This window comes from Cervus canadensis, chromosome 27 (assembly GCF_019320065.1).
Source record: "Cervus canadensis isolate Bull #8, Minnesota chromosome 27, ASM1932006v1, whole genome shotgun sequence".
Classification (NCBI taxonomy): Eukaryota; Metazoa; Chordata; class Mammalia; order Artiodactyla; family Cervidae; genus Cervus; species Cervus canadensis.
Genome location: NC_057412.1, coordinates 4,662,938 through 4,735,026, shown reverse-complemented (window position 1 = coordinate 4,735,026; position 72,089 = coordinate 4,662,938). Strand labels below are relative to the sequence as shown.

At 39.4% G+C, this 72,089-nt stretch overlaps 3 protein-coding genes across 3 annotated transcripts; all 3 read right to left on the bottom strand.

The window, feature by feature from the left end:
- Positions 1 to 4,717: 4,717 nt before the first annotated feature.
- LOC122428794 (keratin-associated protein 24-1) lies at positions 4,718 to 6,997 on the bottom strand. Its single transcript, XM_043448902.1, has one exon. The coding sequence runs from the start codon at positions 6,972 to 6,974 to the stop codon at positions 6,201 to 6,203; it is 774 nt and encodes a 257-aa protein (XP_043304837.1). The 5' UTR covers positions 6,975 to 6,997; the 3' UTR covers positions 4,718 to 6,200.
- A 40,630-nt stretch (positions 6,998 to 47,627) lies between these two features.
- On the bottom strand, positions 47,628 to 48,494 carry LOC122428819 (keratin-associated protein 26-1). Its single transcript, XM_043448935.1, has one exon. It carries the CDS (start codon positions 48,440 to 48,442, stop codon positions 47,888 to 47,890), a length of 555 nt encoding a protein of 184 aa, XP_043304870.1. The 5' UTR covers positions 48,443 to 48,494; the 3' UTR covers positions 47,628 to 47,887.
- Positions 48,495 to 53,958: 5,464 nt separating this feature from the next.
- Positions 53,959 to 55,916, bottom strand: LOC122428934 (peroxisomal biogenesis factor 3-like). Its single transcript, XM_043449095.1, has one exon. It carries the CDS (start codon positions 55,807 to 55,809, stop codon positions 54,691 to 54,693), a length of 1,119 nt encoding a protein of 372 aa, XP_043305030.1. The 5' UTR covers positions 55,810 to 55,916; the 3' UTR covers positions 53,959 to 54,690.
- Between the last annotated feature and the right edge of the window lie 16,173 nt (positions 55,917 to 72,089).

Below are 72,089 nucleotides of genomic sequence, written 5' to 3'. Positions count from 1 at the left end.
AGAAATGTAAATGTTCTATGCATCAGACTGTATCTCCATTACAAGAAAAAAGGAAAACAGTATTTTAGCTAAATTCTTTGGAGCAACAGTTTTCTAAGTTATAGAGATGCCATGCTTACTTGATTTTTATATCTAAGTGTTAAGCAGATAATTAAGACAGAAGTGCTAAATGTGTATTTTCAAAAGCACTAGAACTATGACTTTTGGATATATACACAAGTTTAAGAACTATGATAAAAAAGACATATATGTATATGTATATACACATGACAAGCATGCATATTATTCAAAATCATTCATAAAGTCAGCATGGTTATTGCCTTTAACTAGTTCTAGGATAACTGTCAAAGAAGTCATTGGCTTCAACAGAAATCAAACTATTTGGGACCCAGATTTGTAAGTTTGCAGGAGATGGATTTCTGGGAGTCAGATGTGGCCCACCATGGCAAGGAGGCTCAAGATAGGAAGAAATTGATTAGTTTCCCATTTGAGGACTTTTATCTTTTCTGGGGAACCCAATTGTTCTCATTATAGGGGTACAAAGGAGTATTTTGGAAAGGATTAAACTGGCTTCCCAAATGGCACAGTGGTAAAGAATCCACCTGCCGATGCAGGAAATGTGGGTTCAATCCCTGGGTCCAGATCCCCTGGAGTAGGAAATGGCAACCCACTCCCATATTCTTGCCTGGAAAATTCCATGGACAGAAGAGCCTAGTGGGCTACAGTCCATGGGGTCACAAAGAGTCAGACATGACCAGGCATGCACGCATGGATCCACTTCCTTTTTCTTTCTTTTCATATCCTTTCTCTTTCCTTCTTTTTCCACTTTCCCCCTACTATTTCTCTCCACTTTTATCCCTCCCTCTCTCTTCTCTATCACTCCCATTAACCTCCCCCTCCCCTCCCTCACCCTCTTCTCTCATTGTTAAAGGCAGTCACGTATGTTATGTGTTCCATGTCAGAAACCAAGAGTTTTACTGACTCAAGTATTTTTCTTAAAAAAAAAAAAAAAAAGTTGCTTATTCTTATCCTACAGTATGATTTCTCTCAAATATATATAAGATCATGGGTACAATCTTAAGTTCTATATGATTCTACCCAAAGATATGACTTCTATCTTGGATCAGATTTTTAACTCTTGTTCTTCTGTAGGTATGACACCATTCTATTCATTCCCACATGCTACCTCACTCTGTGTTATCGAGCATAAATTCTATACAGAAAGAAAAGCCTGTGGTGTTGGTGAAATATAAACATGTCTTTGCTTCTTAACGTGGTAACATTCCCACCATTTGTTGTGCACTGTTCCCAGGCACCGTGTGAGGGCGTTTTATACACAATACCTCTTAATTCTCAGAAAGTCCCTCACTGTATAGAGGCTCAGAGGATCAAGGGACAACTTAAGCTGTACAACTTGTGAGTGGTAGATTCAGGATTAAAATTCAAGTTCTTCTGTAAGTCACTCAACTACTACACTTATAATATGTAAACCATGATGCCGCACAGAACAAAAAGCATTTAGTATCTCTCTTTGCGTCTGTGGGCTAAAAAAAATACTCCTCAAAGTGACTCAAGTTTCAGATGGCAGCCAGTTCTTGTAGTACAAAAAGAGGTACACTGTGTTACCTAATCCAAGAGAACAGAGTTCAGAAAAGCCTGTTACTTATTAGAGATGATGGAGAAAAGATGCACACAGATAAGAAAGAGCATATTCTGTGGTAATATAATTTGTAATCCTCCATTCTCTGTGCCCACTCTCCAGATGAGAAATTGTTCTGTAAAAGTAACGATGATGACAATAGTAATTATTTTTTATCATAATTACTTTTTTAGAAAAGGATTCCATACTTAAAATCATTATTCATTCTTCCTTAAAAGAATAATTCTGGATTTTAGAATATTCTTTACATAAAGAAACTTTAACATCCTTCTTTTAGATAACAGGATCTAAATGTAAATTTGGAGGCCATATAGAATTTTTTAATTAAGAGAATTACTTGGTGTTTTTGAATAATATTCCCTTTAAATATATGAGGGCCTGGAATAAGGGCAGTCAACAACAGCATCATCTAGAGTTTTCAGGACTCCAGACTGCAAGGCATAGAACACAAAGGGAAGATCTGAGCTTCTGTTTTCTTTTGATCTGTCAGTGACCTGACTATAATAGATCCACAGCTCCGTGATTTACTGAGTCTCAACTGCCAATCACATTTAAATAACAAACAAGAAGAACAAGCACAATGAGTGCAGGGAGCAGCTGAAGAAATAACTTCATTAGCTCCGAGACAAGTCTGATCAAGGATTCACTTTCCTTCTGATTCACCTCTGAAGTGAGTCTCAAAACTATGATTTCAGCAGTCATGGGGGCAGGTAGAAATTTTAGCGCGGAGAGTACAGTGTAGTTATGAATAATTATAGAGTTGCATGGCTTCGAAATAGTCTTGTGATATTGGGAATGACAACATCATTAATGAACTGTCAGATGAGCCTACTATTCATCAAGGGCCTCCTGGTGGATGAGATCCATTTTCCTAGTGAATCAGGACTAGCACACTAAAATGTACACTGAAACTCTGGTAGAAGCGTCTTGCAGAACTCAAAGAAAAAGACACAGTTAAGAAACTCAATGGGACAAAGGTTTAAAAATCTATAAAATAGGGAGATTTCTTTCTTATCCATTAGAAAATATGATACATAAAAGAAGGATTAAAAATAGATTGACTAATGATTATAGTTTTAAGATAGCAGACAGAAATAAACATGAAGATCATATAGTTATATTCAGTTTTTTAATAGCATACCAATAGTAGTAGCTTTATCAACTCATTAAAATTTTATTATAAATTGTCATCTAAAACATACATTTTTAAGAATATGAATTAAAACAGAAACTTCAATCACCCTTTAAGTAGACTGTGTTAAGTAAATTCTAAGATAGACTTTTGTTTGATTTATAGACCTTGGAATACTAGATGTATATGTGAATTTGTTGTATTTCTTTCTCTGCTATATACAAAGAAGAAGATAAGCAAAGTATAAAAAATACTTCAATGCTTATATTTATATTAGTAAAATTTTTGTAGCTGTAGAAAGTATTATTTTAAATCTATAACTAATTTTTTTAAATAAAAAATAAATGGTCTCCTTTTATTTGAGAAGGAAAAGGTATTGCTCAGCTGCACAGGGAAAGAAGTGATTCATTTTTAAGTGCAAATAAAAATACCTCTGCTGGATTCTATAAATTAGTTGCCATTGGAGTTAAGGACAAAGTGTGTAATTTATTAAGCATGTTTTGTGGCTAACTGAAATTAAATAGGACATATATGAATATATACATATTGAGAGTTCCTTGGACTGCAAGATCAAACCATTCAATTTCAAAGGAAATCAGTCCTGAATATTCTTTGGAAGGACTGATACTGAAGCTGAAACTCCAATACTTTGGCCACCTGATGTGAAGAACTGACTTACTTGAAAAGACCCTGATGCTGGGAAAGATTGAAGGCAGGGGAAGAACGTGATGACAGAGGACGAGATGGTTGGATGGCATCACCAACTCAAAGACATAAGTTTGAACAAGCTCTGTGAGTTGGTGATGGACAGGGAGGCCTGGCATGCTGCAGTCCATGGGGTCTCAAAATGTCGGACATGACAAAGCGACCGAACTGAACTAAACTGATTCCTAAAACTCCTTTAAAGCTAGCATGACCTAGGTTGCATTTTCCTAGCATTAACTCCACACATACACTCATGTTTTATTTTTAATGTCTTTATGATATCTCTGGTATCAGGAGCTTTTAATTTTGGTATAGTCATATTTACAATTTTTTTATTTTACAACTATTGTTTTTAATTAAGGAAGTTTTCCTATTTAATATGCTTGATCCTTTGTCCTAAATGTTCTCCCAATTTTTTCTCATGGAAGGGCTTATGTCTCCTTTTCTTGGGTCAAAGTAAGCTAAACCTTTTTTCAAATTTCTCTCTTACTCCCATCCTTTTTTTTCCACCTTCATCACACTTTCATATCTTAGTCTTCTCACCATTCAAACATGTCTCTAATCTATTTCTCTCACCAAGTATTCTTTCATTCTTCCAGTTAGAATTCTTCCTCTGACTTATTTTGTATTGTATTTAAAATGGTTGAGACAGTATTATGTTTGTTTTGTGTGTGACTTCTCTGAATAATTCCTGAGAACAGATCTATTAATCTTGATATCCCCAAAGAGTCTCATTTAATGCTTCAAAGAATAGGTTTTCTATTAATGTTTGTAAAGAGAAAGTGTGTGTTTAGTTTAGACAACTGAATACTCAGCTGGGACACAGTAATTATTTTCAAATACGCAAGCACTTGTCCTATGTTAAAGGAGTTAAACAGGCCATACATGGTTATGGATGGTTTCTAAGGACAATTGGATTTTTCTCAATATATAATAGAATGAACTCACAAAGGAGTGACTTGATTGTCTCCCAAACATATTCACACAGGAGCGATACATTAGTATTCTTTTTACACATGATAGGCCTCCTGAAAGAATAAATAAAATGGTATCCCTATTTGTATGCTTCATGAGTTTTCATTTTAGTCACTGACCTTTGACATTGGTCATCCTTCCCCCATCATTCCACTCTCTAGCTACACCTATCTACAGGAGCCATTTTACTTGTTTTTAAATATGATTTGCTTTCTATGTACAAAAAACTTCGGATAAATTTTTTATCACTCAATTTTTATTTTCAATTTTTAGAAAACTTTAGTTTCAATTTTTAGAAAACTTTAGAAGTTAAATCACTTCTTAGAGTTCAAGATTAGATGTATTCCAAAGTCAAATCTCATCAACAAAATTAAATAAATATGCATATTTGCAGGTAAATATACAAATGTTTAATATTTTATGTAGTTTTATTAAAATTGATTTATTTTGCAATATCTCCACAAATTTCCCTATGTAACTATCAATCACAGACACTCTAAGAGAAATACCACTTAAAATATTTAAAATAAAACAGTACAAAACAATCAAAAGTCCTGGGAATTTATAGTCCATCTTCTTTATATTTTTAATTAGGCTAGAAACTAAATAGCAGGAAACTAGTGCTTCAAAAATACCATGTGTATTGCCCAGAACACTAATAAAACCTTAGTGAATATGAAATAAAGCAAAATGAAAATCATTATTTTCTAATAGAAATTTGTTGCCTAACTATGTACCAGAACTGTTCTGACAATCAGAAAGTAAAAAATCAACAGGGGAGAATTTTAGAATCATGAACATAGATTTTTACTACTCATGAAGCATCTATAGAATATTTTGTCATTTTTCCAATAAGCAATGTTTGTGTTTCTGCTACCTCTGAGTTTCTCTTCTAGCGTTGAGAACAAAAACTGGCTGCCAGTCGATCCTTTGTGTTCCAGCTTCTTTGGAAGCGAAGATTTGCTGAAGATCTTCTGATTTTGAAGTCTAGTTGGACATTGCTGCTTGCACATTCTTATATTCAGGCAGTAGGAGGAAGGATGAAATAGCTCAACTCTGAATGTTTACAATGGTACTGTTTAGTCGCTAAATCTTGTCCGATTCTTTCGATGATTCTGTAGCCCACCAGACTCCTCTGTCCATGGGATTTTCCAGGCAGGAATACTGTAATGGGTTGCCATTTCCTTCTCCAGGGAATTTTCCCAACTCAGGGATCAAACTCACATCTCCTGCATTGGCAGGCGGGATCTTTACCACCGAGCCACTTGGGAAGCCCTAAGATGATGTTACGTTATAGCTTATTAGAAAGACGCTAGGTAGGCAAGCAGCAAAACTACTGATAAAAAAGCAAAACGATCTTGAAAGTGCTGGAATCACTAGTCAGACCAAGGAGACTCCACTTCAGCAGGAAAGGTCACAGACAGTCGCATTGGCAGACAAGCCACAGTGACAGCCCAAATCAGAAAGCTGTACTGCCCTGCATTTCATATGGAATCTTTTCAGAGTGTCCGGCATATTCAATCTCAGAAACCGTAACACTACCTTCAGGGTCAGCTTTCAACACAAAGGACATTAAGAGAGCAACAGAAAAAAAAGCTATCAGGGGGTACTGGTTGTGGTGAAAAAGTCCTGGAGTTATATCTGAGGTTAAAGGAATATGATTCTTGAGATACATGAAGTAATCAGCGGAATATTAAAGAGGGTGGCACCTCCACCTTGGGACAATTTCTAGCAGCTATAATTGCAATAAGTTGATCGGTAGCAATTCAGAGGTCTACAACCACCATATAAATACCTCAGAGGAGGGAATGAACTCGGTATAGAGCTCAGAGACCGGAAGTTTCTTGAAAAATAGCTCAGTGGGGGGCATCCCCTGTGCCAATTGTATGGACGTTGGCAATTTCTTATTAAATAGTTTTGGCGTTGGCAGCTGTTGCTGATATATCGTGATGGTGAGAAGCCACTGGGTATAAAGCCAAGATTTTGGTAGCCTCTGTACCCAAAACTACCCAGTCTGTAGTGGCTTAGGGGCTGGAAGCTCTCGGATAAGCAGTTAAGTTGCCCAAAGCATTTGAAGCCATTGCCAAGGGTCTGGCAAGCTTTAGATGCACATGGGCTGGGGGTGCAGCCATCAGATACATACCCCTTGGTTTCAGGGCACGGATTGCAGCTGGGGCTGGCTCCGACGTTGGTCGTTTCACGGGCACTGCAGGGTTGGCCCCCTGTTGGAGAGTTGCAGGGCACAGAGGTGTTTGATCGGTCACAACTGGTGGTGCAGGTCTTGGGCTCAGAACTGGGAGAGTCACAGCTTGGTACTTCCCCACAACTTTCTTGGTAGTTATGCAGCAGCCAGAGATTCCCGTGGTAGCTACTGGGTAGGCTGAGCCCAAACGTAGGGCTTACATCACTGGAGCAGAGAGCAACAGACGCAGTCACTGGGAAATAACAGTGAGTTCTGTAGGATATACCACTACAGTTCCCAGGATAGCCTAGAAAAGCCATGGAGCCTGAATGGATGTTCAGCGATGGCCGTGAAGATATGGCGAGCCTGTGGCTTCACGCCCTTTTATATCTTCCCTGGGGACTGTCTGCATCCTCCCCAGACTCTCTTCCTTCTCTCTGCCTGGGACAATAACATGGCAACATTTCATTAGTGTGATGTTTAGTGACAGCTGCCGATGTCTTCACACTCATATTAAAGCAAGTTTATTTTGATTCTTCAAAGTTATCTATAATCACCACGCTGACCATCACCCATCACTCATCATGTGCAGACGATAACTTTTGTGAATAGTGATTTCAGTGTTAACAAGTAAGATCTCAACAGTCAACCGGTGGTAAACAAGAGATCATGTGTCTATGGGCTTTTGCAACATGGTTGTTAAGGGGTTAATCAGGATCCAAGTGAAACAAAGAACCTGGACGTTTCATTTCCACTCTTTTAGCTACTGTAAAATACTGCCAGGACTTGATCTCATGCTCTAAAAGAAGCTGAATGCTTTGATTGTCTCCACATTGTTCCTCAAAAGAGAGCATAAGGCATTGAACTATTAAGAGAAGGACTTTCTCCCCCTAAATAAGTGTTATATTCTTCACTATGCCAGGCCATGTACTGGTGGCAACATTTCATCATTTGGAAAATTCCCTCTGTAAGATTCACAGCAATCGCAGTGAGACTTAGTGACCTAACATAAGGCCAAAAATGAACTTGTTCCCAGGGGTCAACTGTTGCTAAGTAACCAAGACTTCTGGAAGAACTCTTTCTTAAAGAGTTTCTATAATATGTAATATCAAAGAATGCCAGTTTCTCAAAATTGTACCTGCCTAATTGACTAAAATTATATATATATCCCATTGTCTCTGTTGTAAAACCCTGTTCCTGTCAGATGTATAATATTTCTTGACATTTCTCCCCAAGTAAATTTTACTTATTCTTGATTTTCTTTTCTTTTCACATAGTTTATTCCTCTGTTGAAGAATATAGTTATTTTTGGTCTATAACCACAAAAAGAAATGGCTATGCTTAATTTTTTTTTAATGGCCTGTACAGTTCTTATAGGCACTGTACATATTAAATAACACTTTTCACTCCTTATGGTGAAGGTTGAAGAAAAATTTTTGTAGTAGTTTAATTTAAAGAACTGGCACTTTGTTCTTAAAAATACAAGCTATAATTCACACTTATGGCCTCCACTGAATTGGAAATGGCAATGCATTTATTAACTGTAACAAGTTCAGACAAAAGACAAGACCAGCTTCTTCAGGTATGATAAGCTATAGGGCTAGTTTTTAAAAGACACTGTCCTCACAGTGGTTTAAAATCAGCTATATTTTTCAAATGCACATCAACTTAAAGTTACAGATATTCTCCACATTTTTAAAAAATCTGAGTATTCTCATAGTTCTTCTCAGCATTTATTCAATAAAGTGATGGATTTTATTCTATGGGGTAACTCTTTATTAAACATATTTTACTGTTTGTAGTGTCTTTAGGTGAAAGGGTCAGGATCAGGAAGCCATGTTTTCAGCAAATTGTTCATCTATAAAATGTCCTGGAGTTTTGCACAGAAATTTTCAGTCCTGAGACAGGCAAATAGGAACTAAAATCCACAAGGAGCTTGATGGCCTCCTTGTAAATGCTGGAGAGGGTGTGGAGAAAAAGGAACCCTCTGCACCGTTGGGAATGTAAATTAGTGCAGTCACTGTGGAGAACAGCCTGGAGTTTCCTTATAAAACTAAAAATAGGAGTACCACATGATCTAACAATCTTATGCCTACATATATCTGAAGAACTATTTCAAAAAGATACATTCCCCTCAATGTTCATAGCAACAATATTGACAATAACTAAGACATGGAAGCAACCTAAATGTCCATTAAGGGATGAAAGGATAAAGAAGATGTGGTGTATATATATGTACAATGGAATATTGCCCAGCCATAAAAAAGAATGAAACAATGCCATTTGCGGCAACATGGGTGAATCTAGAGATTTTCAGAGAAAGACAAAGATCATATGACATGGCTTATATGCGAATCTAAAAATGATACAAATGAACTTATTTACAAAACAGAAACAGACTCTGACATAGAAAACAAATTTATGGTTACCAAAGGGAAAGGCGGGGGAGGGATAAATTAGGAGTTTGGGATTAACATATACACACTACTATATACGGGTTTCCCTGGTGGCTCAGATGGTAAAGAATCTGCCTGCAATACAGGAGACCTGAGTTCAATCCCTGGGTAGGGAAGATCCCCGGGAGAAGGGAATGGCTACCCACATCAGTTCTCTTGTTTGGAGAATTCCATGGATGGAGGAGTCTGGCAGGCTATAGTCCATGGGATCCCAAAGAGTCGGACATGACTGGGTAACTAACAACAATAATCAACAAGGACGTACTAGGAACTATACACAACATCTCGTACCAACCTATACACAATGGAAAAGAATCTGAAAAAGAAAATGTGAAAAAACAAAGGCTTGAAAAAAAGTACACAAGGCAGTCATTGGTGATCTCTCCACTAAATTACTTGTTCCAAGTAATATACAGGAGAGTTTAGAGGTTGGTGGAGGTTGATTTCTGCCTCCCTTCATCATACCACGATTATCTTTAGTCTTTTTTTAGACTTTCTTGAAGCAAATTTGAGGGAAAACAAACAAACAAAGCATAGAATAACTCTGTCTGCTGTAAAGCCCACATACATACTCCCTTTCCAGCTTTCCATTAAACGGCAGAGTATTTTAAATTAATGTCACATACTCTAGTGTGAGTCCAACAATTAAATAATGTAGAACATCACTTAGCATAACTAATGTTCACAACATGAGGATTTATAACATTTAATTTTGGTACAATCATATTCTAAACAGTCAAATATTGAGGTTTGCAAAGGCAGTTAGCCCAACTGCTCTCACTGGCTTTTGTGTTTTACCTTCTTTTCCACTCATTGCACTCATAGGCGACCATCACTCACATTTCACTCACCGCATTCTGTAAACATTACCTCTACAGAACTGTCTTCTGCTCTCGACTCCATTTTAGCAAGAAACCAAGCAGTCAGGCAGTGGTTGTTTTCAACAGTAAGTAAGGACCGTTGTTGTTTGGGTGACATTATCCTCTGAGGGCTTCCGTGGTAGCTCAGCTGGTAAAGAATCTGCCTGCAGTGCAGGAGACCTGGGTTCGATCCCTGGGTTGGGAAGATCCCCTGGAGAAGGGAACAGTTACTCACTCCTCTGAAGGTTTTGGAGAACATACACATTTCTCCAGTTTCACTTAATTACCAAATGATCTTTCCTTCCATTAATTGTCCTATTTGTAATATTTTCTGCATATGGAAAACTGAATAGATCTCCCCAACCCCCACCCCCCTGTCCTGGGCCAATGCAGGAGAACCCCTGGAGTGGGAAATGGCAACCCATTCCAGTATTCTTTCCTGGAAAATCTCATGGATAGAGGAGCCTAGCAGGCTACAGTCCATGGGGTCACAAAGAGTCAGACACAACTGAGCACATACACAGGTACACACACACGCATTCCGGCACTCAAAGCCCACTTCCTAATCACCAGACCCTGTGAATGGTATGACAAAGGGGTTTTGAAGATGTGATTAACCTAACTGTCTTGAAATGGGTTATCTGGGTGAGCCTGAGATGATCACAGAAGTCCTTCTAAGAAGGAGGTAGTGGATGAGAAAGAGAAGAAAGTTATGACAGGAGCAGAGGCTGGAGTGATGCTGCCATAAGACAGGAAATGACAGCAAACTCAAGAAGGTAGAAGAGTCAGGGAATGGATTCCTTTTCAGAGACTTTAGGAGGAAATGGTCCTGTTGATGCCTTGACTTTAGTTTGGTGAAACTGATTTTGGACTTCTGGCCTCCAGAACTTTAAGAGAATATTATGTCAGAAAAATACAGGTATAATACATAGTCTTTATGTAGTGTGAGGAGTTTATGCTCTATCTGTGGCAAGGTTAAGATGCAGAGAATGAACTTTCTACCACCATAATTCAGAGAAATCCCCATGCCTTCTGAAAAAGAATAAACATACTCCCTTTATCTAATGAGGCAGCAAATTTTTTACAACTCATTAAAAAAGAGTAATGCAACTGTTTCTCAATTTTTCCAAAGGTTAGAAATCCTTTAGGGTAAACACAGAAGATCAGAGAAAGCTAAATTTTCCAGTAAATGGCCCTTAAAGAAAATAATGGTGGTCACCTTCAAGCCTTTTAGGTCATGATGAAATTTTATCTTCCTTTTTGCAAAATATGTATATAAGTGTGTCCTAATTTCACTTTCCAGAGCATTGTTAAATGACGCAACAATGATCCTGTGATCTGAAAAGCAAAATGTATGCAAATCTATGCTTACATAGCAATTAAGCTGTATTTATTGAGTCAAAATGATTCTTAAATTTAGCAGTGGTAAAATAAAATGGTGTAATCCAGCTACATTTATGTTGTTGGCTTCATAAATCATTAATGGTTTCCAAAAACTGAAGGGCAGATGTACAAAATAAAAAATTTAGGAGACAGATATAAAGGAAGATGGGCTTTCCCAGTGGCTCAATGGTAAAGAACCTGTCCAAAATGAATGAGCCACAGGAGATCTGGGTTCCATCTCTGCGTTGGGAAGATCCCCTGGAGAAGGAAATGGCAATCCACTCCAGTATTCTTGCCTGGAGAATCCCATGGACAAAAGAGTCTGGCGAGCTACAGTTCATAGGGTCACAAAGAGTCAGATACGACTGAAGTGACTGAGCACACACACGCATAAAGGAAGATAAACTATTTTTTTTTTCTAGCTTTCAAGGTCCTTGAAATATATTTAGCGTATGAGACATGGAAAAAGGGATGGGGGACAGACTACAACTAAGGGTCCAACGTGTGGTCTGCATGGCTATATTTTCTCTACATTTTTTATTTGAGGTACAGTAGATTTACTATATCATGTTAGTTTCAGGTGTATAGCAAAGTGATTCAGTTATATATACATATACATATATTATTTTTCAGATTCTTTTCCATTATAGGTTATTACAAGATACTGAATATAGTTCCTGGGCTATACAGTAAAACCTTATTGCTTATTTTATACATAGTAATGTGTATTTGTTAATTTCATACTCCTAATTTATCTCTCTTCCCCGCCTTTCCCCTTCGGTAACCATTTATATTGTTTTCTATGTCTGTTTGTCTGCTTCTATAAGTTCATGTTAATTGTTTTTTAGATTCCACATATAAGTGATGCCATGTGCTATTTGTCTTTCTCTGACTTACTTCACTTAGTGTGATACTCTCTAGGTCCATCCTTGTTGTTGCAAAAGGATATTTCATTCTCTTTATGACTAATATTCAACTGGACTTCCCAGGTGGCACAGTGGTTCAGAATCCACCTGCCAATGCAGGACACATATGCAGGAGACTTGGGTTTGATCCTTGAATCAGGAATGGATTCATTGCCTAGAGAAGGTAATGGCAACCCATTCCAGTATTCTTGCCTGGAAAATTTCATGGACAGAGGAGCCTGGCAGGCTACAGTTCATGGGGTCACAAAGAGTTGGACATGACTGAGTGCACGCGCGCGCGCACACACACACACACACACACACACACACACAATGAATTGACAGTTGATAAGAACTGGAGAGATGAGAACGAACGGGGAAAGAACCAGCTGCTCACAGAGCCTGTGACCACAGTTACGTGATGGAAGAGTGGTGTGAAGTTTCATAGGCTGTGGGCTCACGGCTGGATGGTTGGTAGCTGGAAAGTTTGTCACACGTCTCTGGGGAGTTGTCCAGAGGCCAGGTTTTGCTTCGGCTGGGCAAGTCAAGAGCATCACCACAGTTTACACCGGTGAAGTAGAGAGTAGTGGATGAGGTGATAGGAATATGGCAATACCTGCCAAGTGAACAGGAGCCGTAGTTTCCGGAACAGCGATTGTTGGATGACACAGCAGAATGTGAAGCAAAAATTTCAGATAAGCAGCAGAGAACAGCTTGTCTATGTTGATGTAACTGTATAAGACCAGACTGCTTATATACTTTGGTGGATATATATCATGATTCTTCTCCTCACCACATTTCATATCAGTTTGCATAATAATATCTCATTAATTCATTTTGCTGACTATGGAAATAACTTCCCACCCATCCATAAAATAAGTCCAGTTTGCATCTTCTAAATATCTGCTATCCTAGTCTCTACGCTGTTTATCAGGCTTGAGAATGTATGATGTAATCACCTGTGTATTTCATCTGCTTTGCTTCTGTTCCTACCCTTTAATAATGCATGGTTAGATGGAGTCCATCTGAATGGATGTTTATTCTAGTCATTATCCACAAAGAACAACCTAATTAGGAAGGCATAGTCTTCATCACTGACGAAGAGACTTAGTGCTACAACGCCTGATGTACTGAACTAGTTCCCAAATAGCAAATTTATTGGATTTGCCAGATGGAAAAACTCATATTTATTCTCTATTTTTTACTACTTATCTGAGAATCTAATTGGGTTATGCTGTTCTCTGTGTATTTGTCCTGACAGTCAATTTTATGCAAGATCTTAGAGTGCATTTTAAAGAGATCTACCCTGACCATGTGATGTTTTTTCATTACTTTAAAGCTGGCTTTCAAAGACTTGATGAGATGTATGTAATATTTCTACATGATAACATTGATGATATACTTGCTTTTACTAGTAAAAAGGCATTCATTTCTATTGGTGGCATTCAACTAAAAGGATAGACAATAAAGGCCATCAGATTGTACATCGGCATACCAGAATTGATGGATGTCTTCACCTGAGATAATTTACTAAGACACTTCAATCTTCATGCAATTAAATTGAGCAAGGATTAAGAAAATGTTTAACATCACAGGAAGAAAGATATCTGAAAAGTTCTTACTTGGGACATCACATAATAACTGATCTCTCTACCTCCCAAAATAAGAGCTAATCTTTACAGACATCCATTTCCTGGAGTTAGGATTTTAATAGATCAGAAATATGCCTTTTCAAGCTCTTTCACAGATGGTCAAAAATGATGCTGGGAATGAATAAAGGAGAGTAAAGTTTCCATGAAGTCACTTGGCATCAGAGTGCCATGGGTGACTCTTTTGATGGAAGTTCCCCATTTTGCAGCAGTCCCAGTTTCTTGTATAACCTTTCAGGTAAGAATGGGAGACCTTATACCCCCATGCCAGCATGCACAGAGAGGAGGGAGGCAGGTAGTAGGGTGGTTGGTGCAAGTACACATGATTTTAAAAAATATTTTAAACTTATTTTTTAACCTCATAAAAAACATGGCATTTTGTGCAGGTGGAATGTAAGATTTCTCTTCTGAATTTTTTGTTTCAGGTAGTAGAAGGAAAAATAGTTGACATCACACATGGGGCATTTTCAAAGTCAATGTATTGCATTCCTTCTCAAAGAAAGCATCAGATCACATTGGTGTCAGGCATGTGAATAGTAGAAAAAACCAGAATAGATTGGAATAATCAAAGGTTGAAAATTTGAGAATTTTCTTGACAATTTTCTCATTTCCTCCAAGAGTATTAAACCCTCCAGGTAAATAAAATCTCTCAAACTCTTACATGCTTCCAAAGAAGATTCCTTCCCTTACCTTGATTAGCCTCAATCGAAATAGCTTGTTGTGTGTGCCACACTGAAATTCCTCATGATCCAGTTCAAGATTCTCTTCACTTCTTTGGCTCTTTGTAAAGTTCAAAAATAAGTGATAGCCAACTAGTCTATAAAATCTCTTCTTTTACGTGTAGGCATGTTACATATGACTTTGAAAAATAAAATAAAATATTTTGGTTTTGCCCACAGTGAAAATAGATTTGGTTTTTATAGAACTGCTAATAAATGTATCTGATAACTGGAACACCATGGAGGCTAGAGTTATCAAGCTAAACATAATCTGGCCATTAATAATTAGTAGTTAAACTGTGAGTTAGAGGCAGAATATATTACTAAGGGAAATCTGGAATCATCAACTATTTATCACATCTTTATGCCAAACACAGGAGAGGCCAAATACACATACCTAGCTAACATGTGTCCTAATTCACTATTTTTAATTCCATCTGTAATTCTTCCCAATACAGAGACTTTGAGTTTATTATATCTCCATGTAGTTTCCTACCTCAATAGCCAAAGATAAAAATGAAAAAAAAACAAACAAAAAACTTTTGAAAAGTTATATATTTTTGTTAGAAATGGTTGCTTGAGGATATGATAAAATTAACACAAAATAAAGAACCTCTTGATGAGGGTAAAAGATAAGAGTGAAAAATCTGGCTTAAAACTCAGTATTCAAAACTCTAAGATCATGGCATCTGGCCTCATCATGTCATAGCTAATAGATAGGGGAAAAGTGAAAACAGGGGCAGAGTTTATTTTCTTGGGCTCCAAAATCACTGTGGACAGTGATTGCCGCCATGAAATAAAAAAACGCTTGCTCCTTGGAAAAAAAGCTATGGCAAACCTAAAGAGCATATTAAAAAGCAGAGGCATCACTTTGCTGATAAATGTCCATCTAGTCAAAGCTATGATTTTTCCAGTAGTCATGTACAGATGTGAGAGTTGGATCATAAAGAAAGCTAAGTGACAAAAAATTGATGCTTTCGAAATGTGGTGCTGGAGAAGACTCTTGAGACTCTTGAAAAAATAGAAAAGGTAGCTCCTGGATTGATAGCCATTAGTCAGCTAACTCAGAGGTTGACACCCAAAGGACTGAAACTTGAAAGACAGCAACTCAAGGTTGTCTGCAACATACTGCCTGGCAGGAACTGGAAACATGGGACTGGATAGAATGAAAGATATTTCCTTGATAGGATCTGAACACATCAGAAAAATTCAAACAACATCAGAAGGGATGCAGGCACTGTTCTCACAACTGGTTGGAAGGCAGCTCATGGTGTCACCACAGGCTCATATCAGTGGCTATGGAGTGTGTTGCTGCCCAGGCTCCTGTTAGGATCAGTTCAGTTCAGTTCAGTCACTCAGTTGTGTCCGACTCTTTGTGACCACATGGACCGCAGCACGCCAGGCCTCCCTATCCATCACCAACTCCCGGAATTTACTCAAACTCAAGTCCATTGAGTCGGTGATGCCGTCCAACCATCTCATCCTCTGTTGTCCCTTTCTCCTCCTGCCTTCAATCTTTCCCAGAATCAGGGTCTTTTCCAATGAGTCAGTTCTTCACATCAGGTGGCCAAAATATTGGAGTTTCAGCTTCAGTATCAGTCCTTCCAAAGAATATTCAGGACAGATTTCCTTTAGGACTGACTGGTTTGATCTCCTTGCAGTCCAAGGGACTCTCAAGAGTCTTCTCCAACACCACAGTTCAAAAGCATCAATTCTTCAATGTTCAGCTTTCTTTTTAGTCCAACTCTCACATTGATATATGACTACTGGAAAAACCATAGCTTTGACTAGATGGAACTTTGTCAGCAGAGTAATGTCTCTGTTTTTTAATATGCTGTCTAGTTTGGTCATAGATTTTCTTCCAAGGAACAAGCATCTTTTAATTTCATGGCTGCAGTCACCATCTGCAGTGATTTTGGAGCCGAAGAAAATAAAGTCTCTCACTGTTTCCACTGTTTCCCCATCTATTTGCCATGAAGTGATGGGACCAGATGCCATGACTTTAGTTTTCTGAATATTGAGTTTTAAGCCAACTTTTTCACTCTCCTCTTTCACTTTCAAGAGGCTCTTTAGTTCTTCTTCACTTTCTGCCATAAGGGTGGTATCATCTGCATATCTGAGATTATTGATATTTCTCCCTGCAATCTTGATTTCAGCTTGTGCTTCATCTAGCCCAGCGACTAGCATGATGTACTCTGCATATAACTTATATAAGTAGGGTGACAATATACAGCCTTGATATACTACTTTTCCGATTTGGAACCAGTCTATTGTTCCACGTACAGTTCTAACTGTTGCTTCTTGACCTGCATACCAATTTCTCAGGAGGCAGATCAGGTGGTCTGGTATTTCCATCTCTTGAAGAATTTTCCATAATTTGTGGTGATCCACACAGTCAAAGGCTTTGGCGTAGTCAATAATGCAGAAATAGATGTTTTTCTGGAACTCTCTTGCTTTTTCAATGATCCAACTGATGTTGGCAATTTGATCTCTGGTTTCTCTGCTTTTTCTAAATCCAGCTTGAATATCTGGAAGTTCATGATTCACGTACTGTTGAAGCCTCACTTGAAGAATTTTGAGCATTACTTTGCTAATGTGTGAGACGAGTGCAATTGTGTGGTGGTTTGAGCATTCTTTGGCATTGTCTTTCTTTGGGATTGGAATGAATACTGACCTTTTCCAGTCCTGTGGTCACTGCTGAGTTTTCCAAATTTGCTGACATATTGAGTGCAGTACTTTCACAGCATCATCTTTTAGGATTTGAAATAACTCAACTGGAATTCCATAATTTCCACTAACTTTTTTCATAGTGATGCTCCCTAAGACCCTCCTGACTTTTACTCAAGGATGTGGTTCTAGGTGAGTGATCATACCACAGTGATTATCTGGGTCATGAAGATCTTTTTTGTATAGTTCTTCTCTTTATTCTTGCCACCTCTTCTTAATATCTTCTGCTTCTGTTAGGTCCATATAATTTCTGTCTTTATTGTGCTCATCTTTTTTTTTTTTTAATTGTGCTCATCTTTGCATGAAATATTCCCTTGTTATCCCTGATTTTCTTGAAAAGATCTCTAGTCTTTCCCATTCTGTTATTTTCCTCTATTTCTTTGCACTGATCACTGAGGAAGGCTTTCTTAGCTCTCCTTGCTATTCATTGGAACTCAGCATTCAAATGGGTATATATTTCCTTTTCTACTTTGCCTGTATCTTCTCTTCTGTTCTCAGCTATTTGTAAGGCCTCCTCAGACAACCATTTTGCCTTTGGCATTTCTTTTTCTTGCGGATGATCTTGATCACAGCCTCTTGTACAATGTCACAAACCTCCATCCATAGTTCTTTAGGCACTCTATCAGATCTCATCTCTTGCGTCTATTTGTCACTTCCACTGTATAATCATAAGGGATTTGATTTAGGTCATACCAGAATGGTCTAGTGGTTTTCCCTACTTTCTTCAACTTAAATTTGAATTTGGCAATGAGGAGTTGATGATCTGAACCACAGTCAGCTCCTGGTCTTGTTTTTGCTGACTCTGTAGAGCTTCTTCGTCTTTGGCTGCAAAGAATATAATCAATCTTTGATTTTGTTATTGACCATCTGGTGATGTCCAAGTGTAGAGTCTTCTCTTGTGTTGTTGGAAGAGGGTGTTTGCTATGACCAGTGTGTTCTCTTGGCAGAACTCTGTTAGCCTTGACCTGTTTCATTCTGTACTCCAAGGCAAACTTTGCCTGTTACTCTAGGTATTTCTTTTTTCTTTTTTTTTTTTTATTAGTTGGAGGCTAATTACTTCACAACATTTCAGTGGGTTTTGTCATACATTGATATGAATCAGCCATAGAGTTACACGTATTCCCCATCCCGATTCTAGATTCCCTACGTTTGCATTCCAGTCCCCTATAATGAAAGGGACATCTTTTTGGGGTGTTAGTTCTAGAAGCTCTTGTAGGTCTTTACAGAATCGTTCAACTTCAGCTTCTTCAGCATTACTGGTCAGGGCATAGACTTGGATTACTGTGATATTGAATGGTTTTCCTTGGGAACAAGCAAAGATCACTCTGTTGTTTTTGAGATTGCATCCAAGTACTGCATTTCAGACTCTTTTGTGGACTATGATGGCTACTCCATTTCTTCTAAGGGATTCTTGCCCACAATAGTAGATATAATGGTCATCTGAGTTAAATTCACCCATTCCAGTCCATTTTAGTTCATTGATTCCTGAAATGTTGATGCCATCTCCTGTTTGACTGCTTCCAATTCACCATGATTCATGGACCTAACATTCCAGGTTCCTTTATTGCTCTTTACAGCATTGGTCTTTACTTTCATCACATCCACAACAGAATGTTGTTTTTGTTTTTGGTTTTTTTTGTTTTTTTGTTTTTTTTAGGGCCGCACTCTTTTATTTATTTTATTTTATTTATTTATTTATTTTTTTATTATGATTATTTTTTTTCTCCAGTGGGTTTTGTCATACATTGATATGAATCAGCCATGGATTTACATGTATTCCCAATCCCGATCCCCCCTCCCACCTCCCTCTCCACCCGATTCCTCTGGGTCTTCCCAGTGCACCAGGCCGGAGCACTTGTCTCATGCATCCCACCTGGGCTGGTGATCTGTTTCACCATAGATAGTATACATGCTGTTCTTTTGAAATATCCCACCCTCACTTCTCCCACAGAGTTCAAAAGTCTGTTCTGTATTCTGTGTCTCTTTTTCTGTTTTACATATAGGGTTATCGTTATCACCTTTCTAAATTCCATATATATGTGTTAGTATGCTGTAATGTTCTTTATCTTTCTGGCTTACTTCCAGAAAAATAAATGACCCAATCAAAAAATGGGCCAAAGAACTAAACAGACATTTCTCCAAAGAAGACATACAGATGGCTAACAAACACATGAAAAGATGCTCAACATCACTCATTATTAGAGAAATGCAAATCAAAACCACAATGAGGTACCATTACACGCCAGTCAGGATGGCTGCTATCCAAAAGTTTACAAGCAATAAATGCTGGAGAGGGTGTGGAGAAAAGGGAACCCTCTTACACTGTCGGTGGGAATGCAAACTAGTACAGCCGCTATGGAAAACAGTGTGGAGATTTCTTGAAAAACTGGAAATAGAACTGCCATATGACCCAGCAATCCCACTTCTGGGCATACACACTGAGGAAACCAGATCTGAAAGAGACACGTGCACCCCAATGTTCATCGCAGCACTGTTTAGAATGTTGTTTTTGATTTGGCTCTGTCTCTTCATTCTTTCTGAAGTTATTTCACCACTGATCTCCCATAGCATATTGGGCACGTACCGACCCGGGGAGTTTATCTTTCATGGTCATATCTTTTTGCCTTTTCATGCTGTTCATGGGGTTCTCAAGGCAAGAATACTGAAGTGGTTTGCCATTCCCTTCTCCAGTGGACCACATTTTATCAGAACTCTCCACCATGACCCATTCATCTTCTGTGGCCCTACATGGAATGGCTCATAGTTTCATTGAGTTAGATAAGGCTGTGGCCCATGTGATCAGTTTGGTTAGTTTTCTGTGTGATTGTAGTTTTCATTCTGTCTGCCCTCTGATGGAGAAGAATAAGAGGCTTATGGAATCTTCCTGATGGGAGAGACTGACTGAGGGGAAACTAGATCTTGTGCTGATGGACGGGGCCATGGTCAGTAAATCTTTAATCTAATTTTCTGTTGATGGGTGGGGCTGTGTTCCCTCACTGTTGTTTGACCTGAGGCCAAACTATGGTGAAGGTGATGAAGATAACGGCGGCCTCCTTCAAAAGGCCCCATGCAAGCACTGCTGCAGTGAGTGCCCTTGGCCCTGCAGCAGGCCACCATTGACCCACACCTCCACCAGAGACTCCTGGACACTGACTATTAGGGTCACAGGGGGCATTTCCAAACTCACCTTAATGGAGCAGAAAGCACTGGGTGAGGTGACAGGAACACGGCAGGAATCCCCAGGGGGAGTGAGAGCTATAGTTTGTGGAGCAGCAATTACTGTGAGACATAGTGGAGCTAGAAGGTCATGCCTTGCTTAAATTGCAAACAGGAAGTTGCTGAAGTGATTGTTTGCTGGACCTATTGCTTATCTATCTTGCTTGCTGGATGTTTGCTCTTTTAAAGCCCATCCTCCTGCTCATTCTTCAGAACCATTTCTATGGAATCTCATTGGAGTATTTTTAATGCCTGCCAAGCAGTCCTCTCACCAACTTATAAGATGTGTGTTAACTCTATCACAGCCTTCAGAGAACTATCATTCCAAAATCAATCTTGTCTTCTTTTCCAGTCTCTGTCAGAGCATAGGAATATAGAAGCAGTGTGTTTCTTTATTTGCTCATATGTCTTGACAATTCCTTGAAATTGTTGTTAAAACCTCACAAAAAGAGCCACAAATAGATAATAGAGAAAAATCATTTATGGACACTTTTGCTGTAAAATGAAAAAATACATATCTTATATACATATATACTTAATATCTTAATAATGTATTTTAGAAGTGATACACATTGAAAATTCTTAATTTGGGAATTGAAACTTACTTTGCATTCTTTCTAGACAAAACACATTCAAAATCTGATTCATTTTTCTGGGAAACTTGGCATGAATATCATATTCAGATGTTTCTTTCCTGGTGAAGAATGGTGATGTGGAAAGCTTTGACTATCTTTGTGAAGATCCACACACAGAGTCTATACATCACTGATCTTTCATTATCATAAAACTGAAAGTGTTAGCATACCAATTTTTAAGGTTGCTATATATAAAAAAAAAAGAGGTCATATATCTTCTTGGATGTTTATCTAAGTGAATTATAACATTTTAGTGTACATACAGAGTGTTTATGTTTGTAATTCAGTTAGTGCACAAATGCTGACTTATCTGGTGAAACTGAAACTCCAATACTGTGGCCATGTGATGTGAGGAGTGTACTCATTGGAAAAGATCCTGACGTTGGGAAAGATTGAGGGCAGGAGGAAAAGCGGGCAACAGAGGATGAGATGGTTGGATACCATCACCAACTCAATGGGCATGAGTTTGAGAAAGTTCTGGGAGATGGTAAAGAACAGAGAAGCCTGGTGTGCTGCCATCCATAGGGTTGCACAGAATTGAATCTGACTTAGCAACTGAACAACAATCTTCAATACACTACATTTGCAAGTTACTATGTAGCAAAATGTCACAAGTAACAAATAGAGCAGAAATATTACCTCTACCTTGGAGCCAAATAAAATAAAATAAAACAGAAATCATGATTCATAATCTACTCAACTGCCTTCTAAAATGGATTTATGTCAATTGGTTCTTTTGAGCACATTGATTGGCATAGATGTGAAAGTTTGGGAATAAGATCTGGAAGGGGTGGAATTTATTTTCATTGGAGATTAAGATTTTGTAGTTAGAATCAATTCAGGTAAGAGTGGTATGGGGAAACTAGAGCAGAGAAGCTGATATGGGAAAGGGATATGATGTATATAGTGTTAAATGACCCATCATTTGACCAATCTTCCCAGTGATATAATTGACTTATTTCTTTTGGAAAGTAGTGAAGGGCTGCACAGAGTTTCTGTTAATAGGTGAATGATTAGTGAATTGATGACAGCAGGAGCAGTAACAAGGCTATAATCCACAGGGAATTGTAGAAATAGCAGGTTGGTATATGACTTTCTTAAGCTATGGAAATGTCAAGTGTTAGCGTCAGTTGCTCAGTCATGTCCGACTCTTTGTGACCCCATGGACTAGCCCGCCAGACTTCTCTGTCCATGGAATTCTCCAGGCAAGGAATTCCATGGAATTCTCCACTCTCTGTCAATGGAGTGGGTTGCCATTTCCTTCTCCAGGGGATCTTCCAGACCCAGGGATCAAACCTCAGTCTCCTACATTGCAGGCAGATTCTTTACTGTTTGAACCACCAAGAAATGTCAAGGATTCAGGTCAGTTATAGCCTCATGTGAGAGAGAACAAAATTCAGCATATTATTATGGCTGTATCTGAATCTCATTTTATGAATTTGTAAACATAAGAGAGATCCCAATAAATCTCCATGTTCATTTTATTCAGTATTTTTTCTGCGTGTTTCATTCTGGACAGTTTCTGTTGCAATGTCTTGAAGTATATTAATGGTTTCTTTGGCAATGTCTAATCTGGTAATGTGTTTTCTATATCAAGCAATGTAGTTTTCATCTCTGTTTTGTTTGTATCTTTCATTTGTCTATCTAATAAGATCAATCTTTCCTCTAACTTCTGAAATGTATGAAGAAGAGGTATGCAAATCATTTTAAAGTGCCTGTCTAAAAATTCTAACATCTAGATCATTTGTGGGTTAGTTTTGATTGATCCATTTTTCTCCTTTACTTTAAATATTATTTTACTACTTTTTGAATGTCTGATGATTTTTGGTTGGGTGCTAGACACTGATTTAACTTCCTATGAGTTGCATATTTTTGTGTTATTATAAATACTCTTGGACTTTGTTCTGGGCCACAGTTAAGTTATGTGGAAGCAGTTTGATCTTTTTGAATCTTGCTTTTAAACACATGGGCATGGGACTAAACCAATGTTTAAGTTGCCCTAGCTCCATGGGAAAGTCCCTCCAAGTTCTTCACCAGTTTCCCACTCTGTCTAGTAATATCACAAACTATTCATAGTATTCTGTGGGCTCTCAATATTTCTCCTTCAGGTCTTTCAGGTGGAAGTTTGGCAATTTCATTATACAACAGGCTATTGAGATTTTTCTTTTGTCAAATAAGCTACTGTTCAATAACTTTCATTTTGGTAACATTTAGGTATCGTTCTAAAATACTTTATCCTATGTCTCTCATTTAGTTTTCATAACAGGTTTCAGAGGCAGGAAGGTTTGATTTACTCATCAAAACATAAATTTTAAAATCTATTCAATTTAGTTATGTCCCAGAATTACTAAGAAATGGAGCCCAGTCTACAAGCCAGCTCTTGTGATATCTACCCCAGCTTGAAAATGTTTGATTAGTTCTGTTTTCTTTTTAATTATGGTCAAAGACAAAAAAAAAATACTGTACTAGTTTTGAATGTTAAAAAGCACCATTGTAGCCTGAAAAATCAATGATGATAATATATTAATACTTTCCTAAGTGAGTCACCATGCATTGCTCTATCCACCCTCTACTAGTAAGAATAGGACAATTGATTATAGCTTATCTTATATTTTATTTCTCCAGAAATGAATCAAATCCAACAGTCTTCATGGTGAAAATCCTTCTTCTTAAGCTTTCAGCATACCACCAGACAGTATCCAAGCAAAGAAAAATTTAATATTTGTGTCAATTCAGTGATTCCATTTGTGATGAATAGACAGTAAGTGTAAATGCACCATCAGTAGGTATATTTCAATGTCTTCATGAGTTTTGAAAGCTATTACTTTATAAAGCACATGCTTTTCTGCTTTTTAGCTGATTATAAAAAAGATCAATACTTTACCAAAAGTCTAAATGAGACACTTGTGACATTTGCTCTGTACCAACTCATATAACTAATTAACCAATACTAGTGAATAAACCACTGAAAGCAGTTTAACCATCTGTACACATTAAACTTAGAGAAGGAAATGGAAACCCACTCCAGGATTCTTGCCTGGGAATTCCCATGGGCAGAGGAGCCTGGTGGGCCACAGTCTATAGGATCAGAGTCAGACACAACTTAGCGACTAAACAACAACACAATATATTTACTCCTCTGTCAAGTTGTATTCCTTTTATTTAGTCAAATTGTATTTGTATTTAAACTCCCAGAGTGTATACTTTTCAGTAATTGGTGCAATTAATATTTTTTAAATATCATTTAGAAAATCAGTATATTTCTCTCAATGAAGAAGAGTTGATGGAATTCCAACCCACATTAATTAATTATAAGGGACTTAAAAATGCATTTTACTGAACAATCATGACAGGTCTTCCACACCTAGACCAATCCACATGTAAATCTCCAGTCCAGAATATTGGAGTGGGTAGCCTTTCCCTTCTCCAGGGCATCTTCCCAACCCAGGGATTGAACCCAGGTCTCCTGCATTGCAGGCAGATTCTTTACTAACTGAGCTATCAGGGAAGCCCTAATATGTACTTAACAGGTCTTATGTTTTTAATTATAGGGGTTATTTGAAGACTCAATAACAAGATTACATAAGTTTAATTATTGGCATTCTTTAAGACCCCTGATTAGGTAGAATAAACTCCAAGTTTAAACTCCAAGTCCTCACTGAGAATCTGGGAATTATCACTGCATAAGGATTAATACAGATGTTCAAGCTGGTTAGGAAAGGCAGAGGAACCAGAGATCAAATTGCCAATATCTGCTTGATCATTGAAAAAGCTAGAGAGTTCCAGAAAAGCATCTATTTCTGCTTTATTGACTACGCCAAAGCATTCAACTGTGTGGATCACAATAAACTGTGGAAAATTCTGAAAGAGATGGGAATACCAGACCACCTGACCTGCCTCTTGAGAAACCTATATGCAGGTCGGGAAGCAACAGTTAGAACTGGACATGGACCAACAGACTGGTTCCCAGTACGAAAAGGAGTATGTCAAGGCTATATATTGTCACCTTGCTTGTTTAACTTATATGCAGAGTACATCATGAGAAATGCTGGGCTGGAAGAAGCACAAGCTGGAATCAAGATTGCTGGGAGAAATATCAATAACCTCAGATATGCAGATGACATCACCTTTATGGAAGAAAGTGAAGAAGAACTAAAGAGCCTCTTGATGAAAGTGAAAGAGGAGAGTGAAAAAGTTGGCCTAAAGCTTAACATTCAGAAAACTAAGATCATGCCATCTGGTCTCATTACCTCATGGGAAATAGATGGGGAGACAATGGAAACAGTGTCAGACTTTATTTTTGGGGGCTCCAAAATCACTGCAGATGGTGACTGCAGCCATGAAATTAAAAGATGCTTACTCCTTGGAAGGAAAGTTATGACCAACCTAGATAGCATATTAAAAAGCAGAGACATTACTTTGCCAACAAAGGTCCGTCTAGTCAAGGCTGTGGTTTTTCCAGTGGTCATGTATGGATGTGAGAGTTGGACTGTGAAGAAAGCTGAGCACCAAAAAATTGATGCTTTTGAACTATGGTGTTAGAGAAGACTGTTGAGAGTCCCTTGGACTGCAAGGAGATCCAACCAGTCCATCCTGAAGGAAATCAGTGCTGAATATTCATTGGAAGGACTGACGCTGGGGCTGAAACTCCAATACTTTGGCCACCTGATGTGAAGAACTGACTCACTAGAAAAGACCCTGATGCTGGGAAAGATTGAGGGCAGGAGGAGAAAGGGACAACAGAGGACGAGATGGTTGGATGGCATCACTGACTCAATGGACATGAGTTTGAGCAAGCTCTGGGAGTTGGTGACGGACAGGGAGGCCTGGTGTGCTGCAGTCCATGGGATTGCAAAGAGTCAGGCATGACCGAGCGACTGAACTTAACTGACTGATTACTGATTGTGCTTAACTAAAATTACTGAAAGATGAATGATACCAGGTGCTCCAGAGAGGACACAAACTTGAGAAATCATCAGATACCTAGATGGGAGGTCTAAAGTGACTGGACAATAATCTTAGTGGTTGGTCACTGTTATGTACCTACTCAGTGATATAACAAGAGGAATCACAGACCAAAAGGGAAGCTACTACCAGACATATACTTGAAGGGCTAGAATGTATAGAAGAGGTAGATCTGAGAGTAGCAGCTCTTAACCTTGGGAGAATGTGGGCATCCCTTGTAAATTGGTGGATGGCCTGAACTAGAGACACAGGAAGGAGCAGGAACAAAGTCAGTTCCTGCAGGTCTGTAAGCATGGCAGTCAATGGAAAGATATCAAGATATTTCACAGTTGCTGGGCCCTCATTTGGTTGGTCGGCAGCTGGTGAGCTGACCACAGGGCTCTTGGCAGTAGTCCAGGAGCTAGGTTGGCATCTATGGATTATGCAGAGGGCACCTTCACAGATCACTCTTCTAGAGCAGGGAACAATAGATAAGGAGAAAGGAGTAGGGCTGACTCTCAAAAGAGTAGGGACTATCATTTCCAGAGCAGTAGTTGTTGAAACACACGAAGTTAATAGAGTGGGTTTTAGAAGAGTAATAGGAACTTTCTCAAATGTGATTGTCCCCTTCTAAGTAAATTTTCTCTATACCCCTACTGCTTTCCAGTTATGACCAACCTAGGCAGCATATAAAAAGCAGAGACGTTACTTTGCCAACAAAGGTCTGTCTAGTCAAGGCTATGGTTTTTCCAGTAGTCATGTATGGATGTGAGAGTTGGACTATAAAGAAAGCTGAGCACCGATGAATTGATGCTTTTCAACTATTGTGCTGGAGCAGATTCTCGAGAATCCCTTGTACTGCAAGGAGATCCAACCAGCCAATCCTAAAGGAAATCAGTCCTGAATATTCATTGGAAGGACTGATGCTAAAGCTGAAACTCCAATACTTTGGCCACCTGATGCAAAGAACTGACTCATTTGAAAAGACCCTGATGCTGGGAAAGATTGAAGGCGGGAGGAGGAGGGGACGACAGAGGATGAGATGGTTGGATGGCATCGCTGACTCAATGGACATGTATTTGAGTAAATTCTGGGAGTTGATGATGGACAGGGAGGCCTGGTGTGCTGCAGTCCATGGGGTTGCAAAGAGTCAGACACGACTGAGCGATTAAACTGAACTAAACTGAATTGCTTTCCAACAGTTCCATACACATACTCATTCCTTGTTTTGCTCAGATTTTTTACCTGACAGTATTTTTTTTTTTGAACTTTTTTATTTTGTATTGGGGTAGAACTGGTTAACAGTGTCGTGATGGTTTCAGATGAACAGTGAAGAGACTCAGCCATCCTTGTACATGTTTCCTGTTTCCCTCAAACCCTGTCCCATCCAGACTGCCACATGACATGGACCAGAGACAGCATTTTGTTAATAATTGTTCAGATGCCAATGAAAATACTCTTCAACCTTCTCATGAAATTTTACTTGTATTTTTCAAACACTCCTGTTCCAGATGTTACCCTAATTCTGATTACTTCCAGAAAAGTGGGAGACTCATAAATCACTGACATGGAATTCCTTCTCCAGGATATGGTGCAAGAGGGGAGGGAGAATGAAATAAGAGTTTTTATCCTTAAGTTGTGGGTGCAAACACCAAAGAATGGGCTAGTGGCTCCCAAAGCAAGAATGCCTTCTTATCCTTGAAGTTTTCACAAGTCTGGTTGTCAGCAAAATGAGAAAAATATATGCTATGTGATGGAATTTTATAAATTAAACTCTTCAAAATGAACTATAACACTTATTCTAAAATGATATACAGATTACATTGTTGTCATTTAGTCACTCAGTCATGTATGACTCTTTATAACCACGTGGACTGTAGCCTCCCAGGCTCCTCTATCCATAAGATTTCCCAGGCAGGAATACTGGAGTGGGTTTCCATTTCCTTCTCCAGGAGATCTTCCTGACCCAGGGATCAAACCTGACTCTCTTGTATCTCCTGCATTCGCAGGTGCATTCTTTACTGCTAAACCACCAGGAGAGTCCATGCAGATTATATCCACATGTAAATTCCCCCATTAAAAAATTTAGCATGTAAAATTCAAATTGATTGGATTATTCACTGCCTGATGTAAGGTGGTTTCAAAACCTAAAAGATATTGCTAATATTTTCATAGATCTCCATGACAGCAAGGGAACTCAAAAAGATTTGGTTGGATGATGCTCATCTTTATGCTTTATCCTTGCTAGTGTATTATTTCATAAAAATATTCTAACCTACTCACATCTCAATATATTTTAAGAGCTTTTGCTACATGTTTCCAAATTCACACTTCTAATACAATGAGTGAATATCTGATTCACCAAAACCTCTGTACCATGGGAATTGCTACCAATATTTACTTTTGCCAATTTGATATGAAAATAATACTTGATTATTAATCTAATATGCATTTTAAATGACTGGTAAGGTTTTCTATTTTAGTATATTTTAATTGTTCAGCTTTCCAGTTTTTGAATCTTGACTGTTAATTTTACTATCATCTTTTAAGCATATTTCATAAGATGAGGCAGTATTCTATGAACCCAGAAAACAATAAGCCTCTAGAAAGGAGAATTTAGATTGTTCCTTTATCACCAAACAAAACTTGGCTTTTTGGGAAGGGAAAAAATAATGCAGATTTCCAGACCTATCACTTATAGGCTGATATTAAGAGACCTGTAATTGGACTCAAGAACCTGATTTATTTTGTAGATGTCTCTACAAAGCCTGGTTAGGGATCCATTGGACAAGAAAACCCCTTGGGTATCCACCAGTTATCAAAGTCACTGATTAGCTGTGCCTAGTAAAATAAAAACAATCTCATGGCATTTTAAAAGCTCTTAAGATAGACACTTTTCTCCATTGACAAGAGTTCATTGCCAGCAAAAGCTTGCATGCAACTTTCTGCAAGTTTTTTCTTTTCCAGAAAATACCTCTCACCACCAAACACATACCAAATTGCTTTGATTTTGGGTGGATAGGTTCAGAGTAAGAGGTCAGATTAAAGTCTTATTAGAGTTCTATTTCCAGATGCCAAAGCATTCACCTGGTAAATAAACTTCCTGTTTAGATGCAGAAGATTCAGTAGTATGGGCGGAGAAGGCAATGGCACCCCACCCTGGTACTCTTGCCTGGAAAATCCCCTGGATGGAGGAGCCTGGTGGGCTGCTGTCTATGGAGTCGCTGAGAGTTGGACACGACTGAGAGACTTCAGTTTCACTTTTCACTTTCATCCATTAGACAAGGAAATGGCAACCCACTCCCATGTTCTTGCCTGGAGAATCCCAGGGATGGGGGAGCCTGGTGGGCTGCCGTCTATGGGGTCGCACAGAGTCGGACACGACTGAAGCGACTTAGCAGCAGTAGTGTGGGTGCCCTGGCAAATAAATAGTAGTCTGTACCTAGAATAGTGCCCTTCATATAACAACTTAAAAACAGTTATTGAATGCGTGATATTGAATGAGTGCATTTGGAGATGCAATTATAAGCAAAGATATGAACTTGAGGAAGCAGTGACAGATTTTATTTTCTTTGGCTTCAAAATCACTGAGGATGGTGATCACCATCACCAAATTAAATGACACCTGATCCTTAGAAGGAAAGCTGTTACAAAACTAGATAGCAAATAATAAAGCAGAGACATCCCTTTGCTGACAAAGGTCCATATAATCAGAGCTATGGTTTTTCCTGTAGCCATGTACAGTTGTGAGAGTTGGACCATAAAGAAGGCTGAGTGCTGAAGAACTGATGCTTATGAATAGTGGTGCTGGAGAAGACTCTTGAGAGCCCCTTGGACAGACAGGAGATCCAACCAGTCCATCCTAAAGGAGATCAACCCTGAATATCCACTGGAAGGACTGATGCTAAAGCTGAAACTCCAATACTTTGGCCACCTGATGTGAAGAGCTGACTCATTGGAAAGACCCTGATGCTGGGAAAGACTGAAGGCAGGAGGAGAAGGGAGCCGCAGAGGATGAGATGGTTGGATGGCGTCACCGACTCAGTGGACATGAGTTTGAGCAAACTCCAGGAGATGGTGAAGGACAGGGTAGCCTGGCGTGCTGTTGTCCATGGGGTCACAGAGAGCTGGAAGCAACTTAGTGACTGAACAACAGCAACATGAAGTTTTATTTCACCAGCAGAGTTTCAGATTCTATACCTGGGCAACATTTTTTTCCCCTTTCAAGCCTTCCCTATCTTAGCCTTTTTTCTTTTCCACCCTCTCCACACACCACTAGAAAGGAAACAGAAGTGCTTGTGTGCTGCCCTGCTTTATCCTGATAATAAATAGAGTAATAGAGAATGGGTTTTTCTACAAAAAACAGGATGTCAAGTATGCTTTAAAATATAGCAGTCTTTTCACCCTGCTATCGAGACAGTTCTATAATCAATTTATAAATTTGTATTACAAGTATGTCTTGCAGGCCATGATCACCCCGAGATGCAGCTCTTGTTGAAATGACAATACCAGATATTTATCAGCTAGTAAGAATTTCACAAAGAAAATGGAAAATACACTTCTATTTTAATGGAGAATGAGGGCTCATCAATTCAGCTGCTCTTTGCACAAACAAGAATAGGCAATCTGTTATGTGTGGGCCACATAATATTTCCTTGTGTGGTCTTTCTTTTCTACTGTGTAGTTATATCTGACTATGGTCTATTTATTTTGGTAACCAGAGATGGTTTGTACCCATATATGGAATTAAAAAGAGTGGAAAGGTGTAGAGGCTTCAAAATATTTTTTGTATCCTCTCAATTTGCCTTTGAAACCATTGACCTTAAGTGCCTAGAAAAAAACAAATTGTTCCTCTGAAAGTTCTATGCTGACTGCCTTATTAAGTAAACTCAATTTCTTTGAATCATAGGAAAAAATATTTTAACACTTTCAATAAAGTTCTGGTTTAAATTCAGAAGTGAATCTAGCCTATGGTCGATTCTGCTCATTTAAATATGTTCTATAGTGCAATCCTTATAATTCTTCAATTCATTCTAAAAATCACCAAAAGATGCAAATGTTCTAAGAATAAAATATATTATTTTGAGTTTATTTCCACCCCCCCACCCAGAGAATAGTAATGCATCTGGACTTTAGATAAGAAAATAAGGCAATTGTACAGGAAATACAAATAAAACACCTGTGATCCAGTGCTTACTATAAGTTAGGAAACTTTACAAATTCATGTCTAAAATCAGCTGATTAGAGTCAAACAAATGTTTAAAACATGATAACCAAGACTTGTGCATATGAAAGTATGAAGTCCCATAATGCCATGATTTAATTTTCTATTGCTTTAAATTTCATGTGGGCCTATTTCCTAGGATCATATGAATGTAACAGTTTCTGTTCAAAAAATGTGTTACATTTTGCTAAATAATTTGGTTTACATGTTGTGATAGAGCTGATCAGCATGGCTGTAATTAAGAAAACAAAACATCATTTGTTCAATATTGCACAGGTAAAGTTTTAAAAGCTTGGCAGTATTGTAAGTTCTGCAATAAGGCATTAAATAATAATATGATGTTTACTATTAAGTTTCATTTACATGAATTTACATGGGACTTTAAGAAATTTTCTTGAATTGAAGCAAGACTCTACAGTCTTTGCCACCCCCGCCTCCCCCGCCACACACACACACAATGTTCACTGCCTGACTTTTGTTTGTGGAAAATTTTAGTCAAAGAATAAGTTTAATCATAGACTTGAGAAATATAGAAGCAAAGAAAGACAGTCAAAGGAGACTAAATAATAATAATGTAGTCATTAAGCATAGTTGGTGATGGATAGGGAGGCCAGGCATGCTGCAGTCCATGGGGTCACAAAGAGGCAGACACGACTGAACGACTGAACTAACTAACTAAGCATAGTCAAGGGCCTTTAGTTCCTTCTCAAGGGCTCTAGATGATATTCTGAGCCATATCCTGGGAGCTGTCTTGTAGACACTGAAACACCAGGCGGAAACGTTAACTGCACCATGACCGGACTGTACCCGGACTTGCGCTCTGCCTGCTGTGCCCAGTCACCTCAGTCGTGTCCAACTCTCCACAACCCCGTGGACTGCAGTCTGCCAGGCGCCTCCATCCATGGGATTTCCCTGGCAAGAGTACTGGACTGGGTGGTCATGCCCTTCTCCAGGGCATCTTCCGGACCCAGGGATGGAACCGGCATCTCCTTCATTGCAGACAGATTCTTTGCCTCTGAGCCACCCAGGAAATCCAGGACATGAACTGCCACAATTCTGAGAATTGGCCGCAAAGAAAATGGGAACAAGTGGGCCCTAGAACTGAAGATTAACTGTACCTAAAGCAACCAAGATGATGCTGGTCAGACCACTGACAACCAATGGGAAGATGACTGTTAGAGATGACTGTGCTGTTTCTGCATGTAGCCCTGTTCCCGCACTCTGTCTATAAAATCCCTCACCCCCCACTTGTCAGGGATGGGGGGATAGTTGGCGTTTGTACAGATGTCCTTACCCTCCCCATTGGGCTGCTGGCATTTGAAACAAAGCAAGCTTTCCTTTCCACCAATCTGGCCTGTTAACTGGCTTTTGAGCAGCAGGCAGCCAGACCACACACATACCCTTTTGGTAACATTCTGAGTAGGATTACATTTTTGAGGATCACAGAGTTTAATGATCCAATGATTAGATTTGTTGTCGTTGTTGTTTAGTCGTTAAGTTCTGTCTGACTCTTGCAACCCCATCGACTCTAGCCCGTCAGGCTCCTCTGTCCATGGGAATTCTCAGACAAGAATACAGGAGTGGGTTGCCATTTCCTCCTCCAGGGGATCTTCCTGACTCATGGATCAAACCTGGGTCTCCTGCTTGGGAGCTGAATTTTTCACCCCTGGGCCACCTGGGAAGCTCAATGACTAGATTAAATTACTATATACGGTTTGTTTGTATTAGTTCTCTAACGCTGAAAAATTCCAGCTGATTGACTAATCTATATACCATGATGGGAAAGTGAAAGTCACTCAGACGTGTCCAACTCCTTGCAACCCCATGGACTACACAGTCCCTGGAATTCTCTAGGTCAGAATACTACTGGAGTGGGTAATCTTTCCCTTCTCCAGGGTATCTTTGCAACCCAGGAATTGAACTGGGGTCTCCTGCATTGCAGGCAGATTCTTTACCAACTGAACTATATACTGTACCACATGTTCAATTTGCAGCATTGCTTTTTCACTGGAATTAAATGAGGAACTTTTATCAAAGTGACGTGTTTGACACGGTGCTGTCTATACAGAAGTGTTGTTCCTTGTCAGCCCTGTGGGTGTATGACCTTGGAAGAGATCCTGTAAGTTCATCCTACAGCCTCTCACTAGCAGCTTTTTTTTTTTTTTTCACATGTGACACATTATATGCATTCCTCATGGGCAGTAAACTGCCTTCTCATGACATCCTGGAGGTCCAGATGTCACATAAAGGGCACTCGCCCATTTGGAAAAGGTCACTATTTTCCACAGTATGAAAATATTACTGTATGCATAGGACATGGAAGCTTTCCCTAATCTACAGGATTACTCCTAATGAATTGCATTTTAAAAGGGCATTGCTAGACACCTCAGAGGACAAATAACCTCACGTATTTTGTAAGCAGATGTTTAGTTTTCGTTTTTAGATATTTCCAAGCCCAAGCTACTAATAGATAAGTAGGAGGTAAAGCAACCTGCTTTTCTCTCAATGTACAACCCAAACATTGAGAATCTATATGAGTGCAAGTTCAGTGCCTCAGTCACGTCCAACTCTTTGCAGCCCCATGGACTGTAGCCCACCAGGCTCCTCTGTCTATGGAATTCTCCAGACAAGAATACTGAAGTGGGTTGCCATTTCCTTCTTCGGGGGATCTTCCTGGCCCAGAGATCAACCCAGCACCTCCTGCGTCTCCTACATTGGCAGCTGGATTCACCTGGGAAGCTTGAGAATCTATTTTGCTGTGGTTCAGTTGCTGAGTCATGTCTGACTCTTTGCTATCTCATGGCCTGCAGCATGCCAGCTTCCCTGTCCCCCATTGTCCCCCAGCATTCACCAAGCTCATGTCCATTGAATTGGTGATGCCATCCAACCATTTCAACTTCTGCTGCCCCCTTCTCCTTTTGCCTTCAATCTTTCCCAACATCAGGGTCTTTTCCAACGAGTTGGCTCTTTGCATCAGGTGACCAAAGTGTTGGAGTTTCAGCTTCATCATGAGCATCCAGGGTTGATTTCCCAATCTATATACACAACAACAACAAAAAAAAAAATAGAAAAAAGATCATGGTGAACATATTAGTGATAATGACATGAGAAATGACCAAAGAGTGCATAAAAATATGCTTAGCAATTTTCTATACAAAAATGTAATGCATACAGTAAAAAAACAGCAAAACTATTAAGTGATTTGAGAGACGAAAAGTCCTTGAAAAATATAAAGGAAATATTTAAGTACTGTCATGGTAAATATATCAGAAAAGTTACAAAATTAAGAACATTTTCTTTTAAGTATTTGTTTTGAAGTTTACAATTAGGGTTACTTTGACGTCTCAAAAGATATTTTTGTAGTTTTTTAACCTTCAAAAGATGAGCAAATGTTTGTTAAGATATTGGTTAAGTAGCTTTCTACTGAAGATCAATAACTACAATAGTCACATTTGGAAGATAATGAACATTGTGAGGGAAAAATCACTACATTTCCTTACTTGGCTATGAATAGCACTTCCTTATCTTGTACTGTGATCTCAGATTTGCTATGCTTCTTGTTTCTATTGGTTTGAGAGTTCTCTGTGTTTATGTGAAGTTGCTTCAGTTGTGTCTGACTCTCTATAACCCTATGGACTTAACTGTCATGATCTTTGTAGACCGGGACCTGGGGACTGAAGTCAACGAGAAGAGGGATTCAGGGGACCTAAGTCTCGAGTGAAACAAGGGTGCTTTATTTGCAGAAATGCATGTTTATTTATCTTCATACAAGGCAGCTCTAGGCAGTAAAAAAACTGAGCAAAAACAAAGCCAAGCAAATAACAATCTTCAAAGGGCCAGAAAGCATTCCATACCCTGCGTAAGCGAGGCATAACTGAATAGATTACATTTAAGTAAGGTCACTGAAGGGAGTCACTGAAAGGAATCCAAGCAGGTGCCCTTTCTTATAATCTCAGTCCTGAGAACTGCGTGCAGCTCTTTTCATTCCTGTTTTCCAGGAACTGATAAGGAATAGAGAGTCCTTGAGAAAAAGCAGACAAAAGGAGGACATATTTGGATCCCTTAAAGTAAAACGTCCCCTGACACTTAACCTCCCAGACTCCTCTGTCCATGGCAAGAATATTGGAGTGGGTTGCCATATGGCCTCGTTATCTGTTCTTCTGTCACATAATACTCCAAGGGAGTAATCTGAAAATTCAAGACCTTCCATTCTATGTTTCTCCAGCTGGTGAAATAAAAGCATGAATGGAAGCAATGGGCGATGTTAGAGCCTCTAGAGGAGAATATGGTTGCTTGTTCCTGCACAACTGCTGACCTTTCATAAGCAACTTCTCACCAGACTTCCTGCTTCTCTTCCTCAGAAGTGTGAACCTCACAAAATCTTAAGTCAAACCGAGAGCTACACCAATGAAACATTAAATTAATGACTGACTAACAAGTACTAAAATTTATGGCTACAAGTTATTTTTAAAGATCATCTTCCTGGATATGAAAGCAATCTAAATGTCCATCAGTAAACATGTCCATGGGTAAACATGTGGTACATATATATATAAAATGGAATGTTACTCAGTCATAAAAAAGAATGAAATAATGCCACTTGCAGCGACATGGATGGACCTAGAAATTGCCACACTGACTGAGGTCAAACAGAGGACAGATATGTGACATCACTTGTATGTGGGATCTAAACAAATGGTACAAATGAACTTATTACAAAATAGAAATAGGGTCACAGAGATAGAAGAGAAACTTATAGTTACCAGTGAAGGGGGTAGAAATTGGGATTGACGTATACACACTACTATATATAAAATAGATAATGAATAAGGACCTATCACATAACACAGGGAATAATACTCAACCTCTTTAGTGATCTATATCAGAAAATAATCTGAAAAAAAAAAAGACTGGATATATGTATATGTATGACATATTCACTTTTCTGTATAGCAGAAGCTAACACACTTTAAATCAGCTCTACTCCAGTAAAATTAATTTAAAAAATACTCTTGTGAGAGAATCATTCTTTCTTATGTAATACGAGCCACTTTGAATCTTACTGTCTCTACAAGAGGCTATGACTCATGACAAGTATAGGGGAAATATTCATCTCGAGTTGGACACCCATCTGGCTGTATTTACTCTGTTCTTGGAAAACGACCAATGCTTGCTAAATACATTTTAAATGTACCTGAGATACTTGATGACCCTGTTGTTGGCAAGAGTGTCTGATACATTAAATATATTGGTCAATTCTGACACTGCTCTCAGCTCACTCAACCCTCCTTTCACACCACTCTCCTCTTGTTCTGAAAACTCTCCAGGTTTGTGCCTTTGATCTTGTTCTCCCTGCCTAAAACACACCTGCTTCAGTTTATCACAGGATGCTCTCCCCCTAATCCTTCTAGTTACAATTCACAGGTCATTCTTTAAACGACAAAATGCCTCTGACCTTGTTGAAAGTAGCTATCATCTCCTCCTGTATACTTTTCAGTCCCTTTATATTACCTTACACACTCTAATAGCACTGCATCTTTGTCAGTGTTTATTCTTTATTTTCTATTATTCCCCCAGATAATGTGTACTTCCATAAAGGAAGGGATAATATCTGTCTTGCTTATCACCATGTCTCCATCACTCTTCACAGAAATTGACACATAGTGGAGGTGCTGGCTCCATTGCTAAGTCTTATGCAACTCTTGTGACCTCATGGACTGTAGCCCGCCAGGCTCCTCTGTCCATGTGATTTCCCAGGCAGGAATACAGGAGTGAATTGCATGCCCTCCTCCAGGGGATCATCCCAAGCCAGGGATCAAACCTGCATCTTCTGCATTGCAGGCAGATTCTTTGCCGCTTAGCAACCAGGGAAGGCCCCTTGACACATAATATGGAATCCTACTTATTTACTGAATGACTATGCACACTAAAATAACTACAAATTATGCAGATATATTAAGCAAATGATACACTAAAATATTTATTGGGTTGTAAATCTGAAACAGGTTTATTTTAATTTGAATTGATTTTTTTTTAAGAATTTCAAGGAATCTACAAAAAAAAAAGCAAGAGACTGGTTTAATAATTTAAATGATGAAGGGGACAATTATTAAGTAGTCATGCTACTATAAACATTTCTTTTAGATTAATTAAGACTAAGGAAAATCAAAGAGCTTTTTTCTCCAACATTCATCCTTTCTTTATGAGGTGCTGAGCTTCTAACATATATAATTTCCTTTCCCTAAAAAAATACTTTTAACATTTCTTGTGGAGGTGGTCTCTTGGCAATGGATTCCCCAGATTTTGTCTGAGAAAATCTTTATTCTTCTTCACTCACAAGTGAAGGATAATTTTACTGCATAGAGGATTCTTGGTTTGTGGGATTGTTTTGGTTTCTTTCAACATTTTAAATATTCCAGTCCACTCTCTTCTTGTCTGTATGATTGCTGATAGCCTTGCATTTCTTTTCCTATTTCCTATATAGATAATGTTCTTTTTCATCTGTTTTTTGTCCCCAAGATTTTACATTGTCTTTGTTTTCCTGAAGTTTGAATATGACATGAGTAGGTATAATGCTTGTTTTGTTTTGGTTTAGTTTTTAATCCTGTTTGGTGTTCTCCAAACTTTCTAAATCAGTGATTTGATATTGTCATTAAATTTGAAAGTTCTTAGTCACTATTACTTCAATTATTTCTTCTACTCCTTTTTTTTTTCCTTCTTTAAGTACTCCAATTACAAATATGTTGTTGTTGCTCAGTCGCTAAGTCTTGCCTGCCTTCGCAACCCGATGGACTGCAGCACACCAGGTCTCCCTGTCCCTAACCATCTCCTGGAGTTCGCCCTAGTCCATGTCCCTTGAATCAGTGATGCATTTCACCCATCTTGTCCTCTGCTGCCCTCTTCTCTTTTTGCCTTCACTCTTTCCCAGCATCAGGGTCTTTTCCAGTGAGTCAGTTCTTCGTATCAGGTGGCCAAAGTATTAGAGCTTCAGCTTCAGTCCTTCCAATAAATGTTCAGGGTTGATTTCCCTTCTGTTTTGACATTATCCCTCAGTTTTTAGATGCTCTGTTCTGTGTTCTACTTTTTTCCCTCTTTGCACTTCAGTGCAAAGTTTCTATTGACCTATATTCACATTCATTGATTTTTTCTTGGCCATGTCTTGTCTACTAATGAAAAAATCAGAGGCATTCTTCATTTCTGTTATAATAGCTTTGATTTCTAGTATTTTTATTCTTTCTTCAAATTTCTATCTCTGTGTTAACATTAGCCATTTTTTGTATGTTGTCTACTTTTTCCATTAAAGCTCTGAATCTAATCATCAGAGGTATTTTTAGTTTCTTATCTGATGATTCTAATACCTACATCACATCTGAATCTGACTTTGATGCTTATTTGTTCTCCAGAGACCATTTTTTTTATCATCTTCCAATGTACCTCATAATTTTGTTGAAACTTAGATGTGTACAGAATGATAAGAACTGAGGTAAACAGACCGTCAGGGTGAGGTTTGCAGCTAATTTGGCTAAGAGCTGGGCTGTTGTTTGACATTTGCTGTGCTGTAGTTCTGGGCTTCCCAGGTGGCTCTGTAGGTAAGGAATTCACCTGCAGTGCAGGAGACCCAGGAGGCACAGCTTTGATCCTGGGTGGGAAGATCCCATGGAGAAGGGCGTGGCAACTGACTCCCAGTATTCCTGCCTAGAGAATTCCATTTGACAGAGGTGCCTGGTAGGCTACAGTCCATAAGGTTGCAGAGTCAGATATGCATGCATGTATAGTCGTTACAGGTACCAAAGCCTTCAGATTTCTCTAGTATCTTTTTTTCCCCCTCTTTTTGGTTTTGGACTGTCTTATGGCCTCCACCTTAGAGAGAAGCTGCACACCTCTTCCAGTTGTGATCCTATTATTAAGCTGGAGCTCCGTAGGTATGGTGGTGAAGTGTAGGAGAGAAGAAGCTTTCTATAGCCTTATAATTAAATCCCAACCGTTTAGTGGACCAGTGACCCTAAGCTTCTCATTCACAAGTGTTTCTTAGTTTCTGAGTCTCTTCTCCACCATTTAGCTTAAATAGGAAAGTTAGCGGATGGGCTAGAGAGAGAGAAGTATTCTTTCTTTGGGTTGGGTAAGGCTCTGGTAAAGTTCCCCCCCACCACCACCCTTGGAGAATGGGGATTTATAATGGAAGAAGTGGCATTATCTATGTTTCACTAGGATTAAGCCTCCCCTTCTCCTGGCGTGGCTGTGAGGAAAACTTATAGCTCTTCATCAGGACAACCTGGTGGGGTTCCTGGAGGTAAAAGTGATGAAGTGTGAGGCATTATTAAATCGGTCTGCAGGAGGTTCTCATCCTCATGCTAGCTCATATTCAACCCCAAAGAAGTCCTCAGAATTCTTGAATTCCTACAAAAGTATGGTTTCAGGCAAACAGGATTTAGGTATGATTCTCTAGACGCACTAGATTCTCTTCCTCCAAATTTTGAGGGGGCAGTTTGCCTTCAAATTCAGCTCTCTGATGGTTTCAGGAAAACACACCGATTTTCAAGTTGTCCAACTTTTTCTTGTTTTAGACCAAAGTGGTGATTTCCAAGCTCTTTACATGTTGAAGCTGAAAATGAAAGTCCATGCTTTCCTTCAGAGTCACTCCCAGTGGCTTCACCTTCTCCAGTTTCTAGAAAATGTTACTAGGAAAAATTATATCTCTGTGGAGAAGGAAGAAATACTCTTTATATTGAAGTGATTTTTCAGAATTAGGCTTTGAGTAAAGACTCAGATTCCAAAATCTTAGCTCAAAATGTCTGAACAATCTGTTAGAGTAACCCTGAATTTTTTTCCTTTATGCTTGCTGCTTTAGGGTCTAACCTGGTTGTTATTCAAGTTTAAATGCTTCATTGTCTCCAATCTATCTTAGGCAAGATAAAGAACAAGATAATTCTGTCTGATTTTGAACTCCAAAGATAATACTTCATGATTGGTTACAGTGGAGACCCAACATGCTTCCTTGATTAGCGTTCACTAAAGAAGGGCAATATGTGCTATCTGAGTTCATGGTTTGACAGAAGGTAGGCAGTCCTCTGATATCCAGTTTGAACAAAATTATATCCACAGGGTTAATCACAATCAGCACATTGGTGCTTATGTATTAATAATTAAAAAAATTGTTCTGAAAAAATAAAGACCTCAAACATTTATCTTCCATTTATTTAAGCCACAGGAAATACACCTGTGAAGCTAGAAGTCAGTAAATAACAACTAATAGGTGGCTCAATGGTAAAAAATCTGCCTGCCAATACAGGAGATGTGGGTTCCATCATGGGCCCAGTCCCTGGTTTGGGAGGATTCCCTGGAGGAGGAAATGGCAATCCACTCCATTATTCTTGCCTGGAAAATCCCATGGACAGAAGAGCCTGGCAGGACTACACTCCCTGGGTCACAAAAGAGTTGGGCACAACTTCAGTTCAGTTCAGTTCGGTCGCTCAGTCGTGTCCGACTTTTTGCGACCCCATGAACTGCAGCATGCCAGGCCTCCCTGTCCATCACCAACTCCCAGAGTTTACCCAAACTTATGTCCATTGACTTGGTGATGCCATCCAACCATCTCATCCTCTGTTGTCCCCTTCTCCTCCCGCCTTCGATCTTTCCCAGCATCAGGGTCTTTTCAAATGAGTCAGCTCTTCACATCAGGTGGCCAAAGTATTGGAGTTTCAGCTTCAACATCAGTCCTTCCAATGAACACTCAGGACTGATCTCCTTTAGGATGGACTGGTTGGATCTGTTTGCAGTCCAAGGGACTCTCAAGAGTCTTCTCCAACACCACAGTTCAAAAACATCAGTTTTTTGGCACTCAGCTTTCTTTATAGTCCAACTCTCACATCCATACATGACTACTGGAACCATAGCCTTGACTAGATGGACCTTTGTTGGAAAAGTAATGTCTCTGCTTTTTAAAAGGCTGTCTACATTGGTCATAAATTTCCTTCCAAGGAGTGTCTTTTAATTTCATGGCTGTAATCACCATCTACAGTGATTTTGGAGCCCCCCAAAATAAAGTCAGCCATTGTTTCCACGGTTTCCCCATCTATTTGCCATGAAGTGATGGGAACGGATGCCATGATCTTCATTTTCTGAATGTTGAGTTTTAAGCAACTTTTTCACTCTCCTCTTTCACTTTCATCAAGAGGTTCTTTAGTTCTTCTTCACTTTCTGCCATAGGGTGGTGTTATCTGCATATCTGAGGTTATTGATATTTCTCCAGCAATCTTGATTCTGGCTTGTGCTTCCTCCAGCCCAGTGTTTCTCATAATATAATCTTCATATAAGTTAAATAAGCAGGGTGACAATATATAGCCTTGACATACTCCTTTTCCTATTTGGAACCAGTCTGTTGGTCCATATCCAGTTCTAACTGTTGCTTCCTGATCTGCATATAGATTTCTCAAGAGGTAGGTCAGGTGGTCTGGTATTCCCATCTCTTTCAGAATTTTCCACAGTTTATTGTGATCCACACAGTCGGAGGCTTTGGCATAGTCAATAAAGCAGAAATAGATGTTTTTCTGGAACTCTCTTGCTTTTTCAGTGATCCAGCAGATATTGGCAATTTGATCTCTGGTTCCTCTGCCTTTTCTAAAACCAGCTTGAACACCTGGAAGTTCACGGTTCACATATTGTTGAAGCCTGGCTTGGAGAATTTTGAGCATTACTTTGCTAGCGTGTGAGATGAGTGCAATTATGTGGTAGTTTGAGCATTCTTTGGCATTATCTTTCTTAGGGATTGCAATGAAAACTGACCTTTTCCAGTCCTGTGGCCACTGCTGAGTTTTCCAAATTTGCTGACATATTGAGTTCAGCCCTTTCACAGCATCATCTTTTAGGATTTGAAATAGCTCAACTGGAATTTCATTGCCTCCACTAGCTTTGTTAGTAGTGACTAGAGATCTGTTCAAGAAAATTAGAGATACCAAGGGAAAATTTTATGCAAAGATGGGCTCAATAAAGGACAGAAATGGTATGGACCTAACAGAAGCAGAAGATATTAAGAAGAGGTGGCAAGAATACACAGAAGAACCGTACAAAAAAGATCTTCACAACCCAGATAATCACAATGGTGTGATTGCTCACCTAGAGCCAGACATCCTGGAATGTGAAGTCAAGTGGGCCTTAGGAAGCATCACTACAGACACAATTTAGTGACTAAATAATAACAGCAACAATATATTGATATGGAGTTAATTGGCTAAAGTAAACACATTTTTGTACTCTAATCATAATGTAGTTCACTAGAGAAACATAAACTTTGAGAAAATTTGAAAATAAATCTCAGATTAGTAACTTATAATCTGTATGATCCTGGCTAAATTAGGAACAATTATTACTACCTTACCAGATATTAAGGTAATTAAATAAATTAAATAAGAAAAAGAACCACAGCTGGCAACAGAAAATTATCACATGTGGACTAATCTATAGCTATCAGCAGGTCCTGTCTAGTCATGGAATATTGGATATTAAATTTCCCTTAATTTCTAGCCCTTCGAATTGTGAACTATGAGGAGATGATAAATGAAAATTTGTCTTCAGTGACTCAGAATAAAACTTCAAATGGAAAAACATGTATCATGTAGAATTTCTTATTAGTACTATCCTAAATTGAATACTTCTTCCCCTAGATTTCACTACAATCTGATCCAAAACATATTTACTTAAACTCAAATCAACAAAATTTTATGGAGATCTTGGTCATATATTGGGCTTCCTTTGTAGCTCAGTTGGTAAAGAATCTGCCTACAATTCAGGAGACTGGGTTCAGTCCCTGGGTTGGGAAGGTCCCCTGGAGAAGGAAACGGCAACCCACTCCAGTATTCTTGCCTGGAGAATCCCATGGACAGAGGAGCCTGGTGGGTCCTCTGTGGGGTGTGGGGTCGTACCCCTCTGTAGTCCATGGGGTCATAAGAGTGATACACAACTTACCAACTAAATCACTAGCCATATATGAACCAAAATGAACCTTCAAAGAGCTTCTGGAGAAGAGCCCAGAAATACAAATAAAACAATGAAAAATTAAGCATGACATTGATGGAATAATAGACACGTGGTGAATAGAAGAGAACAAAGAGTTTAGATATTGGCACACCCATATATAGATGCTTGATTTACATACCAAGGGCACTGAACTGTAGTAGGAAATGAAGCAAGTTTTTGGGCGATGGGGCTGGATCAAATGGAATTTGACCCTTAGGAGATGCACACACACACACACACACACACACACACACACACGTCATTTTGCACTGATAGCATATTTAAATGTTGAAGGGAAAACATTTTCCTAAAGTTACCATATAGTTGTTGTTGTTGTTTAGTCATTAGGTTGTGTTCATCTCTTCGCAACCCCGTGAACAGTAGTCTCCATGGGTTTTCCCAGCAAGAATACTGAATTAGGCTGCCATTTCCTTCTTAAGGGCATCTTCCCAACCCTGGGATCAAACCCACATGTGCTCCTTGGTAGGCATATACTTGACTACTGAACCATGGACAGAGAAGCCTGGACGTCCTTGGGGTCACAAAGAGTTCAACAGGACTGAGGGACTGAGCATTGAGCATGTGCACACCTTTTTGAAGCCCCGTCCCTGCCAAAAAAAAAAAAAACTATCCACAAACAAAAGATTAATAAATTAAACTAACTTTAAGTAAGGAAATTGTTTCAGTCTAAAGACACAATTACATGAAAAGGTATGCAGTGATATGGGAGAACATATTTAAAAGCAAACTAACAAAATTATGTATATTCAACAAAGACTCAATATCTATACTACATAATGAACTATTCTCATACTGAAAGCAGAAATATCAAATAAAACCATGAGCTAAGGACCTGACTGTCTACTTTATGCATGCAGGCGTGCACGCACATGTGCGTGCACTCACACACACACACACAGGCACACGCAGGCACACAAAGGATATTCAAATGGCCAAGAGACATTTGAAAAATATTCTCAACCTGATAACTCATCAGGGAAATTCAAGCTAAAACCAATGTTTGTTATAACTACATACTCACTAGAATGGCTACGCTTAAAAGAACTAACAATTATAAATATTGATGAGGATGTAAAGCAACTGGAATTCTTATGCTTTTGAGAGAAGAAATCAGTATTAGTATAACCACAGGGCATAACTTTGTCATGGTATAAAATAAAGCTGAACAGGTACATTTCATATAATTTGTCAGCTTTACTCCTAAATATATTACCCAATAGAAATATCTCCATTTGTATATCAAAAGATATGTGCAAGAATAAAAGAGTATTTCATATATTATTTCTAACAGATCCAAACTGGAAACAACTCTTCTGATCAGCAACGGCAGAATGCATGAATACATTTTGATGTTTTAGCACCTTGAATATTATACACAGAGGAAAATAAATAGACTACTGGCATGTTTAACAGCATGGAAGAATCACACAAGCACAGTATTTAATAAAAGAAGCCGAGACAAATGGGTAGATACTATATAATTTCATTTTAAATTTAAAAAACAGACAAAACTAATATATGGGTTAGAAATAAGAACAAAGGCTACATCTGTAGAGTAATAATTTGTGTATAAATTCATTTGTATGTCACATTTTGTAACAGAAGTTCATGTGCCCCGTGTACAGTGAGGGCAGACTTACTAAAACGTTAGAGTTTGGAGCAAAGATTTACCACAAGCCAAGCAAGGAGACGTAGTGGTGGCTTCTGCTCTAAAAAGCCTTGAGCTCACCCCACCCAAGGGTTTTGGTAAAGCTTTTTTAAAAGCCAGGTGAAGGAAGGGGGTCCCAGTGTCTGTGATCAGCCTGTGCACAACTCTCTGATTAACTGATGGTGAAATAGCTGGGTAATGTCACAGGGTTAACATGATCAGTCCTTAGGAGGCTTGGGGCTATGTGGTCCTCAAGTAGTTAACATCTTCCACTTGTTGGAGAGGGGAGGTATTTTACATCTCCAAAACAACTCAGGAAATGTGCATAACATCCTATTATTAGGTATTTCAGAGAGGAACTAAAGCAGAGGATATACAGGAAGGCCTGTCACGGGAAGACCCCTAGGGTCCCGCTCAGTTACAAGTTCAACTAAAATCTCATTAAAATTATTTTAAAAATTACTCCAACAAGATCAGCAATAGAAGTATGTCTGAGATAAAAGGAAGACTAAGTTGAGGTGTGATTTATTCATTAGGGTGGAGAGGGCCTGGGAACAACTTCAAAACATAAAGGGTCCAGATGTCTCAGACTCAAAATTCTAGAAGAGTCAGGCAAGTAAGGCCACATAAGAACTAGAATGGATTTGGAAACAGCAGTATGAACACAGTGATCAGAGGAACCACCATTCAGCTTCCACATTAGAAAGTCCAAAGGAGAGATGAGTTCTGATAACCAGAGGCATACGACTTCTTTAAAGGGATCAGCCACTAGTTAGTACTTCGAGGTCACTGTCTTCTTGCTTGTCATTGATGACACTTCTAGCTATTACCATTTTTCTAAAAGGTGAATATGCATGCCTTTACACTTTAGTTTTTAACCAACTTATGTATTTATAGTTTCATTTATTTATTAAATGTATATTCTGATTGCTGATAAAGCAGTGCTTTATTTATTTATGACTAAATTCTGTGGCATGTGGATCTTAGTTCTGTCAACTTAAAAAAATACACAACATGAAGAGTTTCGAGTTAAGTTTTATTTGGGGCAAAATGAGGACTGCATCCCGGAAGAGAGTACCTCAGATAGCTCTGAGCGACTGCTCCAAAGAGGGAGGGGCAAAGGTCAGTGCATATGCAATTTTGGTGAAGGGGGAATACATACTATGGAGTACATGTTTTTCCAGAAGGTTTCTACTAGTTTCATGAAGATTTCTGTTAGTCATGAGGAGCAGTCATCACCATGAAGGATTTTAGTGCTTTTCCAGATATGGGGAAATTTAAGAACTGGGCTCATAAAATCAGCTCCTGAAAATATCAAGCTATCTGAAGTCCTGTCCTGCCAGTTCCGTCCCCCAGGACCTCTAGAATAGAGTGCCTCACTTCTGCTCTCCACCCTGGACTCCTTCCGCCAGAGTGCTGAAGGTCAGCAGCTGCAACAGCATGGGAGTTAATCCTTGTAGTGATAAACAGCAAGTGGCATCACTTACTCAATGGACACGAGTCTGAGCAAACTCCAGGAGACAGTGAAGGACAGGGAAGCCTGATGTTCATGGGGTCGCAAAGAGTCAGACACAACTTAGCGACTGCAGAACAACATGGCAAGTGCCGGCCGTAGTTGACTGCTCCCTGATCAGGGGTCAAACCAGCGCCCTGTGCTGGAAGCATAGAGTCTTAGCCACTGGACCGCCAAGGAAGGCCCTTATTTTATTTTTATACGTATAAATATATATCCCTACACATTTTATGTTGAATGAAGAAAAAAAGTGTACCTTTAATACGGCATGTCCCATAGGATGTTACTTCTGGTAAATACTGAGACAGTTCAAGTTTGTCTTATTCACCTCTATCGCTTGTGCCTAACACAGGTGACTTGGGATTTAGCAGGTATGTAATAAAAGTTTAGCTGAATAAAGCAACAGTGTAATAAAGTTCAGCTGTGTTTTTAAAAATGTGCATGAGTCTTCAAAGTGGATAGATTAGAAGTTTATCCTGGTCTTGTTGATAACATGTAAAAAGGGTTGATGCTTAAAGAAAAACAAACAAAAAAACCCACAGCATGTTGGGGAGCTATGTGTATGTCAGACTCATTGGACCTTAAAATTTGCAGTATTGAGAAGAAAAGAAAGCGAAGCCAAAGAAGTGGGAAGGAGAAAGACAATGAAAAAACAATAATAATAAGCAACAAACAAATGTAATGATAAGGAGTTTGTATTTTTATTTTATAGGAATTGATCATAAGAAGCCATCAAAGGCTTAACCAAGAGTGAAATATCTTCAGTTTTCAATTAGAAAGGATGTTCTGGTCAAGGCATGTTCACTGGAAGAGAAAGACAGATCATTCCTCATTTTGCCTTTTTTCAAAATAACTCCCACCAAAGGCTTTTTGGGTGTCTTAAGAATGTAGGATCAGAGGTATCAGAGATCTAGAAAGCAGTTTGAGGAATAAACCATCAAGCTAGTCCACTACTGTGAGGTAAAATCACCTAGTTGAGAGTACCAAGTCCTAGCCACTTCTCATGCAGGCAGTTGAGGTTAGTCACGCATGTGTTAAAGACAAACTGAAGAACCAGATTCTTAGTTTTGACTTAAACTCATTTATTATAATCCAAACCGAATAAATCTTTCCCACACCCAATCAACGTTGAAGAGCATTGCAAACCATAATTTTATGCTAAGGAGAGATGAAAAAAAGTTGAAAATGGGAAAGGAACAGCTTTCATTGGATCAGGAAAAAATCAAGAAAAAGCAGTCACTACTAGGAAAGGAGCAGAAGCAGGTGGAGTTTGAATTTTTGTCTGGGATCTTCAGCGTGATTATTGGCTGGAACAAAGAAGCTACAGGCCTCCGCAGGTAGAGCAAGATGGACGGTAAGGACTGAACACGTACGGCAGAGTCTGGCATCCGCTGAAGACAGGGCGCAGAGGTCTGAGGCCGCTGGACACAATGCTGATGGGCTGAGGGCCACATGACAAGGAACCCGAGGGGCGATATCCGCAGGGGAGAAGGCCCGAGGGTCGCCAGCTGCTGGCCACGTAGGTCAGCGGCCGGTAAGACACGGAGAGGCAGGACCCAGAGAGGTAAGAAGCAGCAGGAAGACAGCTGGTTCCTCGGCCGGGTCTCGGCACATAGCAACCGGAAGAAGGGCAGCTGGAAGTTTCCCAGCTGCTGGGCCCGCAGTCGGCTGGCTGGCAGCCGGTGGGTTCACTGCAGGTCTCCTGGCCGTTGCTCAGGATCCAGGTTCGGTCCTGACAGCTGCTGGGCAAGCAGAGAGCATCTCCGACGCTCACACTCGGAGAGTAGCGGCCGACGGAGGAGGCGACGGGAATGTGACAGGGACTCCCGAGAGACACCAAGGGGTGGTTTCCGGAGCAGTAGTTGTGACAAGACATGGTGAGATTTCAAGGGCAGGTTGTCTGTTGGAAAGAAGTGAGTGTCTCAGGTTTCTCCTTCGTCTTGCTGTCTTATATACCCCGCAGAAGGCGGTGATTCTGCGTAGACTCTTCTGCGTTGTGTGCTTCCGCATCACACCTCTTCATTAGAGTCCAGGAAGTGATGCTCCCACCTCCCATAAAACTGGATGTTCCTTGCAAGGCTTTCCATTGATTAAGGATATCTATAAAGCGGCGTGACCCGATTTTAATGGGATCCGTGCTCCTTAAAATACCCAACCAAGACAGATATTTTGGACGTCGTTTTCCTTATTCCAATTATAACCGCCACTCCATAAACATTCTTAGAATTCCTCTTGGAATTCTTGTCTTGAAAAGTTGCAGCGAACTTCTTTGAAACAGTGGCGAATTATCTCTCTTTGAGGGGGAATTCTGTGCTTTTTGGAAATTACCGAAAGAAAAGAAACACTTGAATGCAACTAGGTTGTAAATGAATGAAAAATCCTACATGATTTGGGGCAGAGAGTGTTTAAAAGCAGTATAAGATAGAAAAAAGCAATGTAAAAACAATTGTGCTTTGCTTTATTTTAGCACCCTAGTGGAAAATGACTCGCCACTGAAAAATCTTTATTTTAAAATGTCATGCTCATTTGATTTGTTTTGATAAGTAAGTAAACTGAGACAAGTTGAAAGTTTGATTTATGTGTATTATTAATACAAAGAAGGAAATTGGGCTCTGTTTAAATTATGGTTCTTACTGAGAACAGAAGGAAATAAGCAAAATCTCTTTTAAAAAGTCAAACTCAGAATTAATGCAGAGTTTTCCTAAGTACGAATACTTCGAAGGTTATTTGGGGTATATTTTCTGGTAAAAATTGTTTCAAAAGATGCAGGATTCTGTTGAATCTCAACAATCCCACTGAATTTTTCATTTACCAGCATATCTAGTGGCTCTAAAGGATATTTTAACAGGAATTTTAATTATCGACTTTCCTGGTGGCCCAGAAGGTAAAGCATCTGCCTACAATGCAGGAGACTCGGGTTCAATCCCTGGGCCAGGTAGATCTCCTGGAGGAGGAAGTGGCAGCCCACTCCAGTATGCTTGCCTGGAAAACCCTGTGGGCAGAGGAGCCTGGTAGACTACAGTCCATGGGGTCGCAAAGAGTTGGACACGACTGAGCGACTTCACTTTCACTGACTCTAAGTTTCAATTCCCTTTAGCTAAAAAGTCAGCGTAAATCACAACACTTTCTCCTATTTTTATGTTCAATGGATCGGCTTATTAATTCTCCCTCTGTCCTAGAGTAGAATCTGTGAAATATAAGGTTGGTTTCTCTGTGAGCCCATATAGGGTTATTTTACTACCAGGGATTGAAATATGAGGTCCTCTCTCGTGACTCAGACGGTAAAGACTCTGTCTGCAATGCAAGAGACCTGGGTTCAATCCCTGGGTTGGAAAGAACCCCCGGAGAAAGGAATGGCTACCCATGCCAGTATTCTTGCCTACAGAATTCCATGGACAGAGGAGGCTGGGAGGCTACAGTCCTTGGGATTGCAGAGTCTGACAGGACTGAGTGACTAACACACAAAGGAATATGAAAAGAAATTGTACAATCTCTGAGGTCCTATGAGAACTTGAAATAATCACAGATTTTTAGGACAGAGAACGTCACCCTTTGATGATTTGCACTGGATGTGTTTGAGTCCACCCCTGCCCCCCCACCACCCATTCCAACTCACACCCTGCCAGCTTCAGCCACTTGGTGTTGTTTGTACACATCACAAGAGTCCTCTTGTGAAATCCTGGACGCGTCGGCTGAGTGGCATTAGTAATAGGTACAGCCAGGTTTAACTGAACGCGTATCAATTTTAAAGGTCGTTGCTCTATGTAGTAGCTCTTCTCTTGTATAAGCACTCGTCCAACGCTTGCATCAGTATGTTTGTATGTGTGCATATGCATTGTTTATAGTGTATGCATCCATGAATGATTTCCCACAAAGAGAAGGGTTGTGGAATAATAGGAAACTAGCATTCATCTAGTATCTCTTCTGGGCAACACCTTGCAGTATGCATACCCACATGTGTAGTGTCAATTTATCCTCATGATTCTTTACAGTACATTTAAAAATCTCATGTATTCATGTGAGGACACTTGAGATGTAAAAAGTTACAGTAAATAATGTGAAAAGAAACATCTGAACAAATGAGGGTCAAACATGTTAATATTTGTTTTGTGGTCTTTGACCCCTAAATTTTTTTTTTATTTCCCATTATCCAATATAACTGTATATAGAGATACATTGATACCATCATTCACTAACTGTGTGACCCTGGGCAATGCACACACTGATTCCCAGTTGCTATCAGTATCCTTTCTTGAAGCAATGGAAATATTAATAATATCTAGTTCTAGTTTCATTTTAACATATGCTGAGATGTAAGAAAAAGTTAAGTATAAACTGCAAAGCACTCTACTAGAATAATTAATTTTCTCACTTTGGAATTCTTGTGTGTGTGTGTATTCAGTCACTCAGCCGTGTCCAATTCTTTGCGACTCCATGGACTGTAGCCCACCAGGCTCTTCTGTCCATGGAATTTTCCAGGCAAGAATACTGAACACTTGCCATTTCCTACTCCAGGAACTCTTCCTGACCCAGGGATCGAACCCACTCTCTAGAATCTCCTGCATTGACAGGTGGTTTCTTAACCCATTCCAAAGAGTGCCACCTTGGGTTTGATTCCTTTAGAACACCTCCACAAGACTCTCATTTCTCTGTTGTGGGTAGATGATACTGCAGAAATATTCATGGAATTAAAAAGTTAGAGTGCCCTAAATGTAAATTGTCTCCTAATATAACAAATCTTAAACTGGTGGTATTTGAAATTGACACTCTCACCACAAAATAAGTGCTCATGTGAGCATGACAACAGGTACCTCATTATCAGTCTCCCATAAACTATGATTCAGACTCTTCTTCTGATGCAAGAGCCCAGGGAGGGACTGGATATTCTGTGTGTTCCTCCAGCTTTACCCACTTTGTTTCTTTTTCTTCAATGAACTAGCATCCCTACCTCTCTTAGTCTAGGAAAGACAACACCAAATTTCTCTCTTCCTTAGACACAAAGAATCTTCGGAGCACTTCAACAATAAAGCTATGCCAGTAAATGACAACATCACATTCATTCATTCAGCAAATACTTATTGAATATCTTGTGTGTACCAAACATGACAGATGCTGACAGTGATGTCAAGATACCATTGATTTCTGCTCCTAGACATCCGGTCTTGTAGATATGATGAGACAGATACACAGTCCATGTCAGTGTTTGCTAAGTGCTCTAAAATGTTTACAGAAAAGGGCAAATGTTGTTTGTAGGCCTTACCTAAGGCTGGCTTTTGATATCAATTTTGAGGGGTGGGAGGAAATGTCAGGGCCTTGGGGAAGATGGAGACACTTCAGGGTGTGGTAAAAGGTATAAACACAGAAAAAAATGATGACAGTATTTTCAGCAGGAGATTCTTAGGGGCAAGTTGTAGTAAGAAAACTTAGATTCACATGATTCATCTAAGTCAATCATCAAGGAAGTAGCTAAGATTTTGTTCTATAGGGAGAGTCATCTAGTAACTGATTTCAAGATGAGACTGCTGTTGAGATTAAAATAATGTGATGTTTGGAATTTGTCTCAAATTAGTCCATGGGGGAGGGGTGGTGAGGCGTGAAGATAGATGAAGCTATATTGGTATGGATAACACCGATGGTTATTGAAGCTGGTTGATCAAAATATGGGACTTCACTATACCTCTGCTTTTACGTATGATCAAATTTTTGCATTAAATATCTTCAACAATGCTATTGAAAAAAGACTGCTGTGATGAAATTGTAAAAGGGAAAACCTATTGCAATGCTTTGTCTCTTGATCCACCGAAATTGTTGTTTTACCCATTTACTTTTTCTGTTATCGCTGCCGTCACGTAAGTTGGGTTTTGTTCCCTGTTGGTGAATACGTGCATTTCTTACTGACATCTTGACTCCTGTCTCTACTGTCTTCTCTTTAGTTTGAATTCTACATTTAAATTAACAGCCTTAAAATTAATTTTTTCATATTACTCAGTTACTCAAAAATGTCAGTGACTGTCTTTTGCCTACAGAGAATTGTCCAAACACTTGACTCAGTCTCCCCTACTTCTCAATATCAATTCTGCGTATTCTCTTCACATCTCCAATTACTCCACATTTCACGTCATCTCATTCTTCCTTTGGAATAATTCTTTAATTTTTTCCATCCTTTAGACCTCAGATAAATTAGTCCTTTCTTTGTAAACACTTTCCTACCAGCCAAGGACTCTCAGTCTTAAATTTGTGTAATTTTCATCACCTAACTCATACACACACACACATACACACACAGACAGACTCTTTTGCATCCTAAAACATTGTTTTTACATGTCTTATTTTCTGAATATATTGCAGAACCCTTACAAGCTACTATTTACTGAGTTTTTATTAAATACCAGACCTGATTTTACATGTTTTAACTGATTTAATCCTCATTACATCTCATTCAAGTAGGTGCAATTGTTAGTCTCAATAGGCGTGACGAAACTTGGCTGATCCTTAACAAATATTTGCTGAGTAACATTTACAAAATATTACTAGCTTTTCTTTATCAATTAAAAAGTGACCTTTACTTAAGAATCTCCTTTCTACCCTTTTCTCTCTGTCTCCCCTTTTTCACTAGGGAAAATCAACTTTCAAGGAACATAAAAGAACATGAAGACAGAGAGATTCAGATGGACAGAACACCCTTTTGCCAAGTTTTTTTTTTTTCCTCCTTCCCATCCTAGTATTCTTAAATAGTATTCATCTTAACATGGTATTGGAGAAGGCAATGGCACCCCACTCCAGTACTCTTGCCTGGAAAATCCCATGGACGGAGAAGCCTGGTAGGCTGCAGTCCATGGGGTCGCTAAGAGTCGGACAGGACTGAGCGACTTCACTTTCACTTTTCACTTTCATGCATTGGAGAAGGAAATGGCAACCCACTCCAGTGTTCTTGCCTGGAGAATCCCAGGGATGGGGGAGCCTGGTGGGCTGCAGTCTATGGGGTCGCATAGAGTCGGACACGACTGAAGTGACTTAGCAGCAGCAGCAGCAGCTAACATGGTATAGAGAAGATAACCTGTTAATTATCTGGAGTCAGTATGATGCAATCTCCCACATTATTATGTGGACACTTTATTAAGTGTCCTAACTTTAGCACCCCCTGTTGGACACTTTGTGTAAAATCACTAAATTGTAATCAACTATAAGAAGTGATGTAGTTTTCCTGGAGTAGGAAGTGGCAACTCACTGCAGTATTCTTTTTTTTTTTTTTTTTTACTAAAATATTTTATTGTAATAAGATTCACTGTGCTCAAAATCAATACAAAGTAAGTTATAGTTATTTACATACAAATAAATGAACCTATGTACAGTAGTTAATAATAGCTGAGTAAACAGCATCAACACAATGTTGGTCTCTAAATCAGTATGTAGTTTCCTAATGATTGTTAACAACGGTCAAGAAAAAAATTGCTGATCATAGTTGTTCCTTCTTCTTTTTGGCCGTGTTATGGCATGCAGGATTGTAGATTCCCTGACCAGGGAACAGGGATTGAACCCGTGCCCCCTGCAGGGGAGCATGGAAACTTAACCACTAGACCACCAGGGAAGTCCTAATCCTAGTTGTTAAATTAACTGATTTCTATTAAAAAAGAAAGTTCTCAACCAGGTATATTTAAGACAAAGTCTTTATCCCTTTGAAGATTAACTGGAGAAAAGTCTGATTCTCTCCTGTATACTGCAGTCCAGTGAACTTTTAAGTCTGGTGAACTTTAAATAGCATTTTTTCCAAACTTTATATCTACTTCCCAAACAGATTTTACCTCAGTATTAATGTCAAAGAATAAAGTATTTACATTATTTGACTTGGAACTAATATCCATGATGTAACAAATTATTAACAATTCTGATATTTGCACTGTATACACTCAGATATGCCCACCAAAACCAATCTGTTGATGGCTTTAAAAAATATATTAAGATGCCAAATAAATCTATTTTATTATGAAGACTTTGATTAAGAATATATTTTTATTAGACATTATGGTAACAAATCATTACCCTATATATAGTTGATTTATTCAGTGCATTTTTTTAGAAAAGTAACTGAATCCCATTGTAGCTGTTCTTGAAGGAAAAAACCAATCATTTCTCCAGTTGTTGAGGAGTACTAAAAGCCTCGTACACATTAGCAGCAAAGTCTTTCACTTGCTCCATCATTAACAGATCCTGAACAAAATGACTAGGCGTTTCACTGCAAACTGAATGGATCTGTCCATTTATTATGGGAATTATCTTAGCTAAAGGCAGGCTGACACTGGAAAGACTGTTCATGGAGCTACCATGCTGCAGGTCTTGTTCAGTAGGTCGAAAGAACTCTGCCATGTTGTCTAGCAGTCTACTGAACCCTCGGTTCAGACAGGTATTCAAAACTGTACTAAAATCTGGACTTTCCAACATGTCTCTAGTTTCATTGAGTAATTTAATAGTGGTAACATCTCTAGGAGAAAGTCCGCAGGCCTGAACTGCTAACGGAGTTTCTTCATCTGGCATCATATAATGGCATAATAAAGATTTGGATCCATCGTTATTAATCCAAGAAGAAGATTTATGCTGCTCAACGAGATCTCTGATTTCTTTTAGTTTTTGCTCCAAGTCCAAAAGGGATAAAGAATGTTTAAGAGAAACACTTCCTAAAATCTTTTGCACAGCCTGTTTAATGACAGTGATCAATTCTGTCAGGCCATCTCCAAGGAGGTGCTGAATACTTGATAAATATTGCTGTTGGACATCTGGGGGGGCAAGAACTGTAGTGCCATTTTTGCCAACTGCTGCATTATCCAAATAAATATATCCACCGATTATGTTTAACTGGACTCGCAGAAGAACCACCAGCATGCAAGTACTGTATACAGCTACGATACTTCTTGTGAAACTTATCTTCAGATCCTCCCATATTTCTAGCTTGTTTGAAGGCCTGGTTTTCAGCAGAGCTGTAAGGCTCTCAGAGTTGAGCTGCTGCATCAAGGCCTCTCTCAGTGTTGGGAGCATGGACAGCACTGTCATGTTGCAAGTCCTCTGGTTACTTTCAAAATGATACTGTCGTCGCGCTTGGGCAATGTATTCCGCAGCCTCCCTTTCTTGTATTTCTCTGATTTTCTTCTGTCCATATTTCCCCAGGATATATACTCCTCCGAGGACCGTGCCCAGGAAGATGCATTTCTTTTTGTGACGTTTCAGAAAATTCCACGTAGATCTAAGCATCTTCAGGCCCCCGGGGTGCGGGCTGTCTAGAAGGAAGGGATGATGGTCCACCAGGAAACCCTTTTTTTGTCGCCTGGCACGGACGACCGGGCTGGACGGCCAAGTCCTGCTCGGTGCTCTCCAGAAATCCTCACTGCAGTATTCTTGCCTGGAAAATTCCGTGGACAGGGGAGCCTGGCAGGCAACAGTCCATGGGGTCACAAAGAATTGGATATGGCTGAGCATGCATGAACGAACAGATAATAGAGTTTGGGGTAACTGATAAAGTCGTCAGACTGTAATCTACTTTCAGCTGAATGTTTACTATAATATTCTTGACGTGGAAACTATGGTTTATGCATGATTTGCACAAAATCTACTATACTCATTCCTACTTTATTCATACACAAGAACTTTCCCTCAATGGTGTTAGAAAATTGTTAACCCCCTTTCATACCTGTATTAAAGAGAGTGTAGGTAGAGGCCCCCCTTTCACAATTCATGCTTAGGTTGTATTGTGTTCCTTTCACCTTATTGGCCACTATTTACTGAGCCCTTACTGGGGCTTCCCTGATAGCTCAGTTGGTAAAGAATCTGCCTGCAATGGAGAAGACCCCAGTTCAATTCCCGGATCAGTAAGATCCCTGGAGAAGGGATAGGCTACCCACTCCAGTATTCGCCTGGAGAATTCCGTGAACTGTATAGTATATGGGGTTGCAAAGAATCAGACACCTGATCAACTTTCACTTTCACTATTACATTCCAGACATGGTTCTATGTGTTTTACATGTTTTAACTGATTTAATCCTCACAGTGTCTCTATTCAAATGTTTCAGTTACTCTCTTTGGCAATGTATTTTATTTATTGAGATATAATTCATGTATAGTAAACTGATCATATTTAAAAAGTACAGCTTGATAAATTTGACCTTTGTTTATGCCAAAATGAAGATCACCCCCCAAAAATCTCCTTGTGCCCCATGTATTCTTCTCTTACATTCCACTCTACCTCACTCCACCCCTACCCCATCCCCAGGCAGCCATTTATCTTCCTTCTACCTTTGGATTACTTTGTACTTTCTAATATTTTATTAAATGAAATAAAAAGGTACACATATATTCTGGTTTTTTTTTTCGTTATTTTACTAAGTATGCTTATTTTGAGATTCATCCATGAGGTAGGTTTGTTCCTTGTATGGCTGTGTAGTGTTCCATGATATGGATGTAATACAGCATGATCATACCCTCGTGTGTTGATGGACAATTGCATTGTATGCAATTTTTGGAAACTACAAACACAAATATGCTATAAACATTTGGGTATGAGTTCTTAAATGGACATAAATGCTTAGTTCTCTTGGGTAGATATTTAGAAATGGAATGAGGTAATCATATGATAGTCAATGTTTAATTTTTAACAAACTGTCCAACTATTTTCTAAGTAACTGCATCATTTTATATTCCCACTAGTAGTGATTAAGCATTCAAGATGTTTTGTTTTTTTTTTTTCCTAACATTTGCTATACTGGTAAAATTTTTATTTATTCTATTAAGTGTATATAGTAATATTTCATTATGGTTTTAACCTGGTAATGACTGATGATTCTGATAATAAGCATTGCTTATTTTCCATCTGTATATTTTCTTTAGTGAAGGAACTGCTCCGTGGTTTGTCCATTTTTCTCTTGGCTTATTTGCTTTCTTGTTGTTGAGTTTGGAGTGTTCTTCAAATAATTTAAAGACAATTTCTTTATTAGATGTAGAATTTACAAATATTCCCTACCAGTCTGTAGCTTGTCTTTTTATTCCTGTAATAGTGATTTTTTGAAGGACAGATTTTTAATTTTGATGAAGTTCACTTTATTAATTTTTAATTTGTGGGTTGTGTTTTTGATGCTGTATTTAAGAAATCTTTGCTTAAAATCAAGTTTTAAAGGGTTTTTCCTTTGTTTTTTCCATCTGTTTCTTTGAAATTTAATTTCTATGCTTGCCAATATTTTAAGCTCTTATCTTAAAAACCATAAATGGTTACTTCTCTATCCAACTGCACCATGCAGCCTGGGCCCTTGTTCTGAACCCATGGCACACTTGACATTGTGGACCATGCTCTCTGTTTTGAAACATTGTTTTGCTTCTATTTCAGCAATGCTCTAATCTCATGGCTCTCTTTCTATCCCATGGAATACTTGTTTGTTCTTTGTATCTGCTTCCCTTTTCAAAAAAACTAAGATCATGGCATCCAGTTGCATCACTTCATGGCAAATAGATGGGGAAATGATGGAAACAGTGACAGACTTTATTTTTGAGGGCTCCAAAATTCCTGCAGATGGTGACTGCAGCCATGAAATTAAAAGATGCTTGCTCCTTGAAAGAAAGCTATGACCAACCTAGACAGCATATTAAAAAGCAGAGAGATTACTTTGCTGACAAAAGTCCGTCTAGTCAAAGCTATGGTTTTTCCAGTATTCATGTATGGATGTGACAGTTGGACTACAGAGAAAGCTGAGCACTGAAGAATTGATACTTTTGAACTGTGGTGTTGGAGAAGATTCTTGAGAGTCCCTTGGACTGCAAGGAGATCTAACCAGTCAACCCTAAAGGAAATCAGTCCTGAATATTCATTGGAAAGGACTGATGCTAAAGCTGAAATTCTGATCCTTTGGCCACCTGATGTGAAGAATTGACTTATTTGAAAAGACCCTGATGCTTGGAAAGATTGAAGGCAGGAGGAGAAGGGGATGACAGAGGATGTGATGATTGGATGGCCTCACCGACTGTATGGACATGAGTTTGAGCGTGCTCAGGGAGTGGGTGATGGCATTCTGCAGTCCACAGGTTCGCAAAGAGTAGGACATACTGAACGACTAAACTGAACTCCCCTTTTCTCCTTCTAGAACCCAAAATATGGTCCTTCTTAAGCCTCTTCTTCACCTGCATTCTTATCAATCTGCATTCATTAATTTTAAGCGTACGATCAATAGTTCTGCATGAATTCCTGTTTATTAATAATTACAGGCTTGCTTGGAAAATCCCGTGGATGGGATAGGCCTTGAAAATCCCATGGACGGAGGAGCCTGGTAGGCTGCAGTCCACGGGGTCGTGAAGAGTCAGACATGACTGAAAGAGTCACTTTCAAGTTTCACTTTCATGCATTGGAGAAGGAAATGGCAACCCACTCCAGTGTTCTTGCCTGGAGAATCCCAGGGACGGGGGAGCCTGGTGGGCTGCCATCTATGGGGTTGCACAGAGTCGGACATGACTGAAGCGACTTAGCAGTAGCATAGGCTTGCTTTATTTCTTGATACCTGTTTCTGCATTTGCAGTTGCCTCCTAGATCATTCCACTGGAGCATTTTATACTTCAGATTAAATATTTATAACAGTACAGTGCTTCCTACCAAGTTGATTCCTCCTCCCATGAACTTTATATCTGCTTATGGTACCATATTCTGTTAGTCAGATGGGCTAAAACTTATAAAAACGACCCCCATTAATACTTTTATCTCTGTCATATTCTCAAAGATTAGGTTTATATTGAAATTTAGCTCAGGTAATATCTCTTCCTTGGTTGTACTTGTCTTGGAAGTTTCTTTATTGCCAACAACAACAACAACAAAAATAAGTCCCTAAATTGTCATTCAAAACTATCTGAAGCATGGGTCCAACATACCTTGCCAAGCATAAGTCCTTCAGGTCTAGTTCTTTTTTTTGGATGGTTCTATGGTCATTCTCAGTATTTACTTAATGTTAATTTAATTAACATTGTTGTTTTCCTTTTTGCTTCTTAAATGCTTTTTTTTTTTTTTTTACCATTTCTCTCCTTACCCATTTCCTACTTACTCTTTACAGTTCAAGTCAAGCATAACAACGTACCAGGAAACCTTCACTTCTGCCCAGCCAGAAGCAGCTTCTATTCCCTTTAAGCCCTTTTCTACATTACATATCTCCTCTCATACTGATCATTTCATACTTTACATTTTATTTATTTTATATCTTATATTTGCTTCTCTATATTAAAAACATTATAGCCTTATTTGTGTTTGTACTGCTAAAAATGCCGAACATGCTGTTTTTGCACATATTTATTTTAAAAAAAAGATGAAAATGTTTTAGTGAATCTTTTCTCTATTCTGTTCATGCATTTTATCTCTTACTTTATTTCAAATATTTCTATTTTTATTTAATTGTAGTTGATTTATGATATTGAGTTTTGTTCTGGTGTACCACAAAGTGATTCAATTAAATGTATATATTTTTCTTCACATGTGGGACCTCTCTGGTGGTTCAGATGGTTTTATTAAATGGTTATATTTATGGTCATATTAAATAATATATAATAAGCATACACATGTGTATGTGTGCTCAGTCACTCAGTTGTGTCCAACTCTTTGTGACCACGGGGACTGCAGACCACCAGGCCCCTCTGTCCATGGGGATTCTCCAGGCAAGAATATTGGAGAGGGCTGCCATGCCCTCCTTCAGGGGATCTTCCCAATCCAGGGATTGAACCCTGGTCTCCTGCATTGCAGGCAGATTCTTTATCATTTTATTAATATCTATTATATATATTATTAACACACATATACACACTTTCAGAGTCTTTTCCTTTATAAGTTTATATCAGATTGAAGACTTGCATGCAGATCAATGTGTCTGATGGCAAATGGCTGTTGAGAAAATTTATCAAGGATTGGCACAGTTTGTCTCAATTTAAGTCATGTTTTCTGATATTTTCTGATCTATCAAGGATGTAGATATGTATTTGTTTGTAGATATATATCATCAACCCTTTTGGCCATTAGTTCTATAAATTAGAACCAATTTTTGCTTTTGGTTCTTTGAGAGCTTTTCACAGTGAAACAAAGATTTAGTCTAAACCACTTAGAAAAAAATAGGTATAGGTCTGTTATAGTACTTGTCTTGGATTTTCTCATGTAATGCACTTTAAAGGCAGGGGTACACAGTTCACCTCCAGGTCACAGAAGCCCCTTGTTCAGCTATTGCCTTGCATAGGATAAGTATCTCTCCTGATTTCTTTTTTACCACATACTCTCTAGACATGCAATAACTCTAGGAAAAGAATTTATAAGCAAAAATATTATTTTAAAGTGCAAAGGTTTTCTAGTCTTTTTTTTTTTTTCTAATGGAACATGAGATCAAAATAGCAATGCTATGACTGTCAGCAACTCAGCAGTCTCACTAAAATCAATAGGTGCTTTCTGGGATTTGGGCACTAGCAAACCTTTATCCTGCCAGAGAGAACAGCACTCAGGGACCAGTGAAGATTCTGAGTTCTCTATAACATTTTTTTCCCTCTGAAGCATTATGATACTTCATAAAAGATAGAGAATCATCACTTCCTCAGTTGAAAGGCCAATATTTAAGTGATTCAAGTCTTTATCCTGGTGATTATAACGTCTATTCCCAGGTTCTGATAGAATAAATTCATGTCTTTTTTTTTTTTTTTTCTCCAAGCTTAAGAGTTTGTTTGTTTTCCCCCTAGAATCGTTCTCAAAATATTTTAAAATCTTTCATCTTTTTCCTTGACTATACCTCTAGAGATGGCCTTATTTTATAAATTCAGTTAATCTGTGAAGAAATACTCTGAAAACCTGACAATTGGTTACTGTAATCATGTTACTACTATTCATAACAGTTAGCATTAGTAGCAGTTACTAATTGTAACTGTATGTTTACTTTTTTCCATGTTGGGCATAGGAAAGGAGATATGTCCTGTTTTCATTCATCTCTTATCACCAGGAGTTCTTCTCCAGAGAAATGACAGTTCATTCTGAAAAAGATGGAGGAAATTTTCCTATCTAAAATACTTGTGGACTGGTTTATGTAGCAAATGGTGCTTTACTTTAACAAAGGTCTCAAAATCAGCAGGTTCCTTGAAAGTGATATAAAACATCACTGAGATGATGGAAGACCTAATTTTATGATAAATAAAGCAGTACCATTTGTAATAATCATCCATCACCTGGCATTTCAACATCAGGCTTGAGCGTGAGTGAACTGACTTCAGGTTTTAGTGATCATGCAAAAAATTTTTCGAAGAATGGAGAAACTGAAAGAAAGAGAGGATAATGTGACCTATGGGTCACCTTTTGGATCACCTTTGGATCACCTTTTGGATCCATTCAGGGTACTTTTGTTGTTTCAAGTGTTAGAGTCCTACACTTCCCCATTTTGGCAAGTCCAGAGGAGATTTCCCCTTAATTGGGAAGAGCAGCATATTTAGAAGTGCTGGTAGCTTTGGAACCCCTTTCAGCTAGCAGATTCTGTGACTGATGCTTATGCTGACTCGAGTCTTTGTCAGAGAAAGTCTCTACCCATTTAATGCTGCTTGGAGACCTATTAATATTAACCTTACTGAAATACTGAGTAAGACATATTGAATAGATTGGATTGTAACCTCTGAGGGTCAGATTAATCAGAGTAGCCAATGGAGTGGCATTCTCACAGGAAAATTCATTAGAAGCAGTGAGGTTTAGACAAGTGTTGGATATTGGGGAAAAAAGTCCCCATGGGTCTCTTGCATTTCTACATGTCTTTAGAGCAGTCACTGATGCTGCTGCTGAGTCACTTCAGTTGTGTCCAACTCTGTGCGATCCCATAGACGGCAGCGCACCAGGCTCCTCTGTCCCTGTGAGTCTCCAGGCAAGAATACTGGAGTGGGTTGCCATTTCCTTCTCCAAGACCAGTCACAGGTTTCCTCTGTTCTGAATTAACTTTGTAAGCATATCTGTATAGCAAGCAGCATAGGAAAATAGATATAGTATTTCTCTCTGGGGCTAATGGCAGACAGACTTACTGTCCATCCTCATGTCCACGATTCAGACTTCTAAGCTGAAGAGTCCTCTCCTAGAAAACAACTCACTATGTATGCAGATATCATCTGCCCATCTTACTATTGGCCTTCGGAATTGGGGCTCCAGAAATTGCTGCAAATGCTAACACTCTGGCTTCTGCCTTTGCCATGAATAATAAAATCTTTGTCTCTGATCCAGGTGTCCCATGTCTTCTGCCAGCTTCCATGAAGCTGTGACAGGCTATCTTGTTAGCTTGCAAATAGGATAAAATATTGGACCTTTTATCGTTCTCATTAGGTCTTCCCTGTAGCTCAAACAGTCAAGAATCTGCCTGCAATGCAGGAGACCTGGGTTCGATCCTTGGGTCGGGAAGATGCCCTGGAGAAGGGAATGGCAATCCATTCCAGTATTCTTGCCTGGAGAATCCCACGGACAGAGGAGCCTGGTGCGCTACAGTCCGTGGGATGGCAAAGAGTTGGACACGACCGAGTGACGAACACTACTACTACATGGCTCTCATTGGCGTTTCTGACCAGTTTCTCCTTTGTAGTTGAAATTGTAGCACTGCAATGTCATAACTAACTATTTGTTTCAGCAAGCATGTAATAAAACAGAACTTTTAATAGAAGTACAATAATCATAGTAATATGGAAATAATGATGACAAATTTATGCAGCAGTGACAAGCGGAAATCAAAGTTATTAGATGCAGTAAACAGCTGCTGTAGGGAAAACATATCTTAAAAGCTTGAAGGACATTAAAAATCAGACAAATTAAAAGAACAACTGACTACCTTGGTGGTGCAGTGGGTGGGACTCCGCCTGCCAGAGCAGAGAACATGGGTTTGATCCCTGGTCTGGGAAGAATCCACATGCCGCTGGGCCACTTAGCCCAGCTACTGAGCCCATGAGCCTCCACTACTGCAGGTCACGTGCCTAGAGTCCGCGCTCGCTCACAAGAGCAGCCACTGCTCTGAGACACGCGTGGACCACAAGGAAGAGCTCACCACAGCTAGAGAAAGCCTGGGCGGAGCAGTGAAGACCCAGCATAGCCAAAACAAACAAACACACACGCAAGAATAATGAATACATACATAATAAATAAATGCATAATAACAAAAACAGAACAACTGCAAACCACGACTTAGTTAACAGTCTTAAGCTTAAATAGTAAAGCAGCACTTGGGTAAGGCAAATTTTTCTTTAAAACAATGTAACCATATAACATGTCTTGAAAGACCACCCGCCTCTCTCAACTAGACTAGACAGTACTGTATAGGTCCTTTACTTAGGAATTCTCAACCATAAGGAATTACTCAAAATACTTCAAGGTATAAAATACGGATTTGGAGTTGAAGTATATATGCTCAGTAGTAGCCAACTTTTTGGTGACTCTATGGACCGTAGCCCACCACGTTCATGAGATTTCCCAAGCAAGAATACTGGAGTGGGTTGCCATTTCCTCCTTCAGGGGATCTTCCCGACCCAGGGATTGAACCCACATCTCCTGCATTGGCAGGCAGATTCTTTACCACTGAGCCACCAGGCAAGCCTTGTAACATATGGAACTCAGGGGTTAAAGTTGTTGAACAATGTAGCTCATTTGTTATCAAGAAAAGGCTCTCCACTAGGGGTCAGCACTGCTGAGCCTCAAGGTGAACCTTGAGTTACAGCCCAAAGGATGAATGGCCATGAGACCTGTGTATGCAGCCGTGTGCTATCCATGTAGCACAAAGCTTTAAGTGCAGGTTTCTGGAGAGCAGGGACTAAAGACTAAAGAAAAAAAAGGCAGCTGATGATTGTGTGACAGGCCCTGCCATACGGTATGGATACACCGCCATCAAAGAAGTGGAAGGCACAGTTTCCCAGGAGCTGGGGACAGGCGTGCTGGTTGGCAGCTCCAATTTCTCATCAGTCCTTTAGGAGCTGAGCTCTGCCATGACTGCAACTGGCTCAGCAGAGGCCTAGCAGGACTTTGTGGGGCTCCTGGGCACAAAAGTTTTTCTGTGTCCCCCATTTCTTGATTACAGGCTTCATCTGGCCTCCAAGATCTTCCCTGAGTTCCAACAAGCAGGTTCAAACAGTTGTTAATTAGAGAAGGAGGGGCGGGGGGTGGGGGGGTGGAGGTGGGCTGGGGTGGGGTGGGGTGTGGGGTCGGGGTGGGGGGATGCAGAGACAAGGGAAGAATAGTCAAAAAGAACAACAGTGCAGCCTTGGGCCAGGATCCTGGTTCCCCCTAAACGGATACACATTACAGTATCTTTGAGCTATTTTGCAGATACTGAACCCCTCACCAGGTGGGAGAAGTTAATGGTATGCTGCTTATAAGCAGGAGACAGCCGACTGGTTGGAATCAGGACATAGGTGATGCTGACTCTGACTTACTTCACCACCAACCAATCAGAATGTCCGCAAGCTGATCAACCCTCTTTGAACCATTACTGGAAAACTTCTCACTACTCGCTCCAGGTTGGGACACACAGTTTCGAGGGCATTAGCCCACGGTGGCTGCCTTTGCCTGGCAAAGCAATAAAGTTGTTCTTTTCTACCTCACCCAAAACTCTGTGTCCAAGATTTAATTCGATGTTGGGGTACAGAGGCTGGATTCAGCTTCAGCACCGATGAAAATCACATAGAGGAAGAGTTATTAGAGGAGATGGTGGAACCATGGCAATAACCCCTGAGCTGAGCAATTCTTGAAGGACAAGATGACCTTAATGTGGATTTGAAGCCAAACACCCACATTTAGTGGTCTTTCCCTCTTGTGCTACTGTGCTTAGTCGCTCAGTCATGTCCGATTCTTTGCCACCCCGTGGACTGTAGCCTGCCAGGGTCCTCTGTCCATGGGGATTCTCCAGGCAAGAATACTGGAGTGGGTTGCATGCCCTCCTGCAGGGGGTCTTCCCAACCCACAGATTAAACCAGGTCTCCTACACTGCAGGTGGATTCTTTACCATCTGAGCCGCCAGGGAGTTCCTCTAGTGCTGCAGCTAGAAGTTTTTAAGTGTTGATTATTGTCATCCCGTGCAGACTTGATCCTGACTCTCCGTTTCAAAAATGTTGATAAACACAGGTATTTAGAATTCAGGGAAGATGGCTAATTACAACCATGGAAAAGTATGCACTGAGCCTCTAAATAAAGAAGCTACAGTCTTGTTTACAATTCAGCAAATTATGCATCTAGACAAGCAATACTGCAACCTTCATTAAAAGATACTTGAAATTCCAAGGAGAAAATAATGTTTATTACATCTGCCATATTAACTTAAGGTAGGCCACATTATAAAGGTTTTTAGAGTCAGACACGATTTAGTGACTGAAAAATTAAAAAAAAAAAACACAAAAAAACAGGATTTTTTATGTGTTATGTGTCCCCTGGACGAGGCCATGGCAACCCATTCCAGTATTCTTGCCTGGAGAATTTCATGGGCAGAGGAACCTACAGTGGACTACAGTCCATAGAGTCTCAAAGAGTCAGACACAACTGAAGCGACTTAGCACACAGTGTATGTGTTATGTGTGGCCTTTAATGTACTTTTATGGGTCATTAAAATTATTGTGCTTAGTACATTTAAACATTTTTAATGAACTTCTCACAAAGGATACTTTGGATTATGGCCAATGGAACACCAGAGTGAGAGTCGCTAGGCTTGAGTTCTAGCCGTGACTCTGTGTAAATCACATAACCTCAGCAAGTGTATTTACTAACTGCCTGATGCATGAAGTTCACTAAATATCTCTTAAACACTTAGAAACAATTATGATTCTATGGAAATGTAACTGTGATAGCAATGAGGGAGCATAAGAAGAACCCATGGATGAATGGGCAAGTGGTCCTTACCAGGAATACTGAAGACATCAACATTTCACTCAGCTACCTGATGGAGGCATGGCAGACACTTAACCCTGATGGAACACCTTTAACACAAAACATAGTTTCAGATGGTATTTGTCCTCCAGAGTGGCACAGCGGGCCAGAGTATAGCATATTGTTTTTAGATTGCCTAGCATTCCATGTGTAGCCTGAGGACCCCAGAGCTACAGCTTTACATTAGAAGCCCCTCCAGGACCACCTCAAAGTCAGTGCTTTGATTGCCACAGTCATTCACTGCAAGAAATTAAATCAGACTCCCAGAGTCCAAGCCACCATCAACCACAGCCTCTGGGAAATAGGAGGGAGCAGGCCCACTTTAAACAAATACAGACTTGATAAATAAAACAACTACACTGATGCCTGTTTCTGTTTCCTGAGAAATATTTCTGAAAAGTGTCTCACTTGGTAGTAATGGATATTCTGAGTTTAATCTGGTAAGTACACCTGTGATCATGATAAAACCTTACTGTGATTTACTATAAACCCAATCATTAAATAAATACAGTATAGCACTTGTGAATATCAATAGAGCTAAAATTTAAAATGTGCTTCTTTCACTGCCTCCTGCAGCTTAATTTAATAAAATATAAAGTCTAGAGGTAGATAGTTTGTTCTTGAGAATTTCAACATGCATTATTGCATCAGTTTCCTGATACAGAGTGTCAGAGTGAATGTAGTTCATTCTAAGGGGGGAGAAGAACAATAGTTAATAACCCTACTGTAAAGGTTGACAGGGTTTATGGTGGAAGAGGGCTTTTTAATCCAAGTGTTACACTCTGCACATTCAATTTAAATAAGCAACATGCTACAGTCCATGAAGCAATAGTGACAAGGCAGTGAACTGCTAAGGGAGGCCTTCTTCTTAGCCTTTTAGTTAATTTTCAGTCTTCTTTTTCTCATTATCTTTGTCAATTAGTAGTTACTGAACTTCTGCACAGGCACTGGTCCAGGACTTGAAGCAATGCCGTTTTTGGGTAATGGAAGAATAGTAATGAACCATTTTCAGTATTTACCTTTGAGGTTTCTTTGCTCTTGTGTCTGGATGCATTCACATTGGTTTGCCTCTTGCCTCCAAGGAATGATTATTCTCTTTTAATGTCATTAGTGAATTTGTTTTCACAGAGCCAGAGAAAACTGTGCAAAAAGTCAGGCAAATGATTTAGTACTATGGAACCACAAAAAGGCACTTTTTAATTCAAAATGTAATTTAATTACAAATGTTTAGTCTATTTGTACCTCTCTGCCTATGGGATAGCTTACTTCATAGCAAAGCTGTAGTTCGATTTAACCAGTAGTGATGAGTTATCAATTGTCTTATGAAGAATAGAGCTTTTTCTTCGTGTTGGCTGTTCTTTCTTAGCTATTTTTTTTAAATAACTTTTTTATTTTGTATTGTGGTATAGCCAATTAGATTAATGGAGAAGGGAATGGTGACCCACTCCAGTACTCTTGCCTGGAAAATCCCATAGATGGAGGAGCCTGGTGGGCTGCAGTCCATGGGGTCGCTAAGAGTCGGACACAACTGAGCGACTTACTTTCACGGTTCACTTTCATGCATTGGAGAAGGAAATGGCAACCCACTCCAGTGTTCTTGCCTGGAGCATCCCAGGAACGGGGAGCCTGGTGGGCTGCTGTATGTGGGGTCACACAGAGTCGGACACGACTGAAGCGACTTAGCAGCAGCAGCAAGTAGACTAACAATGTTGTGATAGTTTCAGGTGAATAGCAAAGGGCCTCAGCCATCCATATACATATATCCTTTCTTCTCCAAAATCCCCTCCATCCAGGCTGCCACATAACCCTGAGCAGAGCTCTATGTGCTATACAATAGGTCCTTGTTGGTTATCCATTTTTAACACAGCACTGTGTACATGTCCATCCGAAACTCCCCAACTCTCCCTCCCCCCATCCCTCCCCCTGCACCTGCCCCCCAGCAATCATAAGTTTGTTCTCTAAGCCTGTGAGTCTATTTTTTCAATCAATTATCATTCTTTCCATTTGGGTCCTAGAGAAAGAATATGGAAGCTCCTGACATGATAGAATTTCAAGTGGAGGGAGGAATAGGAATTCTCTGAAGGTAGAAATGGGAAGCAGAACTAGAGAAGAATATTCTGGCTTCAGCAAAAGTGTCAGTGACTGGGATGCAACACAGCACAGAATACTGACTCATATCCTGTTGGTTTCTTCAAATTGCTCAACATTTTCAAAAGGATAACTATTTAACTAAAAAATGGTGGGAACTATTGGTTATAAAAAAAGGACTTGCTAACATCATTCAGACTACTGAGCTTATGTTGTAGAAAACAGAGTCTGGACTCCATACCATCCAAATACTTTCCCTGACACTTAGGTTATGTTGATTTCACATGATTTGGAGTTACTCGTCTTTTCTCAGATGTTAAAAAAATCTATAAAATTTTATAAACTCTAATGAAATATGTTTGATCTATTTCTAGCATCTATCCCTGGGTTATAAATAAATAAACCATCCAATCAATTATACTAAATTCTTTGACTGTAGCCACTACAGACTCACAGCAAAGTAATATACCAGACTAAGTATTTTCAATCAAATTATTTGTACAGCCCTTCCATATGACACAGAAATTGTCCCCACATGTGAGCTGATGTAGTGATAAAAAGCCTAATATTAATGTAATCAGATAGTTAGAACTTATAGTTCAAACTCTGAAGTCCAACTCACCAGATTAAAATGGTGGTCACACGTTTACTCTCTGTATTATCTTGGACAACCTACTTTATTTGTCTGGATTTTCATCCTCACTGAAAAAAGGAACTTAATGAATTGTACTTATCCAATTGGACAGTTTGAGTTTACAGTGATGAAGTATCTATAGAGAGTGTTTGTTAAATCATTAGGATCAAATTAATAAAAGATATTTTATGCTTCTTGGCATAGTACTGCATAGACAAGGAAATTTCCTTTAAATTCATTAAGAATATGCCTTCAATGCAGGAGACCCTGGTTCAGTTCCTGGGTTGAGAAGATCTTCTTGAGAAGGGTTAAGCTACCCACTCCGGTATTCTTGGTCTTTCCTGGTGGCTCAGAGGGTAAAGAATCCACCTGCAATGCGGGAGACCTGGGTTCAATCTCTAGATTGGGGATATCCCCTGGAGGAGGGCATGGCAAACTAATACAGTGTTCTTGCCTGGAGAATCTCCAAGAACAGAGAAGCCTGGTGGGCTACAGTCCACGGGGTTGCAAAAAGTTGGCCATGACTGAATGACTAAACACCGCACGGCACAGCTTCTAGGAAGAAAAAAAAAAAAGCATGCTGTTGAGCTATCTGCATTTTGAAGAACCTAAGGTAAATGATGTCAATACACAAATTCCACCAAAGGCTTTCTGTTCAGGCAAGAAGAAATTCCTTGATCTATGAAGAATGTTCTGTAACATGTACCCACTGAATCATTTCTACAGTTTTTAAGAATACTATCCAGACTGAGTCACGTTCCATGCTACTTATGTCCATTGTGCCTATGATGAGTAGCTTTTCTTGATCTCTGACCTAAAATTTAAATTTAGTATAGAGAAATCATGAAAATGTGGCTTAGGTCCAAGGAGCAAATATCATGTAAAGTACCCGATGATATCTTGCATATTTTGACAGAAACATTCCAATAAGCATTTAGTGGGCATGACATCATTTAGTTATCACAGTTATCCAATGAATTAGGTATTATCTACATTTTACAATGAAGGAACTGAATCTCAGAAATATTAACTTGCCCCAGGCACATAGTTAGGAAATGGCAGAATTTGTATTTGGACAAGTATTACTCACTTCAGTCATGTCCAACTCTTTGTGACCACATGGACTATAGCCTGCAAGGCTCCTCTGTCCATGAAATTCTCCAGGCAAGAATACTGGAGTGGGTAGCCATTTCCTTCTCCAGTGCATCTTCATGACCCAGGGATCAAACCCAGGTCTCCTACATTGAAGGCAGATTCTTTACCATCTGAGCCACCATTTGAACAAGGTCTAGTCATAATCCAAGGCCAATTTCCACTACACTGAACTGAACACCAAGCATCTCTTCATATCACCACACAAGTCTCCATTCTAATACCAAGAGTCTGTAGCCCCTGTGTCCACACAGTTTCTCTCTAGAAAGAGTTCCAATCAATGTACTCCGTATAGGGTTAGATTAGATAATGGTTCCTTCTTCAGCTAACTTCTCCTTAGGAGAGTGATTATGCTCATCCCAGAAAGAATGTGTGGCTCAGAGTAGTTGGAACCCTTCCCTATTTGAGTTGCATTAGTGACAGTCTGCTCCACCACCGAGTTTCATTTATGTCCCCATGATTGGCTGCGACTGGAATCTCTCGAAGCTGCCATGAGGAGGTCTCCTTATTGCTGTCAGAGCTGTGTTGCTGCCATCGCTGCTACAGCCAGAAGCTTTGTGTCAATATTTTCTGCAACAGGAATACTCTGATGTGATCGCCACGTGCTCTGTTGCTGTTAGCGGAATCAGAGTGTTCATTCAGCTTCTTTCAGACCTGTATCAGCTACCTCTCAACTGTGCGCCTTTACAGAAGCACCTGTGTAAGTGGTGGTTTATGGATTTTAAATCTTCCTCTTTGGGATGACCTCTGCCTAACCTATTCACAGAGCTGACAGGTAAATCAACACCAGCTTTGTCATAGAGATACTTGTCAGACATACTTGCCAGCCCACTTCAACAAAGGACAACACTTGGTTTCTAAGCCCGTCCGTTAGTGTAAGATACGGCTTGTGTCTTTCCAGATACAAAACTGCTTAATTTCTCAGTTTTGGATGAATGGCTTTCCTAATATGTCGTAGGTTTCAGAGTTTATCTACACATCCCTGCCTTCACCCTTCATATTAGTGTCTGAGCTTTCTAAACATGTTGCTAAATTTTACTGAACATTTTATATACACAAGGTCACGTGCTGAGCACTTTCAAATTACTAACTTATTAGGTCTCACAGTGGTCATACCATTATCATCTCAATTTTGAAGCTGAATAAGCTGAAGTAGAGAATGGTTGAAAAACTTGCACATAGCACACAGCTGGGATTCAAACATCCTTCACCAACACAGCAAAGGAAATCTGATTTCAGAGTCCATGTTCATAACCATTACTTTATGTTGCCCTGAAAATGAGAGATCCATTAAGACCACATCCAAGCTTCTCAGTAGCCAGGCTGTTCTGAACAAAGTGAATGAGTCTTCACATATTTGAACCCTGTGGTTTCATCATCTTCGTATTTAGCACACACCTCAGCTTTGACTACCACCAATGTGCTCTCCTACTCTGATCCATACTAAACATTGTGGTGTGGGAGAAGACTTTGAGAGTCCCTTAGGCAGCAAGAAGATCAAACCAGTCAATCCTAAATGAAATAAACCCTGAATATTCATTGGAAGGACTAATGCTGACCTGAAGATTTGATACCTCAGCCGCCTGATGACAAGAACTGAGTCGTTGGAAAAGATCCTGATTCTAGGAAAGATTGAGGGCGGGAGGCAAAGTGGGTGGCAGAGGATAAAGTGGTAGGATGGCATCACTGACTCAGTGGACACGAATTTGAGAGAACTCTGGGAGACAGTGGAAAACAGGGAAGCCT

Bases quoted from the DNA above. Each gene is read 5' to 3' on its own strand.
- LOC122428794 (XM_043448902.1), bottom strand. From the start codon at position 6,974: ATGGCTTTTCTAGGCTATCCTGGGAACTGTAGTGGTATATCCTACAGA.
- LOC122428819 (XM_043448935.1), bottom strand. From the start codon at position 48,442: ATGTCTTGTCACAACTACTGCTCCGGAAACCACCCCTTGGTGTCTCTC.
- LOC122428934 (XM_043449095.1), bottom strand. From the start codon at position 55,809: ATGCTTAGATCTACGTGGAATTTTCTGAAACGTCACAAAAAGAAATGC.